We start from the raw sequence: 71,568 nt of genomic DNA on the forward strand, positions 1-71,568 counted from the left end.
CTTGTGTATCTACAAGGACATGACAAGAAAGAGAGTAAAGTTGAGGATGTGGCAGTGGTACGTGAGTTTCCCGACGTATTTCCCGATGCGTTGCCAGGCCCTCCTCCTGACCGACAGTTAGAGTTTACTATTGATCTGGAACCAGGAGCCGCACCAGTATCGAAAGCGCCATATAGGATGGCACCGAAGGAGTTGGAAGAACTCAAAATCCAGCTACAAGAATTACTGGACTTGGGTTTTATCCGACCGAGTGTGTCGCCGTGGGGAGCATCGGTGCTGTTTGTGAAGAAGAAAGACGGGACACTGAGAATGTGCATAGACTATCGGGAATTGAACAAGTTGACTCTCAAGAACAAGTATCCTCTACCGAGAATAGACGACCTGTTCGACCAACTCAGGGGAGCAGGAGTATTTTCGAAGATGGATTTAAGGTCGGGATATCATCAATTGAGGGTACGAAGGGAGGACATACCCAAGACGGCTTTCCGAACGAGGTATGGGCATTATGAGTTTGTTGTAATGCCGTTTGGACTGACAAATGCACCGGCGGTATTTATGGACTTAATGAATCGAGTATTCCACCCATACTTGGACAAGTTCGTCCTGGTATTCATAGATGATATGCTAGTTTACTCGAATGATGAAAAGGAACATGAGGAGCATCTAAGGATCACGCTGGAAACACTCAGAACATAGAAGTTATACGCCAAGTTCAGTAAGTGTGAATTCTGGCTAAAGGAAGTAAATTTTCTGGGGCATGTTGTGACAGCCGAAGGGATTCGAGTTGACCCCGCAAAGGTGGAGGCCGTACAACAGTGGAAGGCGCCAAAGACCCCAAACGAGATTCGGAGTTTCCTTGGTCTGGCATGATACTACCGAAGATTTATTGAAGGATTTTCTAAAATCGCAAGGCCAATGACTCAACAATTGAAGAAGGGGACCAAGGTCAATTGGACACCGGAGTGTGAGGCTAGCTTCCAGTTGTTGAAAGAGAAATTGACCACCGCACATGTTCTAGCCGTGCCGGAACCGGGAGTAGACTATGTGGTTTACACAGATGCATCAAAGATTGGACTGGGGTGTGTTCTGATGCAGAATGGTAAGGTGATTGCCTACGCTTCGCGGCAGTTGAGACCACACGAGTTGAATTACCCTACTCATGACCTAGAACTAGCGGCTGTTGTGCACGCATTGAAGATTTGGAGGCACCATCTCTATGGAGTTCGGTGTGAGATTTTTACCGACCATAAGAGTCTGAAGTACTTCTTTGAGCAGAAAGATTTGAACATGAGGCAACGCAGATGGCTCGAGCTAGTCAAGGATTATGATTGTGGTATAAACTATCATCCGGGTAAAGCAAACGTGGTGGCGGATGCTTTGAGCCGGAAAGCTCAACCGCAGTTGGCTACTTTTCTCACTCAGGAAGGGGAGTTGATTCGCGAATTTAGCAAGATGCGATTGGAGGTGGTAAGAGCTCCGGAGACCGTGAAGGGAAAGATTGCCACCTTGGTAATTGCATCCGATCTGCGGACAAGGATAATAGAAGGGCAACGGAATGATGAAAATCTGGAGAAAATTCGACTGAAGGTGAGGAAGGGCGAACAAGAGATGTTTCGAGAGGAGGCTGATAATGCTCTCACCTATGAGGGGAGACTATGTGTGCCAAGCGACGAAGGACTTCGAAATGAAATTCTGACCGAGGCACACAAGACTCCATACACCGCTCATCCTGGAAGTACGAAGATGTACCAGGACTTGAAGGGATCATTCTGGTGGGATGGAATGAAGAGGGACATAGCTTTGTTTGTGGAAAGATGTTTGGCATGTCAACAAGTAAAAGCTTTACATCAACGACCCTATGGGAAGTTGCAACCGTTGGAGATTCCGGAGTGGAAATGGGAACATATCGCCATGGATTTTGTGACAGGACTACCAAAGACCCGACAAGGGAATACAGCCATTTGGGTGATTATAGACCGCCTCACCAAGAGTGCGCATTTTATACCCATCCCTATAACTCATGGATCCAACAAACTGGCCCGGCTTTACGTGAAGGAAATCATTCGGCTACATGGGGTGCCAGTAACAATCACGTCAGACCGGGATACAAGGTTTACTTCAAGGTTTTGGATAAGTCTGCAACGGGAGCTTGGTACGCGACTGAATTTTAGTACTGCCTTCCATCCACAAACCGATGGACAGTCCGAGAGAACGATTCAAACTCTTGAGGACATGCTAAGAGCTGTGGTGCTCGACAGAGGAGAAAATTGGGAAGTAGTACTACCTTTGATCGAGTTCGCCTATAACAATAGTTTCCAGGCGACAATAAATATGGCCCCGTATGAAGCATTGTATGGGAGGAAATGTAGATCACCACTTTACTGGGATGAGGTTGGTGAAAGAAGAATACTCGGGCCAGATTCGGTCGAAGAAATGATAGAGATCGTGCGACAAATTCGACAAAGGATAAAGGAAGCTCAAGACCGACAGAAGTCGTATGCTGATGTCCGGCGTACTGATTTACAGTTCAATACTGGAGATAAGGTGTTTTTGAGGGTATCTCCGTCGAAGGGGATAACGAGGTTCGGTGTAAAGGGGAAGTTGAAGCCACGATACGTAGGGCCTTATGAAATCCTTGAGAAGGTGGGACCCGTAGCGTATAGGTTGGCACTACCACCAAGTTTTGGGACTGTGCACAACGTTTTCCATGTGTCACAGTTACGAAAGTACGTGTTCGATCCCAAACACGTGGTTCATCAAGAGGAAATGGTTTTGAATCCTGACTTGAGTTACGAGGAGAAACCCGAAGCTATTCTAGACAGGAAAGTGCAAGAGTTGAGGAATAAATCGATCGCGTCCGTGAAAGTACTATGGAAACACCATGGCCACGAGGAGGCTACTTGGGAACTCGAGGATAAAATAAAAGAGAAGTACCCGGAACTGTTCGTTTGGAATGAGTAAATTTCGGGACGAAATTTCTGTTAAGGTGGGTAGAATGTAACACCCGTACCTTAATTGAGAAGTTAATTTTCATGTAACGGAATAATTGATAAAATTATTTTGAAATGCTATGCTTCTCGATAGGTGTGATATGAAAAGAATATGGTTTATGTGTTTAATATGGAAAAAGAATGTGTTTATGTTATTTTAATTATGAACGATGGGAGACACGTTTAAGGTCTCGTTGAAAGATCGATGATGAAATTGCTATTCATTAGCAAGACGAATGAATTAAATGGAAAGGAAAATATATGGTTTATGGATAACGACGTGCGTAAGCGAGGAACGGTTAAAGGAATAGTATATTTGGAACAACACCAAATATAAATTATGTACGTTTTTCCGTACTCAAAAATTTTTGATATGAAGAACGGGATAACAAAATAAAAATGAAGACCCGTGAATTTTAATGAACGAAGGAAAATACAAAATTATGATGTATGAATTTATTTTGGACTTTTCAAAATAAATTTGAAGTCCAATTAAAAAATAAATTAATCCTGGAGTCTAAATACTCTTTAAATCCATCAAGTAGTAGTTTCTCTATTTTGGGCTGGTATTCTTTTTTTTTAGCCCAATAGAAAGTAAATCATGGAAGCCCATGTATGAATTTAATTAACTAAGCCCAAGTTTTTTTCTTCTTTCTTCTCCTTCCCCCCCCCCCCCCACGACCGGCGGTTCTTGCATTCCCCCCATGATGTTCACGGTTTTCACCTCCCCACTTCCCATCAATATCTACACCCCAAAAGCCACCCCCCCACCTTCACACTACACACAAAAAAAAAGAGAGAGAGAGGCGCCGAGAGGAAGTCGACGGGAAGAAGGAGGAAGCTTTGAAGCCACCATTCTTTGTTTTTCTCTACCATTTTCAACCATTTCTTGGAGGTATAATCCATTCCTTGTTTAAAGCATGTGTTGTTCTAGCTTTTCATGCATGTTACATCCTTGTTTCATAGCATTTCCTCCATAACCAAACTAAATAGAAACCAACTTAGAATCTTCCAAACGATCGCCGTACATAGCCGAAGCTTAGAAAGAACTTAGCTTTATGTTAATATCACGTGTTGCGGGCCTTTGCGGAGTGTTTCCGGGCGGGTTCGGAGTGGTTTCGGAGGAGGAGAAGCCGTCGCCGGCGACGGGCAGCGGCGGACAGCCGCGCTCGATGTCCTCGGTGCGGATGACGGCGGCCGGTGACGCGACGGTGAGACAGCAGCCCCGGCGTGGCGAGGCAGCAGTCCCAGCCGCACGGCAGCGGCGACCGACGATTGCCCTCCGCGGCAGCAGCTCCCGGTGACTCCAGCTGCGGCGGCAAACGGCTCCAGCCGCGACGGTGGCGAGCCGGAGGGAGAACGACGGCGACGACAGTGGTGGTGGTCGGCTGCTGTGTGTTTGCCGAGAGAAAGAGAGGGCGGCGGGGAGAGAGAGAAAGAAGAGAGAGAGGGTGTGTTGGAGAGGGAGATGTTTTTGGGCCAAATTTTTTTTTAAGATTGGGCCTTTTTAATAAATAATTGGAAGTATGTTTATAGTTGGGCCTCTTTAAATGATTTGGGGTTTTTATTTTAATTAATTTCTTGGAGGTTTTAATTTGGCTAAAGAATTTAAATCTCTTGGGCCGTAAATTTAAAATTTAATCGTGGCGAATTATTTAATTAATTCCCGTAAGGCTTTTTGAAGAAGAATAATTTACCTAAGTATGAAATAATACTTTTCAACGGTAAATAATTAAGAAAATTAAAGTATGCGCGAAAAAAAATAATTTTTAGAAATTATTTTCGACGTTATGGAAGATACGAGGAGTCAACGAAGGAAAGAACGAGCGTAAGCGGCCGACCGGCGTCGCACGCGACGCCTTGGGCTGCCGCCGAATAACCGAAAATGTATGAAAATCGAGAAAGAGAATTAAAAAGATTTTAATTAGAGTGCATGCATTCTAATTATCGTCGTTACAGAGGTTTGATATGAATTTTATGTGTTTTCCGAAAAGGTAGTTCGCACGCACGCTAAAAGTCGGAACGAGGAATTTTACGGAAATCATAAGCTTTTGAGGTGGGCTTTATTCTTTAACGTTTACTTTGAAACTGCCTATCTGATTGTCTACTAGAATGAAACTCTACTAGACTTTGATGGTTAACGAATTCGGGTCTAACTAGGGTCTACGCCCTACTTAGACTAGTGCACTGATGGGGATCGTGAGTCGTCCCCTAGGTCGGCCGGTCCAGTGATCGAGATTGTGGCCACAGTCTCGTTTCACATGATGGTTCAGATATGGTATATGATGGAGGATGATGTTAGTCCGCGCGGACACTGTTTTATGGAAATGAACTTTAGTGTCTCTCGGCCTTTTAAAAGTAAAACCCGGGATTCACTCGATGATGGCTTGACATATCTTAACGGTGAATGTTTTTGGGCATGAGCTCACTGGGTGCACCAAGTACTCAGCCCCTGCATATGTTTTCCCTATGTGCAGGTTGAGCGGGGTCGGGAGGCGGAGGATGTTGAGCGATGATCCAAGAACGTATTAAATCACTGTTCCGGTTACTATTATGTCTTCATACATAGTAGTAGCTAAACTCTCAAATTGCTTCCGCTACTCAATGTTTTCAGAATTTCTGTTGTTTTCTTTGAACTGTTGAACTCTGTTACTTCCCTTATGATTGAACTCTGTTATCTTTCATTATGAGACTTGGGTTTTGAAACGTTGATCGATTTAAATGGAATTTCCTCTTTGATTGTTAAGTTGTATTGCCTTGAGTTGATTATCCCCACCTTCATCCCCGCTTCTTAATTCCCCCTCTAGTCACGATTTCCCGTGCTTCCTATCCTTAGGAAGTGCGGTCGTGACAGAATACGATCAAGGAAGACAGAATAGCTGGGAACGACTTGAATCCAAGAAGGCAAGGCTCGCAAGTAGCACCGGATTGAAGGAAGAAGGGTTACCCGGAAAGGACAGAAGGGAGACTTTGTAGTGGACTACATGTTACTACCAACGCCTAGCTCGAGCCAGTAAACAGGTAAAAGGAGTGATCGAGTATTCATGGATAGTCTGCTTGATCAATCGATAATGTCTAAATTTCTTAATCTGATCAAGTGACATTCCAAGAAAACTCGGTCAGCCCCTTGTTAGTGTAAATAGTCTTTAGTAGGTTTAGTTTTATTTAAATCAAAAGTCGGAAGTAAAAGCAAGAAACTGATCAAGTAGGATTATGTGAGATGTCATGGCCCACGTGATCAGTGCAAGTTGAGTTCAATTAGTGGTGCAGGGATTGAATTGATTAAAAACATGAGATGATAAGAAGTGTGCAGTAATTAGAGGAGTATTAGGCGGCGCCGACTGTTGAAATGAAAGGACACCCTGAAGAGAGAGGAACGAAGCGTGTCGGGGAAGCTTTGCCACCTGGCATTCTAAAAAGGCGCATCGGTATGCGAAAGGTCGCAGAGACTTCGATAGGAAGGAATCTCAACAGTCGGAGCTCAAGCATAAAAGGGATCTTTCGGATCTCACTTTCCATCAGCTACCTCTTTACTATCTTTATCTAATTTTGTCCAATACAAATCACCTGCAAACATAATAAGATGAGATGAAGGACAATCAACTCGAAGTTTCCAGTACCTCCTCAATTTCTTCAGGAGCCGGCATCAACAGTGATAATCAGAGATCATTGTTACCGCCCAACCCACCAACAACCAGAACCCCTTCATTACCTCCTAGGGTCATCGGCCCACTCCCAGTTATGAGCCCGACTGACATAAGGTGTGTGGGTTTCTTACTCAGAAGTTTCTCCGCCGGCGCTGACCCCATGGAAAGACAAATCGCCGTCAAGGTTCGCCAAACAATTTCTCGACCAAAGGACTTCTCTACGCCGTCACCAACGGAGGGTATGCTTACTCAGAACACCAAGTCACTACCCAATGGCAAAGACCTTATGCACCTTCACGAAGGGGTGCCTCTTCCTAGTAATCCCCTATGGCAACGGAAGGAAACAGAATGTAACCTTTCTTTGACTATAGAGGTTTACTCCATCCCGAAAAGGACGCGTCACCAGACTCCAAACCAACTCCTTCTTGAAGCTGAGGGTTCAAGGCAGCAGGTGGATGAGAGGAGACAAGTAGACCGAGGGACCATGCCAGCCGCAGAAGCAAGCAAGACTGTGGGAGGCAGCCAAATTAGAGCAGAGGAAGGAAGTGATCTTCCTCCTCCGAAGAAGGACCACCATACCAATCAAGGTGTGAAAGTCCACTAACGCCGCCAGCATAAGTCTTCCCCTTCCAAGGAGAAAAAGAATAAAAATTCCAAAGAGGAGGAGCTCAAATAAACGTAAGAACCATGGAGGCAATAAGGAAGGCCTGTGAAATGGAGGCTTTAAGGAAGGCGTGCAACATCCCCTGATCCAACCATCCAGAAGGCAACAGTATCACCCTCAACTATATTTCTTTGTGCAAATTGCATTTTGACTCCACTCTCACACTTAGTTCTAAGTCGAGACTAAGTGTGAGATGGAAAATTATTTTTAGTTTTGCTTAAGTGTTTTGTGTTTCTTAGCATGTTTTGATTATTGGCACCACCTCACACTTAGCCCAATGCTTGGTCTAAGTGTGAGAAGTTTCCCTTGTTTGTCTTTGTGCAAATTGCCTATACCTAACCCTTCTTTCCACTGCATCCAGTCCCTCGAGGACGAGCTCATATGAAGTGGGGATGGAGGACGGGTTAGTTACAGAAAATTCATACATGCTAAAATTTTTTAAAAATAACAAATTTTAGATAGCAATAAGATAGGAAATATGCATGAAATCGGATAAATGAAAGACTTGATTACTTCGTGGAAGAGTTAGAGAAAGGATTCAGTACGCTCACATGTAAAACTTGATTGCAAAAACTTGATCAATTTGAATGACGCAAGTATGATGGAATCGCTCAATTTCTAAACCAACTGTGAAGCCTCTCTATATGTGAGTTATAAGCCAAAAGTAGAACACTTTCTACTACTCTTTACAAAAGAAAAATTACGAGAGACTAACTTTTAATATTGAGATAAAAATTGCACAAGTAGTGAGGACTAAAGGCATTAGGATTTAACCAGTTGAGCCGTTTTTCTTCCTTCGTTCCACGAACCCGCCTCATTACTAAAGGCACCCCTTAGTTAGTCACTTTGAGCCCATACACTCTTACCTATTCTTTGAAACCTTAAAACCAAAAATTTTCGTATCACATGAGGGAAGAGGGTCAAGGAGATGAAATTTATCAAGGGGAACAAAAGGGGATAGCAATAGAATAAAAAAAAATTAAAAGGTAGTCGGGTCGATCAAGTTAGACAATCAGGTTGATCATATAAAAAAATTGAGAAAAGGTTTAAGAAAAGAAAGGGGCAGGAAATAGTTGCAACCTGACCCAGGAAAAAATAAAATAAAGCCGAAAGTTATAAGGCTAAGGGTCAACATTGACCGAGAAGGAGCATCAAGTGGAAGAAGAAATAAACACCCCAAATTTGATCCAGCAAGTTTAGTCAAATCTTTGGCTTTTTGATTCATGTGATTTTCTCTTTTAAACTTAGAACCCCTAGGACCCTACCCTAACAAGTTACTACCCATGTGCCCTGTTACAACCCAAAATAAAGACCTTAAAGAACTATCTTGTGCAGTCCGATTCAAAGTGTTAAATTTGTAGCAACACCGAGTTAACAGTCCTAACATCTCTGGTGAGAAATGAGTGACTCAGTGAATCCAACAGTGGTTTTTAAATTGAGCAATCTTGACAAGCTGACTCCTTGATCAAGCAGAAGCGAAAAAAGCAAAAACATAAGCTACTGGTTAATGGTATGACCTCGACCTCGGGTATGATTGTTGGAAAATTATTCGGTCCAATGCATACATGTGAATACGTGTTTTTAGTTCTTGTTCTTCTTTCTTTTGCTTGTGAAATAAGTAAACCATGCCTGAAATTTGCCTTATCTTTTTCTCTTTCTTTTACTTTCTCTTTATACTTGAGGACAAGTATGTTTTAAGTGTGAGCAGTTTGATAAGTCTCATTTCATGCATCGGTTTTGGGGGTAAAACATATACTACTTGATCGGTTTATCGCGCAAACAAGTGTTAAAATGTGCATAAATGCTACTTGTCCAAGGCAGCAAGGCCGAACTGATCAAGCACGCACAAAAGGCGAAAAAGGTCAAAATCGGGGGAGTTGATCAAGGGGCGAGGTCAAGCAGTTAAAGTTGGGACCGCTGGTTTCTAGAAGGAAAACGTGAGGAAATGAGCTGGATGTGGCGCACCATTCTGTTACCCAGGACGACGTTCTAGAAGGGGACACGTGCCAGCTTGTGAAGATGCGAGGACGAACCGATCATAAATTTGTTATCCAAAAGCGTCGTTATTCTAGAAGAAAGAGCACGTAGCAATCAATGAGTCGCTCATCCTCTGCATGAGTGAATATTCCCTGTCAAGATCGTTATCCAGCTGGAGGCCGAATCGAGCTTATAAATAGAGGCTGCGCTACCACAAGAAAGTATCCGAGACTTTACTTTCCGCCTAGTTTAGCTTAGTTTAGCTTAGTTCAGCTCTCTAGCTTAGTTCAGCTTAGTTCTGCTCTCTTAGCTTAGTTTAGTTCAGATCTCTAGTTTAGCTTAGATAGCGTAGTTAAAAGGGCGACCGAAGGGAGCGCTGCAGAATAACCATTTCTATCGGCGTAACTTAAGTTTCCCGCTGAGATTCTTCTCAGTTTACTGCTTTCTTTATTTTCGAAGTGTTAGCTTAGTTTATTTTCACGCTATAATCGTATCTTAGTTTAATCGAAGTTATTCTCTCTTTTAAATCGCGCATTTACTTTTCTGTTATTACCTGCAATTTACTTGACCTAGTGTTTAAATTTCCGTTGATCAAGCTAGCTAGTTTGAATTCTGCCTAGATAAAAACCGTAGTTAAAACTCCCAAGTTAAAGCGTGGCAGCAGCCAACCCCCCTGTTCACTACTCACACACTCGACACACCAACTTCTCTGTGGGATCGACCCCGAACTTGCCGCTTTACTGTTAAAGTAGTGCGAAATCGGGAGTTATATATATTATCTTTGGCTCGTTTCGGTTCGAGGATTGATTCGATTAAGTGGCAACGACAATTTGCTAACTGGTCCAACCGATTCAATTATCCTCCATATAACTTGATCCAATCTTAATCTGCGCGTTTCCGAGCCCGCCATATAAAAAATAATGTTATACTTCACTCTACGTTACATGATAAGGATCCATGTATTGGTAGATCCATTTCCCAAGGAAGACCCAAATTGGAGATGTTTGATCTAATTTTTTTATGTGGATTTTCAATTTTTCGAGTAAACAAAAGATAAAACTAGATCCAACAACAATTATTGAATGTAAGCTAAAAGAAGGAAGATCAAACAATGGATAATGTGGAAAGAGGGATAAATGTCATTGATAGAATAAGCAAAAGGCACTTACACCATGCTAACAAGGATCCATGGCTAAACCTTCAAGAAATCCACAAGCCTCAAAGTATACCTCTATTTGATCCATGTTTGAACTAGCAATTGATGGAAAATCCATACTTAAACTAGTAATTGATGGGAAAAGCAACCTAGAAAACTAGGAATTAGATACAAACCCTCAAGGGGGAAGAACAAAGCTCACAAGCTACAAATTCAATGTTCAACCAAGTAGAAAAATGAGAAAATGTGTTATTTATAGCATAGGCCCAAATTCCAAGAAAAGACCCACAAAATCTAGTATCTGCGTGCGTCACTCAGTCGGGTGGCCTAGCCATCCAAGAGCCACCCGCCCTGGTGGAATCCGCTGGCTCAATTGTGCCTTCGGGAGGCCACCCGTCCGGGTGGATGTTGTCCGCCGAAATGGGTGGCACTTTTCTGCAATGCCCGACTTCCGTAAAATGGTCATATCTCCCTCATCTGGACTTCGATCAAGACGTGCATGGTACCCACGCAAAACTATTTCGAAGAAAAAGACAATGGTGGTAGTTTTAGAGCTTTTGGACCTCATGAAGGGGTTGGCAGGGGAAGCGTGCTTTCAAACGGATCACATAATAATTCTGATCTATTTAGCAGATTATTTAGGAAAATTCTATTTGCGTAATTCTCACATGTATCATGCTCATAACTTGAATTTAAACATGCTTTAGCGCAATTAACACCTAAAATATGTTTAATACGGAGTAAGCCAATTTACGTTGTTGATTCACTGAAGAATCGAAGATAGCTCGCGCCTTCTCCACGTGAAGATCTTGAGTACTAAACCACGGATCTTCTGACTGGTTCCCGGACTGTAATCTGATATCAGTGTGGGCTGATCTCACCAGAGTACTAGGACTTAAATAAAGAAGACGGAATCTGCTCACGGAGGAGAGCAAAAATCGTCCCTCTGCTTGAAGGAGAGGGGGACAAAAATTTTATAAAATAAATCTTGTATTTTATGTCTCATTTATTCTCCTATTTATATTAAGTCACATATTGAGCTCAGTCAGGGATCTATGGAAGAATTTGGATATGGCCTCCCCCAATTAGCTTTTTACTAATTAAATTGAACCCACAATTTAATATAAGCTTATATTGGAATATTACGAGCAGCCACTACAGAAGTAATATTGCACTGTCCATCCAAATCCGAAATTACAAGTATTTCGGGTTTCCATTTGTTTGTCATTTATTTCCCGTGCTTAAGATAGAAACATCCATTAATTAATTAATGTCTGCTATGAACTTAATTAATTAATATATTATTAACTCCAAGAGTGGACTTAACAAGAAACACTTATTCATTATTCATAGAGGAATCAAACTCCAACTAGCTAGGTTCTGAATAATAAAACCTTGTTTCGAGCTCCTCTTGTGGATGTTATCAAACGAGACTCACCTCGTGCACGATTCAATTTTTATTTTTCTTTGTTCAGAACTGACCATGTTACCTTAAAGTGGACGACGCCCACAACCGGTCTACTAAAACAAAGACTTAGACTTTGTTACGTTGCTTATACATTTAAATATGCAATAAACATAACATTATGACAAAAATAATCTGTTGCATTCATTAGAAAATAAAATATAGAGTTTTACAGTATTCAATCACTCGAAAGGGGATTTCTAGTATACAAACCCTAACACCTCACTCTAACGTCTTTTCACATCATACACATTCTAATCATGCTGAGCACAAACACATAGACTTCATCTTTGTCACTTTAACGGGTAATAATTGACAATTACCATTAGATTCAATCTTTGTTTCTTCTCCTGACGATGATAAATTGTAATCGAAGTTTTCTTCGTCAGGTATTGAAATCTTGCTTTTGCTGCTCCCTCTTTGTTTGTTCCTGTCGTTGTGGATTGATCAAATCGGAAATCCAAACTGATCGGCGAATGACTTCACTGCAGATGCCTGTGAAATGATCCAGTGAGCAATTAAACTGATCAACTTGACTTATTTCCGACTAATCTGGTGTGTAGATGAAGGAACTCAAGGTGTTGTTTCAAAACCTTAACCCACAGTACTACTATTCAGTAAAGGGATGTAAAGATCGAATCCCACAAAGAGGACATGTTCTCCATTTGTTGTGGACAAGTTGGGAATGGTTGCTGCCACGCTTCACTAAAGTGGGTTAAGTTGAGGTTACTACGGTTGTGACAAACTGAAAGATTAACTAAGCTAAACTGATCAACTCATTCGAATCTGTGAACTTGTATGACTGTTTCCTAAAATAGTCAAACTGAATAAAAGTAAATTGGTGTCAGAAAACTGCAAAGTGTACGATAGAGCAAAACTTTACTAACAAACTCATCTTCCTCAAACAACCAAATCAAGGAACAAAGTAAATCAGATCTGCTGAGAATTTCATCATAACAAACTTAGCATGAAGGAACAAACTCGCAAGACTAACACATAACTACAAATCAAAGCAGAAAACGACGACTGTGAACACGTAGACAAACTGACATACTCATACTCATGCAGAATTCGAAACTAAACTTCAGATCTACGCCTACCAAAACAAATCAGACACGATCGCATCTTCAATCAACGTAAACATGCTCAGATCTACTCTACCATACTGCAAATAACCAGATCTAAACATCCTAACACATTTCATCCACTATTTCTTCGCAGTCAAGGAGGATTCATAGACAACAGATCAGATCCAATAAAATTGACAGTAGTGAAATACTTGAGCTAAGATATGGATCATTAATCAGAAATCAAACATAGATCAGAGAGTTCATGCATGGTAAACAAGCTTTCAACGTAAACCAAGATCATTAAACTAAAATTACTGAATCAACATCCATAGTCTGCAACATCAAATCGTAAACTGAAAGTGAACAAAACCAAAAACATAAATTGTTTCATCGCCCCTTCTCGAAGTCGGATTACAGAACCAAAAGATAGAAGTGATAAAACCAACACCAAACCACTACTAAACTAAACTAAACTAGGAACCAAGTGTGTATGTGACGGAATTTTAGAGTTTGGAGTGTTGGGAGCTCTCATTTCAGCCCTAGGAGAGAGCTACAGTATGTTGAGTGTCAAGATCTTGGAAGCAGCCTCCTACCTTCTTCTCTATTTTCATTTATAGGAAGACATGAGGTCTTGATCCCTAGGCAACTGTCCTTCGAAAAGTCTTTCCTACCCTTCACCTTTGGGGATCTTTCTTGTGTGACGCTCAATCTCCTAGTAGGGTGTTCCTGCTGCATGCCATGTGATCTGACTTAAGCCATTTGTGCAGTAAATTTGACTCCTTCTCCTTGATCCGTTCGTCCGCCCAGTTGATCAGTTCAAGCTTTGATTATGGCGGACTTTCACACACACCTGGCTTACATTTGCACGTTAGATCACAAAATTGGGTATAGTTTTACCATATAACACATGCATGTAACGAGCCTTATCAGGTATCAGAATTGAATCCATTGATGTCTCTTTTGCATGTTTGATGAATAGGAGAAGAATGGAATCGCGATGAATTGAAGAAGAATGGATATCACAATGAACTGCAATGGATTGGAGAAGAATTTTGAGAGAAAGTATCGCAATGAATTGAAGAAAAATGGATATCACAATGAACTACAATGGATTGGAGAATAATTGCGAGAGAAAGTATAGCAATGAATTGAAGAAGAATCAGGACTGATTTGAAAGGAAACACTGAATTTGAATGAATCTGATTCGGATGGAAATTGTGAGATTTGGAAACGAAATCAACCAAATCAAATCTGATCTGGAAAGGAACAACGCATGCAACCTCGAATGAATTTGATAAAGTGATTTCCAAAAATTCCCAAAGCCTATTTTACAATATTAAATATTTAAATAAGTATTACTATCTCCATCCCATAAAAATATAGATAATAGGTATGGCATCAGAATTAAGACAAATTGGTAAAGTAAGAGAGATGAGAAAAATAGTATAGTAAAGTAAGAGAGAATAGGAGAATGGTAGTCAAAGTAGTGTTAGTGGATAGTGAGAGACCTACATTATTAAATTGATATTACTTTCCAAAAATGGAATGCACATATTTTTGTGGGATGGACGTAAATGGGAAGTGCACATATTTTTGTGGGACGGAGAGAGTAATATTTATTGCAGTTGTTTATTTGGTTGAGATTTGTTCTCTACTTATACACTTAAAATTACTTATTCGTTGATCACTACTCATACTATGAGTGTATAAATAATACTCCCTCCGCTGGTAAAAATATACCACACTTACCATTTTTTAATGTCCCTTAAAATAGATCAATTCTATTTAAGAAATATTTTTCTTTCTAATGAGGTGAGTCTCATTCTCCATTAACAATACTTTAATCATTTTTTCTTTTTATTTCTTTTATTTTATCAATTCTGCATTAAAACTCGTGCTATTTAATATGTTGTTATTTTTTAGGGCGGAGGGAGTATATAAAAATATTAGGGCCATTTATGTAGTTCTTTTAAACAGAAAGGAGGGTGAAATAATATGACGAAGAAACACGCCGCCTCCGCCTAAAATCTAAGAATTGGACCACTTACCACATACATCTATCCCAAATTCAAAACAATGCCAGCCCAAGGAGTGGTAGTGTTCCCCAATTCTGCTTCCGACCTCAATCTGTGAGTTGCTCATTACTAATTTCATTTTATTCTCTTCTTTATTTGATTGCAAGATTGATTTTTTTTTATTTTGCAGCTACCCGCGAATTGTTTCCTTCGGTTGCCGCTGCCAATGTCATCCTCCCCTTAATTTCCCTCTTTCCACTGGTTACTTTGCCTATCTATTTTAATTACAATTTCACTTATTCTTCTCCTACTACCGTTTTGTAAATTTTCTTCAATTTTGTGTTTGCTTGTTTTCTTTCTTACTTGAATTGCGATTTTGACGGAACAATTATGGTTATTGTTTGTAAGTAGAGACTAAAAATGTGACATTTACACCTAGCCCAATGTTACTCCCTTCTGCCACCAATACAAGGCCGATTTGACCGGGCACGGGTTTTAAGATATGCAGTAGAAAGTGAGTGGAAAGGGTGAGTGGAAGGTTTGTCCTACTTTTGTATATTTGTTTTATAGTGAAATGTGAGTGAAATAAAGATAGTGGAATTTGGGGTTCATTATTGAAAGTAGTAAAAAAGCAAATGGGAGATTTATTGGTGGACAGGTGAAAATGGCAAAATAGGACGTTTATTGGTGGACTGAGAGAGTAGTTTCTTACTCATTTCATGACTCATGTCTAGCTATTACAACCGTTGTGTTGCTTTGCAGGAAGCCGAAAAGAAAAGATTTATAGACTTAAGAAATGTGAGTGAAATAAAGATAGTGGAATTTGGGGTTCATTATTGAAAGTAGTAAAAAAACAAATGGGACATTTATTGGTGGACAACATGGCAAAATAGGACGTTTGGAGTAGTTTCTTGCTCATTTCATGTCTAGCTATTATAACCGTTGTGTTGCTCTGCAGGAAGCCGAAAAGAAAAGATTTATAGACTTAAGGCGAGCTTCTGGGAGTCTATTAGATCAAGGTAAATGGAAACCTGTATAAATTTCTCATCTTTCCTCCTCATGATAAATAGTTGAAATATCGAACAAAAATTTGACAGTCTATATCATCGAACGATGTTTCAGGATTTTAAAAAACAATACTACTACCCAAGTTGTAGAGCCTCCCGTCACTAGTGAAGAAGAGGAAGAGCCCTTGCCCGAGGAATTTGTTCTCGTTGAGAACACCAGACCTGATGGAACAATTGAGCAGATAATATTTTCTTCCGGTGGGAATGTTGATCTGTATGATCTCCAGACTTTATGCGATAAGGTAACTACTATGTCGTCTATGATTGCTTATTTGTATAACCCGAAAGAGAACATTTTTGTTCCCACCCTGCTTATCATTAATATCCCTTGCATTAATCCTGTCTCTAATCTCGAGATCCAGTCTAAGCCAACGCGAGAACATTCACTCTCTGTGAGCCATGCCTCGTGGTTAAGTTTACTTGAATTAAGTTGCTTGTGATAGTGCATTTGCATATGCCTTCCATAGAAGATTTCATTTTAATGAATGCTTGGTTGGAATGTATTGCATCAATTATGCTAGCTATGTGTATTGGTTAACATTTTTTTTCTGGACATGTTAAGAATTTTAAGCATTACAAATACTATTGTCATATATTTTCAGGTATCATTAAATAATTTTCATGATGCATACAACAGGTTGGTTGGCCTCGGAGGCCTCTGTCAAAGCTAGCGGCAGCACTAAGAAATAGCTACATGGTTGTTACTCTTCATTCCGTTAGCAAGTCCACTGGAGAAGGTACTTAGTTATTGGACCTTTCATGTTTTCCTAATTAAGGAATACGTAACATTTGCCTCATCTAAGTTTGTGATGCTTTATTTTCCAAAAAAGTATTGTATGATGTGGTAATATTTGTTATTAAATAACTAAGTGACAGATATCTTAGTGTACTTTGGCAAGTTACTTGGCAGAGGGAAATGACCAAAAGAAGTTGATAGGAATGGCCCGGGCTACATCCGATCATGCTTTCAATGCGACAATTTGGGATGTCCTTGTTGATCCTTCTTATCAGGTACAAATGTACACAAATTGAAGTACTGTAGTCTACCCCCTCCGTCTCAAGATAGTTGAGTCGATTCTTTTTTGCACTCGTTTTGTAAAAATGATAGTAAACAGTTAAATGGAGAAAGTGTAATGTAAGAGAGAGAATATTGTAGAGAAGAATCTTCTCTATATTATTCTCTCTTTTACTTTTTTCTAACACCACTTCAACTATTTATTATATTATTTTTACAAAACGGGTGCGAGAAAGAAACGACCCAACTACCTTGGGACAGAGGGAGTATCTATTATCTAAATGAAATTTAGCCCTGGAAATGAATGAATGATTCCTTAGTTTTTTGTTATTATTCTTTTCCGAGTGAAGAATTTTCCTATAATATCTGTGGTGGTGGTGGTGTAGGGCCAAGGACTTGGAAAAGCCCTGATAGAGAAGCTTATAAGGGCCCTTTTGCAGCGTGACATCGGAAATATCTCACTCTTTGCAGATAGTAAAGGTATGGTCAAGAGTCATATAACCGACTCATTTGGTTTATTAGTAGTGTAACAACTTGATGCTCCGGAAAAAAAGTTGCGAGTTAAACTTGTTTGTGGCAATTGGTTGCAGTTGTGGAGTTCTATCGGAACCTAGGATTTGAAGCTGATCCAGAGGGCATCAAGGGTATGTTTTGGTACCCGAAGAACTAGCAGATCTCCAGGGTCAAAAGGGCGGCCTTGGTACAATGTGAATTTCCATATGCTCGTATGCAGCAGCTCTCGCATAGCCGGTATCTTTATGCAGTACATAATAATGATACTCCAAAGATTCTCCTGAATGAAATAGTCTTTCTAGAACAGGTTAATTCTGTATAATGGATGATTGTTTCAGAATGTTGCTATGCAAGAATATGATAATTCTTGGATATATGTTACTATAAAATAGCAGTTGAGTATATTTTAATGTTGTGACGATGTGCAACAGGTGAATGTAAATTTAAATGCAACAAAAACCATTGTCTTTAACTGCTCTTCCTGACTTTCTGCATTTCTTTAAATGGTTATACTATTATATAGAGACGATGTCAATCCATTTGTAATTTGAATGTTTCAAATTAGTCACAACAGATTCAGACACATAAGGTCAAAATTGTCAATTGCAAGTGCCCATTTTTATCTTCAAAAACAACTTTCACTCACTATTCACAAATTTACCCATTCAACCTCCCCAAAAAAAAAAAAAGAAATGAAGGGAGAAATTTTGTTTATTAATTACTCATTCGGTCTAATTATAGAAGTCCTATTTGGTTTAAGCACTGGTTTTAAGAAATGTAAAGAAAAATGAGTTGAATAAGTTAGTGGAATGTGGGTCCCACTTATATACTCCCTCCATCCCGGTTTAAGATGATACGTTTTCCTTTTTAGTTTGTCCCAACTAAGATGACACATTTTCTTTTTTGGAAATTTTCTCTGTCCAATTAATACAATCAACTACTTTTTCTCACTCCTATTAAAATATTCATCTTTCTTTCTCTCTCTATTTTAATACCCCTGGGTATTAAAATGTGAGTTGGCCAAGAAATGTGTCCGTCTCTCTATTCATCTTTCTCTCTCCAATTAAACACTTTAACCAATAACTCAAAAAATCCCGTGTCGGTCAAGAAATGTGTCATCTTAGCCGGGACGGAGGGAGTAGTAGTTTTATAATAAAATGTGAGTTGAATAGAATTGGTGGAATGTGGGGCCTACTTACTATTTATGGTAAAAGTGAAATATGAATGGATGGAAATGACAAAATATGATTGTTATTGTGAGACGGAAGGAGTATAATCTGTCGCTTTTGGCTACTCAGTCTCTAGCAACTGGAATATGAAAAAGCTAAACAATTCAAAAAACTAAATATTGGAAGATGAAATCTGCACGCAACATCAATATAACTGGAAATTAGGAAGTGGAGCTTGTAAATTGATAATGCAAAAAATATATATAGTAACAGCATTTAGAGTGGCAGGTATGGTGTTGACCATCTGCTTCCACTGAATGAATTTTCTGACTGCTTCTTGACTCCCACTTGTATATGAATAATGTGTGTTTTCATTACTATAAAAGTAGTATTACTCTAGGTAGGTAGGTGGCAAACCTCTTTGTTTTCTTCCTCTGAGAAACTGTTGTTGCAGATGGGAGGGCTGAGATTTGTGTTGGTTGGATTATGTGTTGCTCTTTGTATATGTTGGTGTGCTCCAAGTGTGCATGGACAGGTTACTGATGCACAAGAAGGTCATATACTAAAACAACCTTTCTTCCTCATCATCATCATCTCATGTGTTTCTCTTCTTGCAATCACATGTTTGTATGCTATGCAGTTTCCGCTTTACTAGCTGTCCGCGACAGGCTAAAGGATCCGTACAAAACTCTGAACTGGACGCGGAAGTTTGATCCTTGTGCCTCAAACTGGACAGGGGTCAAATGCTACTCGAACGCCTCTGATGGCTATCTGCACGTCGAAGAACTGTATGCGCTTTTCCTTTCCCTTTTAATCAATATAATGTCCTTTGCATTCATTAATGATCATGTCCCGAAATAAACTCATGGCAAGGAGCTTACTACGGCTGAATCTTTCCGGAGAGTTGGCACCGGAGCTTGGGCTGCTAACTCACATGAAGATATTTTAAGTTGATTATAAGAGCATAGGATATAAATACATATATATGTCACTAGTTTTGCTTGGGATTGGGTTGTTTTATTTGCAAGGGACTTCTTGTGGAACAACATCAGTGGAAGCATTCCAAAGGAGATTGGCAAAATCACTGCCCTTGTTCACTTGTAGGCCCATCCATATATGTGATCATGATTCATGACTTTCTACTTTCCTATTTTCCTCATGTTGGATTAAATACTTGCAGGCTTCTGAGTGGAAATCAAATATCACGCCCTCTCCCAGATGAGCTTGGTTTTCTTCCCAACTTGAACAAATTTCAGCTGGATCTCAACATGATATCCGGGCCGATCCCCAAATCCTTCGCGAACTTAGCCAGCGTTCAGCATTTGTAACTTCCCACTTTCGATCTTCGACTGCATCTCTCACTCTACTTACTTACACCTCCTATTCATGCAGCCACATGAACAACAACCGATTCACAGGCCAGATCCCGCCTGAGATTGGTTCCCTTCCTTTACTTAAACATGTGTAAGCACTCGCTCCCTTGCACAGCCATCAATCACGTATACTCGTAAGTTCTCACTCGCAGCTCTAATTTTCATATCAACAGCCTTCTTGATAACAACCAGCTGTCGGGGTATCTTCCACCTGAGCTCGCCCGCATGCCTAACTTGACGATTCTGTACGTCTTCTTCTGCCTTACTGACGCAACTGATCAATTTCTTACTCATAAATATCTCCTTGCAGTCAACTAGACAACAACAACTTTGCTGGGACCGGGATTCCAGATTCTTATGCCAATATTACCAAGCTCGTCAAACTGTACGTCGCTCTGTCTTTAAATTATGTATCTGTAGCATCCAAGGAACACTGACAAATAATTCAGTATATTTGAGCCAGGAGTCTTCGAAACTGCAGCCTCGAAGGAACAATACCTGATCTTAGTAGTCTCAGACGCCTTCTTTACTTGTACGCTCGTATCTTCCACTTTTTACTTGAAATTCTCTCTGGTCGTATAATGTTTTCTCAATTCCACTGAATGCTTGTCTCACAGGGATCTAAGCGTGAATCGGCTCACTGGAAATATAATGGGAAATAGACTCTCTCAAAGCATTACAACCATGCAAGTATCTTCTTCCTCTTGTTTCCCATGTAGTAGATTCGCACCATTTCCTACCTTGTTTTCTCTGTAGAGAATGTTCCATCACTCACAGTGTATAACTCATTCATACGACTCTGCAGTATTCTATCACACAACGAGCTCAACGGTTCCATTCCATCCAACTTCTCTTCCCTCCCTCGACTTCAGAAATTGTAGGTGTTAACATTTTTATTGTATTTTGAAACGATCTCGTATTCTTATATTCTCAATCATGATTATAGGGCTCTCAATAACAACTTATTGAGCGGATCTGTGCCATCGGATATTTGGGACAATGTATTGTTCACTTCAGAATCAAAACTTGATATGTAAGACATGAACTTGATAAATATTACCTTCACTACTTTTCATTACCTTCAAGCTTATTCGTCGTTGTACCCTTGCAGAAATTTTGAACATAACTTGCTCTCTGATATTTCCGTCACCCTTAATATTCCTCCAAATGTTACACTAAAGTAAGTCTTGTTTTCGTCAGTATATAAACGAGACTATTATCGAAGAATTGTGTGACAGTTGTGTCTATCTCTGTATGTAGGCTTAGTGGAAACCCTGTGTGTAGTAGTGCAAACCAGCGAAACATCGCCTCGTTCTGTGGAGGTAGTAACGGTGGTGAAGACATACCTGACGAGAGCTTGGAGAAGCCTGCATTGTTGAGCTGTCCGCCTCAGATTTGCCCCATCCAAGGAAACTTCGAATACATCCCAACTCTGCCAGATCAATGCGTATGTGCAGCACCTTTTGGCGTGGGAGTGCGGCTTAGGAGTCCCAGAATATATCAGTTCCCTCCGTATCTGGATCTGTTTAAAGATTTCATAATATCAGGCATTTCGTTGTATCGTTACCAGATTCATGTTGAGTCGATCTCATGGGAAAGTGGTCCGAGGCTGAGGATGTTTCTGCTCTTCTTTCCGGACCACAACAAGTCTACTGTGTTTGATGCTAGTGAGGTTCAAGCAATTGCCACTGTGTTTGCTCGCTTCACGATACCTGGGAGTGACGTATTTGGGCCTTACGACCTCCTCAACTTCACTGCCAAGGGACCCTACTCCAACTGTATGTATGCCTTGAATGCCATTAGCTAGATTATATCGAGTTTTGATACGCATGTTTGGAAAAATAATACAGTTCCGCTGCCCACAATAAACAACGGTGGCGGTGGTATGAGCAAAGGTTCCTTGGTTGGAATCGTGCTTGGATCCATCTCGTGTGCCGGTGTGATACTTGCCTGCCTCCTGCTTTTCCTTCAGAAACGACGAGAGCAGTCCAACTCTAAATATCCTGTCAAGGATAAATCATGTGAGTTGATGATTGATATGTAGATTTTGATTTTTGTAAAATGATGGTTTAAGTTTAGCTAACCATGTATTTCTCTCATCTCATGTCAAGTCCCCAAAGTCTCGATGAAGGTGGAGGGCGTGAAGGCGTTTGATTTCGAGGATTTGGAGATGGCGACGAACAATTTCAGAAATCAGATAGGGCAAGGAGGATACGGAAAAGTGTACAAGGGCACAATAGCAGACGGTGCAGTGGTTGCTATAAAGCGTGCACAGCAAGGTTCGTTGCAGGGCGACAAGGAGTTCCACACGGAGATTGAAATACTTTCACGCCTGCATCATCGTAATCTGGTGTCACTGGTTGGGTATTGTGATGAGAAGGATGAGCAAATGCTGGTTTATGAGTTCATGCCCAATGGCTCCCTCCATGATCTCCTAACTGGTTGGTAAATTAATTACATTAAACTGAGTTTCTTGCTCACATATATAATTAACTAGTTGATTATTATGATTGCAACAGCCAAATACACAGCACCTCTCAATCTGGAAACAAGGCTGCACATTGCACTAGGCGCTTCGAGAGGCATTCTTTACCTGCACACGGAAGCTTATCCGCCCATCATCCACCGCGACATCAAGGCCAATAACATATTACTGGACTCCAAATGGACAGCTAAAGTTCGGCATCTCAAGGCTTGCGCCTGTCTCAGACGACGTAGGAGATACGGCTGCTCACATATCCACCAATGTTAAAGGCACACCGGTACCTCTCTCGCTTACTCTCATTGAGCTGAAAATAATGAAGGGTTCTTTCTCATTTGATTGAGGTGACAGGGGTACGTGGACCCGGAATACTTTCTGACACACAAGTTAACAGAGAAGAGCGATGTGTATAGCCTTGGCATTGTATTCTTGGAGCTGGTGACAGGAATGCAGCCTATAGCTCATGGAAGAAACATTGTGAGAGAGGTAGGCGTACATATACATATAACAACCTACGTTATAGATGTCAACACAAAGACATTTGTAGGTTAGCTAAAGGTAGTTGATATACTTATGTCTTCTCTATTGGCATCAATATTTGCATGTCAAGAGAAAACATACGTATATCTAATGTCAACAGAAAGACATACGTATGTCATACAAATGCCTTTGTGTTGACATCCATAACCTAGGTTGTTGTCAGTTATCAATTGATCATATCATGAGTGATTGTAATGTTATGTTAATCTGTTGTTCATGGTGGATATGAATTAAGTAGGTGAACACAGCATGCCAATCTGGGATGATGTTTTCCATCATAGACAGGACAATGGGGCCATTCCCTGAAGACATAGTGAAGAAATTCATGACCTTAGCTCTGAGATGCTCCATGGATGAGACCAAGGACAGACCATCTATGCTAGAAGTAGTGAGAGAGCTAGAGAATATATCATCCATGCTCAACCCAAGTATCTCCACCTCACCCTCCCCTCCGACCTCATCTCTCTACGGCGACAGAACAACCAGTTACGCCACCATGGATCTCCTGCCCAGAACCGGAACTGACCTCGTCAGCAGTGTCATTCACACCATCAATCCTCGCTGACCACTTGTACATAAACCATAATAAATTTCATTTCATATGCTTGATGATTAGAAAGTGAAAGTCCTTAATTTGGTCTTGTACATACACAAGAAGGCCATGTTCAAATTATATATCCTATAGCTCTAGTCAAGAATCACAATGTTTGCATCATACACTCTTCCCACTTCAATATGTACAACCAAGCATTTGGGTCTAGAGACAAAAATTGCCCATTGCATTGCGGGCAACGAAAGGAAAATTAAGTTGTTCAACGTCCTGAGCCTTCGAACAAAAATCTCAGGTCTTCCGCTGTGAGGCGAGTGCCGTGGCTGCCACTTTTATCTTCCCCGAATGCTGATGCCACCATTTTTCTCTTATCTTCCTGAAAACACATCATCAATGGTTACAACCCGACCCTAAACTCGTAACCAAAATCAAACAACAGCAAGCACCTACCTGAAGACTCAAGATGCGATCCTCAACTGTGTCCTTGACAGTTAACCGCGACACAGTAACTGTACGTGTCTGTCCTATTCTGTGAGCTCTATCAATAGCCTGATCCTCTGTTGTCGGATTCCACCAAAGATCCAAAAGGATTACACGGCATGCAGAGACCATGTTAAGCCCTAGATTCCCAGCTTTCAGAGACATTAACATGACATCCACCTGCATATACCATACATACAAAGGAAAAGAGTTCAATACCAGCAAATAATACTCCCTCCGTCCCCTAAAAATAGAAACTTTTGAAACGGCATAGGTTTTAAGGGGACGGAGGGAGTAATAAAAACAGCAAGGAGTACCTTGCCAAAAACAACTCCTACAAGATATGAGACTTGAGTCTCAGAATTAAACAAGCCAAAATAGTCTTAACCAGAAATGATAAGGGGCACCCTACCGCAGGATCAGTGTTGAATTCTTTAACAGCCTTGTCTCGAGCAACTATTGACATAGTACCATCAAGCCTCCGATAACTGATATGGTTATTCTTCAGTGACATCTCAACTAAGTCGAGCATGCTAGTCCATTGCGAAAAAATAATAGCCTTTTCAGGTGCTGTATTCGCTTGTTCATACTCACGAACAGCTGATGATGAAGTATCATATATGACCAAATCATGTGAGTCTGAACTCTGACGTTTTGATACACTTGAATTCAGAATTTCAAGAACGGACTTGATCTTTGATGAAACGTACTTTCTCTGTAGAACTGTAGACTCATCACACAGTTCGTCCGGAACAGGGCTATCACCATCCACATCCATAGACAGGCATCTCCTTAAAGTAGATCTTGAAAATACAACATCGGCACCGAGTTGTTCTTTACATTGATGGGCAGGACATGTATTGTCTTCGCCAGTTAAATGATCCGAAACACATTGATAACAGAAAACATGTCCGCACATTGTGACCACTGCATTTTCAGGAGGATCCTGTAGCACATAATATGTATACATCAGATCCTTGTAACTGACAGCACCAAGGAAAAATATTAACTATTAAATGAGGACTTTAATCCTAAACGATATAATTTTCCAGTGCCTTCGCTTACAAGGACAAAATTTGTCTGGTTTTGGTATTCATTTAGCCAATCCTTAAGCTATTAGAGACATAACTGGGAAACTCCTCATCAATTAATTGCTATTTTTAATTTTGGTAGGTCATCTTAGCAAGCAGCAATACTTGAAAACTCTCATGCTTAACCCAAACCCTGACTTCTCTGAAAATTCTTGACTTGGATTCCCTAAAAACCCAGTATAACAGTTCAAGAAGTACTAAGATATCAAATCAAGCAGCAATGAAAAGTAGTACGGAAGAGAGCATACTTGACACACAAGACATATGGCCAGTGAAGCTTCCAATTGTTTCAACAAATTCACTAGCAGTTCCCTTGGAAGATTCTTGGCCATCTTAGAGGAATCCTTTCCAATAGGATCAGAGCTGAGCCCTTTGACAAGTAATGGGTGATCACAAGCTTGGCGCAGACGCAAAAGCATCAATAAGATATTTGCGTAGTTTTGATTGACAGTACCAGCAGCAGCATAAGCCTGCAAAAATCAGAACACAGCTTTTGTATCATAATGCATTCTCAATTTTGCTTGCGTTAGACATGTTTCTCCACATTTCAAGTTACAAGGACACAATTACTTTTTCACTACATGGAGCATTTGTCATAAATTAATAGAGAGCAATGTGTTACAACATCACGTCATATATGCAAACAATAACCAAACATTAAACTAAGTAAGCCTTTCAAGCAGAGTAGCTTGAAAAGATATTATTATCCTCAGCAATTGCAAGCAGGTTTTCATTTGATATAGCTATTGCAAGGTGCTAGGGCCTAGGAACTGATTTCTTTCACACAAAAGATATGGTAGACTAACAAGTCTTTGAATCTATTTAAAAATATAGTGGCATACGAAAACTTGACCAAATATTAAGACATGAAGTACCACTCCGAAAAAATGACACATACTGTAGTATATAAAGCAGCACATTTTGACCACATCTTCAGAACTTGATCAGCATCACCAGTTGCAACAATCGTATGCACATTGGAAACTATAGACGATAAGGCGATATATATATTAGGGAGATACAATGAGTTGACTAACCTTAAATTGTTTGCGTGAGTCTAACTCAAGTTTCTCATAAAAGGCTCGTTCTTCAACAGAAAATTCCACCCTTTTTAAGTGTACCTTTTTGGGAGGTAGGTTGATTATAGGCTTACCATCAATTAAGTCACCTACCACAATGATAAAAAAAAAAGTTATAATGACCCTTGAAACATGAATCAAATATTGTTGAAGTAAGCAAGTCAAACAGGAAATATAAAAATGAAGTCTTAAGAAACTATAGAATCTCATGAGTTCCACAATACAAGTAAGGGAATGGCTGAATAGCGCATGAAATGGAATCACCTTTCGTTCGCCGCAACAAGATATTTCTTAAGACAAGTTGAAGCTTCTGGTAACCTACAATCGAGTCTCTCGCTATAGGACCCTTGATGGTAGAAACAAAGGTTTTGTAGTCATTATATGGATCATATCTCAAAAATCTGAAGTAGCTGAATAACTCATCTATAGAATTTTGTATTGGAGTTCCAGAAAGGCACCATCTTCGTTTTGCTCTTAGGCTACAACAGGCTCTAGCTACTTGTGTTCTGTGATTTTTTATTGTTTGAGATTCATCCAAAACAACCCTAGACCATGTAACCCTTGCTAATGTACCACAATTTTTATCCAAAGCATTCACATCAACATCCTTTTTACCCTTCTTGGACTTCTTACTAACTGATGACTTTTTGTGCTTCTTCTCCATGGCAAATTCAGAAGATATACCGTATCGGTCTCTGTCCTTTAGTTTATCATCATCATCTTCAGCCAAAGGTTGTTTTGGAAGTTCATTTGTAACAATAGCATATGTTGTTAAAACAACATCATATTTTGCCAATGCATCAGGACTCTTGGTCCTATTGCCGCCATGATATACTAGAACCTGAAGTTTAGCGTCAGTTGTGACTTTCTCATCCAGCTCCCGATCCCATTGTCGGATAACGCTGGCTGGACAAATGATCAATGTCCCTGCTCGTGGCCTACTGCTGCGGAATCCCTTTGTTGAATTACTCGCTTGTGGAAGTATTGCTAAACCATCAGATACTTCAATCTGGTTTGCATCATCAAGAACAACACAACCACTAACTCCATCATCATCATCCAAGTTAAAGGCTTCGGTTTTGGTTGAAGATGCCTCCTTAGCTTCAGATTTGGCCTCCAAATTCTTTTGCATTAGTATAAGGGCCATTGTTGAAATAGTCTTGCCCAGGCCCTGGGGTGTGAAAATTTATAATGTAGATTAAAGGAAACAAAGATCCAACAATGAGGAATTTTAAAATTAAAATAGACACATGAAATTAGATTAAATTAAATGACTAACATGCTAACCTGGTCATCAGCCAAGATACCCCCGATGCATAAACCAGATGATTCCTGACGAAGCATCCACGCCAAAGCAATTTTCTAAAAAGTGAAAAAGTCAAAGCTTAAAACCACGGATACCCAATTCAATCAGAGAAGTGTATGATAAGCAGACAGGGACCTGGTGCTTAAGAAGAGAAACTGACAGGAGTCCATCAGGGAAAGTAGCTTCTCTTTTATGCTGATGAATATCCTGCAATTATAACATATAAAATCCAATACACATCTAAAGACATTATATAGAACAACTTCAAAGTAATGCAACAAAAGAAATGAGAGTAAAAAGTTTCAAATTAGACAATGATCAGTTCAATACACTCATAAAGCTTTAGCTTGATAACAATTCAACAGAGTGAAACTTGAGTTGGGAATTCCCGGAGCACTGTTATAGAAAGCATACACACACACCAAAGTGTTCAGGAGTACTGTACTATTGACGCCTGGAACAAAGTATTCATGGTTAACTTGACTCCAGTGTTGTTAGAGTCGCGGGGCGCATCGGGTCGATGAGGTAAAAATTCGGGTCGCGGGTCGACGAGTCGACTGGGTCGAGAGACCCACAAATCTAGGCTAATTGTTTTGCCTTTTAATATTAAATAAAATAAATATATTGCTCTAATGTTTATAATATATCAAATAATATAAATGTTGACGCAATTCATGTGAATAGAGATAAAGTGGAAAATAGAAATGATCAAAATATCAAAACAATTCATAAGTCATAACACAATAAATAATTGATACCATTGTCTGAAAATATCAAAACAAAGGAATATATGAAGGGTGGCAGTAAAAGATCTTTGAATTGTTTATTTGTTTAGGAGTGAAGAGGCCGAATTCTAAAGTGTAGAAAGTAGGTTTGAAAAGTTTGATTTGGTGCATGCATATATATAGAGAATTGTGATTCAGAGAGTCAGAAAACATGTGAGATATTTGAAAAAATCAGAGATAGCATATGTTTAGGGCGACCCACTTGACCCAACGGCGACCCACTCGACCCAACGGCGACCATGTATCTCGATCAACCCACCCATGTTGGGGCGGTGATGGTCTCGACCCAGGCGACCCGGGCGACCCGAGCGACCCGGGCGACCCGAGCGACCCGAGCGACATTTTGACAACACTGCTTGACTCTGCTGCTAAAGGTAAGAAAATGGAGTTTTGTTCATGGAAAGTTCGCAACATTAATGATCAGAAACAGATAATTAATGCAGTAAACAAAAAGATGTACATGCAAGTTATTCATGTATTTTTTTTTATGTCTATACCCACATGCCCAAGCACAGTATCATGACTCAATTATTTAGAGGAGCATTAAAAAATATTTGTAGAGGATACAACAGGCAATAAGCCAAGTTTCTTTGACTACTAAGAGTACAAGTAAATTAAAAGTGTAGGGAAATCCCCCATCCATAAAATTAAAGAAAAGATTAGAGCAAAAGAAAACTGAAAACCACAGACTACCGAAGATCACAGAGTAAATACTAAATACTACTAGTTCACTCATCTGAACAAATGTAAATCACAAAGTCAAAGGCGCACCCTAACCACAAACTATGAACAAGCTTTCATTTCAAAAATTGATTTCATAAATGAAAACAGTCACAAATGAAGTAAAAACCCAATAAAATAAGCAAACAATACCTGCACAGCTGCTTGGAAAACAAATCTCTCATCAGGTCCTGCAGGCCTCTCTTCACCTACCCCAGTTTGATAGAAAGAATCTTTTAAACCAATCAATGGAGTGGTTGAAGAATGTTTTCCAGGCATCATAGTCGGGGGCAATACTCTACTTCCATTAGAAGGATTTGACCATACTGATTTTCCAAGTGTCTCGCGAATTTCAGTAGCACCCATATTTTCTATTAGATTGTGAAATGGCGGGCTAGAGGTAAAAGGCTGAAAACCAGGAAAGACTCTCTTTGTAGGATGAATATTATTGTCTATCCTTGAAGTTGAAGATCCAGAGGCCTCTGCAATATTCAGCCGTTTTTGTGGTCTTGATGGGATTTCATCATAAACAGGCCGCCTCTTAGAAGAATAAGGATCATTGTTACCTGCAATTGTAGGAAACCTGACCTATAACACCAGTTTGATTGCAATAAGTGACTTATGACAAATAATCTACCTGTCGATTTAGGTGCCCAAGATGGAAGTTTTCTGAAACTGCTAGAAGAGTTGATGTTTCCCACTGGAGACTCATACTGAAAAAATTGCCTCTTAGAAGATGAAGGAACTTCATGAGAAAAAACATTGTGACCTGCAATAGGAGGCTTTCTAATGAGCAACACCAGATGGGTCACAGCAAAGTGACTGATGGCCAATAATTAGGTGGTACCTGTGGACTTAGGACGAGACGAGGATGCTTGAGATGGAGGGACCCCACCATTGACAGTAGTCGCAGTATCCCTACCCGGAGAGTCATCTCTATAATTATCTATTTCCCATAAATCCGAATCATCACTGTCTGAGGAACTGATATCTATAGGCTCGGCTGAAGCCATGGCAGCAAAAGAATGACTATTGGGTGAAATTACCAACTTAGACGAGCCCCTAAAAGCTTCGCTAATCTGTAATTCACACGACCAACACCTCAGGTCGCAATAAACAGAGGTACTGACATGCAAGTGACAATCTTCTGGAATGACTTACAACGCATGAAAAACGCCTCAAATAATTAAGTAGTCCGCCAATTACTGTGGGCGTCCTCCAGTTGAATACTAGTACACCATCCAGAGGATCCACATGCTCAGTCATCTACAGAGGAAACGCACATCGGATGCCTAGTTCAAGAAACAAACGTACTCTCAAAATATCAAAAACCCCTACGGGAATCAGCAACACAATCGAGCAGCAGAAAATTATACAAATGTAATTAAACTACATGCATGGATGAGAATTGAGAAAGGTTCAAGGATTAAGGAAAGTGAAATAAGAGCATCTTGACGACAAAATTCAGTTATCAGCAAACTCGTTCAAGAATTCCCTACAAAGCTTGGTTCTTTTAAGTAATTGTAGGTAATTGGGCATAAAAAGATATAAAAAAGAAAAGGGGGAAAAGGAAAGAAATCAAATTTCGTGATCAATTTGGTTGTAAAGAAACTCGAAAGTAGAAATTTTGGGGAGAAACATACCTATTTCGCGATTATGCAAAGTGGAGGGCGAGTTGCGAGAGTGGGCAGTTCCAACATTCCACAGCAGAAAAGACCTATGGCATCGTCTTCCTCGTTTAAACTGCACACGCTCTCTCTCTCTCTCTCAAAACGTGAGTAAATCGAAACTAGTCTTTAAATCCCTACTCTCTAATTTATTCCGCTCTGCTCAAATTCACGAAACAAGGCTAACTGATTTCAGACTTTTCCGCCCTAATTTTATTTATGGAAATCTAGCAATATATAAAGGGCCATTTTTTTTTGGCTCGCCACGTGGCACTGTTTTAGCGGGAAAGTAACTCATTGATAAAAAAAAGACAGATTATTAAATAAAAAATTGGTGCAATTAAATAGTGACTTCTCCAAAAAGATTAACACTTATATATAGATAAATCATTAATCCAATTTGCAATTTTGAGGATTATTGTTATGGACTGATTTTGTGATTTTTTTTATTGCAGCATAGGGACAGATGAGAGAGAAAGAAGGTGAGAAGAATAAAAATGAGAGGAATGAGAAAGAGAGTCAGCGACGCCGGCTGTGCAGTCACCAAAATCGCCGTTAGTATATAATATTTGAAATTGTTTATAATTTAATGTATACTTATTTTAATCATTCCTGAAACATGCTTAAATATACTATATATATATATATATATATATATAATAAAGTGTTAGTATATAATCACTATATCCCAATGTAAGTCACATTTTCCTTTTGCATTTTTTTGGACTGATTTTTGATTTTTTTTTGTTTTTAACTTTGATTGCAGTAGAGCAAAGCTATTGGAATCCGGTGACAGATCCGACGACGGCTGACGAGCGCGGCAAGGCTGAGGGAGGATGGGTGGTGGGGCCAGGAGGCGATTGGCCGAGAAAAAGCGAGGGATCCAAAGTGAGAGAGATGGGGATGAAATGTGAGAAGAGGAAGTAGATAGACAGCCTACCTATCATGGTATCTGTAGCCGCCACTTCAAAGATCCGATCTTTACCGGCAATAACGGCAGCAGGACGGCAGATGCGTGAAACGAGAGACAGGGCAGCCGGGTGAGGCGGCGGGGTGGCGAGTAAGGCATAGTAGCGCCGCGGGCGGAGCGGGAAGGCGGTGTGGAAGGAGAGCCGGTGAGGAAGAAGGAGCAGTTCTCTAGCCGGGAGATGATTTCAGCCACCGATTGGGAGGAGGGGGAAGGGAGCGGGGGAGAGAGAAACTTGAGAGAGGGAGGCGTGCAAGTTGCTTTAGGGTTTTAGGATAATATTAATTTAATGTATATTGTTTGGACTTTATTTTAATATTTAGTGGGCTTTTAGCGCGTTGGTTTTGGAGTCTAATTTAGATTTTAAATTATGCACTAAATTTATAGTACTGTACAACTCTTTTAATTAAATAAAATTTTAATTTGAATGTTGTACACTATTATTTTATTTTAAGCTAAATTTAATTTGAATTTCTAATTTATTGGATTTTGTATAATATATCTTTATAAATTAATTTTTTATTAAGTAATTAAATTTATATATAATTAGAATTTAGTTGACTTTGATTTACTCATATATTTGAGAACAATATCAAGTATTACTTTTTACGAGGATTCATAATTATATACTAATTGTGATTATGTGAATTTTCCAATAAAAATTGTGAACTATATCCCCATTTTATATGTTAGTTTCTTAAAGAATTAAGTAACTAAAGTGTTTGTATTAAATATGATACTACTAACCATATTTAGGTTTCAAAATTAATAGTACTAGGGATCAATTTTTTTTATAAAGTATATATAATGATACTTTTTTAATTGTTTACGATTTCATTAGTTACGATTTTATTAGTTACAATTGAGTTACAATTGAGTTGATTATGATTTATTTCTACTAAATAAGATAATGGTTTTTTATGACTTTGAGTTTTATTTCTTTTTTTATGCTTTTCAAAATATTGTGTTTATGAATATTATGTTTTAGGGTTTTCAAGTTTGATTTGTTCGACTTTTTGGTATAATGTAATTTTTTTAATATTTGTGTGAGGTAAATTCACAACTCATACAAAATGTTTCATCTTTATTCTTTCTCCACTCAACTCACAAAATAAAATTGTTTATAATCTCTTTCTGAAATGCTTTATTTAGAGTGAGATGGTACGATATACATTTCTTTTAGTATTACAAAGTGTATATAATGATATTATTTATTATTTATGTTGAACTACTTTGAATTTGTAGTATTTAATAAGTTAAAATCATATCACCCATGAGTCGAGAAGGGAGAAGTATGAATCCGTTAGTTTACCTTTTATGCAATCCAACTATTAGTTTGTTGTAATCATTCTAAGTTTTGTTTTATTAATGAGAATGTATATTTTTGTTGATCATAACATATGAAATACTCCTTCCGTCCCAAGGAAGATGACTCATTCCTTGGGGGCACAGAAATTTATGCAGTTTTATTTTGTGTGTTAGATAAAGAGAATAAAGTAAGAAAATGTAATAAAGTAGAGATAAAGTGGATTCTGTTTTTAGTAAGGGCTCATCTTGGGTGGGACAAACTAAAAAGGAAATTGGGTCGTCTTCGGTGAGACGGATGAATTATTAATTTATTGAAATTGTTTGATGACTCTTTTATATTCTTTTCATTTTAAATGTGAAAAACATTATACTCCTCTCATCCCAACTAAGTTGAGTCGTATTCCTTTTTGTAATGTCCCAACTAAGTTGAGTCATTTCCTTTTTTGACAAAAAACAAAACATCTAATCACTATTACTTTATTTCATCAACTACTCTACTCTGTATTTATCTTTCCTACTTTATTCCTAACTCTTACTTTTCAACACAATTTCTTAATCTTCGTGCCTAAAATTTTTGTCTCAACTTAGTTGGAACAGAGGGAGTATTAATTAGCATTTGTATTTTTTTATTTGTAATTACGTGAAATATAAACATATATATTTACTAAAGTGTTAATATATACTCCCTTCGTCCCACTCTAAATGACACTTTCTAAATTTAGAAACATCACTCTTTCTACTTTTCCCCCATCTCTTATCTTATTCTCTACTTTTGCAAGATCATGCTATACTTGCTCTCACGCTGGATGTTGTTGATGAGGTTAACAAGTTCTTGAGAACATGTTTGATTTCTATGTTTTGTTGATCGAATTTATAATGAACTATTTACTTTTTCAAATAATTTTATTTATTTACTTTGGTATTTAGTATTTCTCAATCTTTTGTTTGTATATCATATTCTATTTATATTTTTTCCCTCATGTCATGTCGTTATAGTGGATTGATAGATGTAGAAGTAGAAGTATAAGTATGTTTTTTAAATCTTTATAATCTTATGAATACAAACTTTAAATAGTTTCTATTCTTGATTTGCAATAATTTTTACATTTTTTCTATATATTTTTTAATTTAATTTAATTCATTTTAGTTATATTTTCTTATTTTTGAAAATCATTTGGCCCGTGCATAACACGGGTGGTAAAACTAGTTTTAGAAAAAACCTACTGCCATGATTTTCAAAATTTGAACGATTATTCACAAACTTTCAATTTTAATCCCTTCTCTCACTCAAAGATCGCATTCTTGAGTGGGCACGAAATTTGGAATTTTAGGAAAAATTGTTAAGTGAAATAAGTAGAATGGACAAATGTAGTTGAATATTTAATGAAGAAAGATGAAAGGGAGATTTATTTTCAAATATAGAAAATGAACCTCTTGGTGGGACAAACTAAAAAGAAAAGGAGGACATATTGAATAGAACGAATGAAGTAATTTTATCAAGATTTTATATAATTAATATTAAGAACATCCCCAACCGTGCTCTTAGCTAAGACCACAATTGTAGGTCTGGTCCCATTTTTATTCATATTTTATTAAAAAAAACAACCGAAACACAAATACTCACCCCTATATATATGCACTCCCCTAATAAGAGGAGTACATTTTCTCATACCTCCTAACTTGAAACCATGGAATTCTCTCAAATTTTTGGCTTCTTCAAAATTTACACCGAATCACTCAAACTCATTCTCAAAAACGCAAAAGCAATAGCATCAATCACCGCACATTCCATTCTCCTCTCATCCATCCTCTTTCTGACATTCACTTTCCTCTACCAAACCGCCTCCAAATCCCACCTAAAAATAGACTTATTCACCGTCTTCATTTTCTTAGCGGACTTGTGTCTATTTGCTGCTTATTTAGCAATTTCCAACGTGTCGTGGATCGCAACGGTGACAACAACGGCCTCGTCGTACAACGGCGGCAGAATACTACCGTTGCAAGAACTATTCAACTGTCTAAAACCGAAATGGGCAAGTCCGTTCAGGGTCAAGTACCATCGGCCACCGTATCCGATTCTTATCGTGTGGCTGATCATAACGGCTATGGCTGTTGCTGAAGTTTGGTACGATCCAAAGAATACCTTATGGATAGCGGCTTTGTTTGCGTGTTTCGTTTTTGTGCCTCTACACTGTTAGAAGTCTCAAGATTGGCTTGATCAACCAAGAAGGAGATGGCTTGATCAAGCCATCGATCAAGTGTGTTGAACGAAGTGGCGACCAAGAAGGAGATGGCTTGATCAAGCCATCAATCAAGTGTGTTGAACGAGATGGCTTGATCACGCCATCGATTAAGCGTGTTGATCGTGGTCGTAATGGCGGCCAACTTGATGAAGCCATGAATCATGGTCGTAATGGCCAAGTTGATCAAGTTGTGGACCGAGGCGCCAAGCCACTGGACCTCTCTGTACGTTGCATCGATGCGAATTCGACAAAGAAGATTGAAGCACGTGTTGTGCAAGGAAAGCCACGAGCTGAAGCCAAGGACAAGCCAAGCAAGACAGCTAAGATGAAGAACCACACTTGTACTTGCAGAGACGTGTTGATACGTGGATTAAATAAGAAGGAATCGTTGCAGAGTTAGTTTTGATTAAAAGAGTTAGTTTTTATTAACGTTGTTAAAGTATGAAGATTAATGAGAGATTCTAGATCTTTCCAATATGCAGTATATGTAATAGGATCGGGCTGTAAGTTAAGGCATCAATGTAATAGCAGCTGAGGCTCTTCACCATCTATTTTGAGTTATGTTCATTTACATTTTTCTTCGCATGGTTTTCCATAGTTCTTTACATGGTATCAGAGCAGGATCTTCTTGATCTTGTCTCTATACCCCCTTTCTCTACGTTTTTGTTTTCTTTCCACAAATGGCAAGCTCCAGCTCTACATCTGGAGCCATTGCTCAGGGTCAAAACAATCAGTCTTTCTATGCACAGCAGCTACCCCCCATATCAGTGAAGATGACTGATGCAAACTTCTTAATGTGGCAACAACAAGTTGATGTCACTGCCTATGGATATGGGCTTGAAGGATTTCTGAATGGAGAAAAGAAATCTCCACCCCAGACAATTGTTATTGCAGGGGAGAGAAGGGGGATCTGTCATTAATGATGAGTTTATTTCATGGCAGAGGCAAGATATGAGAGTTGCAGCATGGCTGTTCTCTTCACTCTCAGAAGGAGCTCTGGCTTGGTGGTTGGCCTGAGGTCTGCAAGGGATATCTAGAGTGCCCTTGAGACCAATTTTGCAAGCAGATCTACAGCTAAAATAATGCAATACCGGCAGCAAATGCAAAATCTCAAGAAGGACTCCCTGACCATGAGTGAGTACATTGGAAAGATGAGAAACTGCTTTGATCTTCTTGGATCGGTAGGCTGCAGAGTATCTGAAGATGAGCAAGTGATGCACATTCTTGGAGGACTGGGACAAGAATATGATCCAGCTGTGTGTGCAATCAGCTCAAGGTCAGTCTCATATAGTTTAGGTGATGCTACTGCTTTTCTACTCACTTTTTAGTCAAGGATGGAGACTATGAGATCTCATTCCTCCAGCACAGAGGGGTCACAACCTCTTCTGAATATGATGCAGCCATCAAATCAAAAGAAAGATTTCACTCCATACAACACTAGGTTTGATTCTGGAAGTGGCAGAGGTGGAGCAAGAAATCAGAGAGGAGGAAAAGGTGGAAGAGGCTATGACAGAGGAAACAACAAGGTGGTGTGTCAACTTTGTGACAAGCCTGAGCATACTGTAGCAAAATGCTGGCACAGATTTGAGCAAAATTTAGCCCCTTCACAGCCACAACAACCTCAGTTTAGAGGGAATGCTCAAAATCAGCAACATGGCTTCTTCAGTCCATCAGTACATCTGGTGCATTCTGCTGCAGCTAGGCCTCCTCCATCTCTGAGCACTGGAGCACCATCTGAGTTTGGCTATGATTCAAATGCTTCAACTAGCTGGTACCCAGATTCTGGAGCCACTCACCATGTCTCTGGTGATTTAAGCAACCTTTAACACCAGTGCAGAATACACAGGAGGTAATGGTCTCTTGCTTGGAAATGGATCTTCTGTTTCTATCTCTAATATTGGTGATTCTGTTTTAAAACCTCACTCTTCTAGTTTCAATAGGTAGCTTACCTTAAAGAATCTCCTACATGTTCCTAGCATAACCAAGAATCTTCTCAGTGTGTCAAAATTTGCTAGGGATAACTTTGTCTTCTTTGAATTTCATCCTGACTTTTGTTTTGTCAAGGATCTGGGAACCCGGGAAATCGTGCTCAAGGGAACTTTTGACAAGGGGTTGTACCATTTTCTAGTAGACCATTAACCAATCAAGAGAAGCTCTAGCTCCACCATTTCCTTGTCCACTCCTTTCAATCAAGGCAGTCCAGCCATACACAGTGTCATATCCACCATACCAGCACCTAGGGCTAGGGAAAAATACCGAAATATCAAAATACCGTCCTTATCGTACAGAAAAAATACTGAAAATATCGAATTTTCGGTATACCGTAATTTTCGGTAAGGTATGATACCTTATCGAAATTTTTCGGTAAGGTAACAATATGAATTTTCATATACTGTGGTATACCGTGACATACCGAAATTCAGTGTATACCGTAAATTAAGGTATATACCATGAAATATAAAGTAAAATAAAATACATTAATAAAGCTGAAATACAATTATAAATTCCTAAAAATTAAAAAAGTGCATAATTAAAATCCTAAAAATTTAAAATTACATTCTAAAAAGTGGGAATTGTATAATTTAAATTTGAAAAATTAAAAAGTACTTATTTCGAGTTTGGAAGAAAACTACACTTTCGGTTGCGGGCGGGTGAGAGGGGGGAGTATACACAATTGCACTTGGAGTGCTTCAATCATCTAGCTAATCACGACTCTTTGCTCGAGAGTCATCATGGATTGGTCGGCATTGATAGCTCTCTCCAAATACCCAAATAACGTATTCGAGTTAGGAGGGATTGCATGGGGTGGAGGCACGAGAGCCGGAGCCACCGGTTGGGATTGTTTCGTTGCTCAACGGCGGCCAGCCGTCGTCGCCTTAGTCCCTTGTGAACGACGTCACGAACGCCTCGGACCGGCTTCAGAGCTATCCAAGTAAGTTTCAGCAAGTTGGCTTGCCAACTCATCCTCGCCGACGTCGGATAGCGACCTCGACCGTTTGCCGGTGGAGCCTGAGGAGGATTAGGTGCCTCCCAACCACTTAGACATATGACGCACCTTCTTCCAAGTGTTGAGATGCCTGAATGCTTTGTGGGTCATCGTTTGGAAGACCATCATGGCGCCGTGATGATGTCGGCTTCGCTAGAGCCACTCCCGGCCAACCAATGTTCCTCAAGGAAAAGTCTAGAACTTATGTATGTTCGCATGTGCTCTTACAATCGCATTGCGTAACATCCTCTGGTTGTACTCCACAATTCTTGTCAGACGGTTGGTGTTGTAGGTGTTGCAGATGCATTCCCAGAACTGCCTCCCACTTTGATTTGTGCCGAAGGCTACATCTTCGGACACCGAAACATAGGCCTCGCCATCGCGACCGACATCGACGGTGATGCCCTCAGGAAGTTGAGACAACCAGTGCGACATTTTGCATGTCCATTGGATAAGGTCGGTAATCACTCGGAATTCCTGTGCCGTGGGTAGGAAAAGGGGCCGAAAAACCCGTATCCGGCGCGGCAGATGACGGATTTTCGAACCAATTGTGGTTCCAACAGCCGGAGGGGTAGGGTGGCTGGTCGGACATGTTTGCAAGAAGAGTGTTTGAGAATTTGAGAGAGAAAAATGAGATTGAGAGAGAGTTGTTTGGTGTCATTTTTTTTGGTAAAATGGAGGTATTTATAGATGAAAAATGTGAATTTTGGAGTAAAAAATGAAAAATAAATAAGTGAGGGGAAAAAACGGATACTCCATCCATCCCACAAGAATATGCACTCTTTTCTTTTTAGTCTGTCCCACAAGAATATGCTCTTTCTAATTTTGTAAACTATTTTATCTGAGATAGAACCCGTTCTCCACTAAAAATTACTTTAATTACTTTTTCTTTGTACATCCCTCTTACTTTATTAATCTTGCATTAAAATCCCTACTGAACCCAAAGTGCATATTCTTTGGGGACGGAGGGAGTATATTTTATTAGGAGGTGGGAAAATAATTTTTTTTTAAATTGGATTTTTTGAATTTTCCAAATTTAAAAAATATTATTTCCAACTGCTATATTGAAGCCCAGTTGCGGGGGCGCAATTGGGCTTCAGCGCCCAATGTGGGCGCGCCACATCAGGAGGCACATGCGTCCATCAGAGCAGATGGAGCTCTTAGCTAAGTGCAGCACCATGTCGTCGGCACGACCTCGCTCTACCAAACGGTGCCCGTTGGGGATGCTCTAAGAAGGTATTAAAACATCTCGTACTATATTTCCTACTATACAAAAAAAATTACTCTACTACACAAATAAAAAAGACACGTGGATATTCTTTATAAGAATAAAAAACTAATTTAGAATTCTAAAATTTCCTAATACATTGATAGACCCTTGATCTATCGTTGTAGAGCATGAACGTTTATAATGAGGAGAAGGAGGAGGAGGAGGAGAAGAAGAAGAAGAAGAAGAAGAAGAAGAAGAAGAAGAAGAAGAAGAAGAAGAAGAAGAAGAAGAAGAAGCAGAAGAAGAAGAAGAAGAAGAAGAAGAAGATGATGAAGAAGAAGATGATGATGACAAACCCTAGTTTAGACATGCCCAAGGTTCCGGAACCTCCGACTCTCATTCCAGAAAATCTCAAACTGGAACCGAACCTTGAGCGTATTTTGCAGTTACGGTTCCTGAAAGATCTCAGGTTTGCGTAGGTGTCGCTCAAGCAAGGATCTATCCTACTGATCAGTATAAGAATCCCCGCTAGCCTAGAACCTGCTTTCAAAGAATCCTCAACCCTCTTCTACTGGGTAGTATACTGAAGGTAGGGGTCGAATCCCACAGAGATGGTGCGCTAAAACTATTGCGGTGATATTCTGGAGGGTTTGGTTAGCTACCACGCTCGGGTTGAGTCTCTACCTAGGCAAGAATTTAAAAGTAGTATCCTACTGACTAAAATGGGGGAGAAGTGTAGAGGTGCAGCTGTGTACGTGGAAATGGGTAATCATGGTGTAACAGAAAATATTCGAGAAGTACTGGGTTTCTATTTTGGGCCAAACGGAATATCCGAAGGTAGTGGGAATTGTGTGACTAGGCTGACAGATCTGCAGAGTACAAACTAAAAGTGAAGGACAAAAGGCAAAAAGCATCTAAAAAGTAAAAGTGGTCCCCAACTATTGACATGGACATCATCTTCTTCAACACACTTGATCAAAATTAAATGACAACTCTAGATTCGCCACGTAAAACACAGAATAACAACTCACGAACACAGATCCACAAATAAAAATTCCAAATCTGAAATCAAACACCAACACTGTAACTCTGCATACCGGTCAACATGAAAACGAATCGAAACTCAAACTAGACTTTGCATGCAACGATTTACTTCACAATCAAACAGTTCCCGATTATACTAACTCAGAGAAAATTACGACGAAAACAGCAACAACCGATTTAACACTTAAAACAACCAGAAACTCTAGATCTAAGCTAACTAGGCAGAAGGAAAGAGATCAACGAGGTAAACTGAACAGAAAATAATTTCATATCATAAAACAAGTTCGGATCTGCAAACAAAGTAGTTCTAAGCCGTGAAAATCAAAAGCAACACAAGTCCATCGTGAAGAAAAACAAGAAATTTAAACTACGAAAGCGAAATAAAAGTGTTTGCCACTCCGGGCGATGGAACTCCTAAACTATGATCTTGCTGGCTGGAACGAGGATGACTGGAACTCCGGGAGCTTCTGGAACTCAGGTAATCATAGTTGTGTTGAGGAATGAGAAACTGGACTGGGCTGAAGAACTGAACTACCGAGAGAAATCTACCTAAAAGTGATGATGGTGAAAATAGATATCCCCTTTTTCTCTCCAAGTGGGTTCCTTTTATAGGGAGGCTTACCCTTGATTTTAGGGTAAATCCTTATTGCAAGATGACTCCTTTGCCCTTAATTGTGGGTAATCAGCCTCAGCTATCCGTCTTCTCCATCTCGAACCGTTTTAGCATGTATACTGATCAGGATAGCAACATCCTGACACCCTTTTCACTTGAATTATTCTGAAGCTTCCCTACTGGTTAGAACACTCAACCTGCACGCTTAAGCAACTTGTTTTGCAGATAAAGTTCAAATATGCACATCATACTGACCAGTAACCACGACCTAGAATACGACTTATCAAACTGCTCACACTTACCACATGCTTGTCCTCAAGCGTGAAGAACAAACAAAAAGAAATAAGTCGAATTCTAGCCTGGTTACTCCCCTGACTGACTCTACCTAAACTAGACTCTATACTACGACGCAAAGAAAAACACTTGAACAAACATAGAAAAACACACAAGCATAAAAAGACTAAAACACAAAGATCGGGCTATATTTTCAACCATCCCTCCCCTCGGGATCAGGTGCAATCCGGCCTTAGACAGCCTTGAACTTCTGCCACCCCCCTTTTATTTCCCAGTCAGTACATCCGCTTGTCAAGATCGCCCACACTCTCGGTCGAACACTAGGTTCACTCAGTCACTCATACCTCACCAGGAGTATTAGGATTGTTCTCTCTAATTGCTGGACCACAAAATGCTTCGGACTTAGATCTCACGTGTAGCGACTGAAGGACTTAAAAGCTTGTAAATGGGCTATTGGCTTGTAGTGTTTTGGGGTGGATGTTCCTAAGACTCTAAGGTTCAAAACCTCTTCTTTATTGATGTGGGGGAACTGTGTGCATTAGGCTTCTGATCAGTTGCATTCCTCAGCTGGCGCTTCTGACTTGGGTCTCCAACTGGTCAGTAGCTTCTTGTGGCTTCGCCACCCTTATTCCTTCTTCATTTTTTTGTGGCCGAATTTTTTTCTGACCATTTTCTTCATATTCTTTCTTCTTCTCTTTTTTTCTTTTTCCCCCGTGGCTTCGCCACCCTTATACCTTCTTTTTGGGCCTGGGATGACTCCCTGGCCGATTTTCTTCCAAACTTTCTTGTCCAGCTGGATTCTACTTTCGTGTACACCCTTCTAGCCAGTAAGCTTCATTCGCTTCATGCCTTGCACACACACAGTCCTAGTGGCTAGGGGTATTTATCTGGGTATAAAGAGTTAGAAAAGAGGTTCTAAAGGTGGTTTTTTTGGGGGGGGGGGGGTTCCTACTGCCTTCAGTGTTGCTACACGCAGTCACTTCACCCTAGGCAATTTGTGGCAGCCGCTCTTTTCTTTTCTAAACATATGGAAAGTGGTTCCACTTAAAGCTTATAACTCACATTTTAAGAGGGCTTTCGTGTTTGGCTCTAAGTATGGGTTTTTCTCTCATACTCACATCATCTATCCTGGCTAGGAGGTACTAAGGGGGGTGGTTTCTGTTTTCCAGCATGTCTTATTTCCCTCAATTCCCCTCACCGTCAGCTCAAGACAGTTGAGTTTTAAGCCCAATCAACACACAAAATAAAAAAAAAACTATACCTAACAAAACACTAACACAAGCACAAACAGAAACCACACATACATCATACTGGCCATTGCGTCCCCCCTCCCACTTCACAAGTGTCTGCCCTCAGATAAGGCTGTGAAGTGGAAAAGGTAATGGCCAGTATGGTGGACACACAGATAAAACAACAACACAACATATTAACACTAAAATTTCTCACACTTAGACTATGGAATAAGCTAAGCGGAAGAGTTTGAAAACCTAAACAGAAACCAACAGACACAAAACACATATATATACAAACTCCTCACACTTAGGCCAGGCAATGGGCTAAGTGTGAGGAAACATGCTAACGAAAAATACAAACAAGAGAAAAACAGAAAGCATGCGCCCGGAAACAAACCCTTTACTTCTCACACTTAGACTATGAAATAGGCTAAGTGTTAGGAATGGGGTGTGCGCACATACAAAATTTATACTACCTAAAAGCACAGAAAACAATAAAAATACGAAAAACTAAAGAGAAAGAAAAGAAAAACTAACTTGTGGTCGGGGGGTGTGGTCTATTTATGTCGCATGCTCCTTCGCGGGGCAGGTGGTGCAGGAGATTGTTCCTTCTCGGTCCCAGCTTGCTCCTCATCTTCGTCCGCCAGCTCCTCGGCCTCTCCTATCTCTGTCTCGGGTTCTACTGGTACACTTGGTCCGGGATGCTGGGCTTCATGGCCCCTGTCCCCTGTAGCTTCTTCCTTCCTCTGGCTGGTTACTTCCTCCAATATCTCATCTATCATAGATGCCATCCTGTTCATCTCATTTATCAACCGCTGGTTCTCCTCTCCTAGCTCGGTCACTATCGTCTCCATAGTAGCTTGCTTCTAGGTCAGTATATGCTGTCCCGCAGACTCCTTTAGGATCCTTTCCATTACCGACGCTAACCGGATCATCTCTGTTCTCATCTGTCTGTTCTCTACTCTTATTTCGTCTATAGCTTTCTCAATCCTTTCTTGACGCTGCTCTTGTGCTGATTCCTCCCGGGCTGCTGCTATCCGTCCGGTGGGCAAAGCTTCCTCCCCCATTGCATAAAAGCGTGGCACGCCTTGCCTTAAGTGGACCGCGTTCGTTCGGACGAACAGGGGGTATCAAACAAACCTGGGCCGTCCACCATTGTCAAGGGGGATAAGTCCTCTCCCTCCGAGACGGTTATATTGTTTCTCACAAAAATTCCCAATAAGTGGCAGAGGGAAAGATTCCTTGCTGGGTGGGTGGCGATGAGGTGGCATTGGTACGCGGTCCAGAATCTAAAGTGCAACTTCCTGCTCTTCTTGGCACACCACAAGAGGTACAACTCCGTCATCAATGTTCTCACTGCCAAATTTGACTGTCCTAAAAGGTTGAAGTCTAAAAACAGCTGCACCAGGCGTAAAATAGGGTCGTTGAAATGGATGGACCGCGAGAGGGTGGACCGGAACTCTCCCGAAGCTGGGTGGGTTAACTCTGCCCATGCCTCCTGGGGTTCAAACTCCACATGCCTGCGTGGGATTCCCCTCTCTCTATTCCTCCACTCCGAACTCAACGCCTCCTCCAAAGTACACATACCCATTCTTACCGTCCACTCGATTATACTCAGCTTAATTTCACTCCCAAACACCCTAAAACTGATGCTCTCCTCGTCCAAATCAGTGGTGACTTTAAATCGAAAAGTCGAGAAAAATTCTTTGGCCAGCTTAACCGAGATATTCATAACCTCATTTTCCAACAGCCACTCGAAACCCAACGCATGCAAAAGGGCGAGAAACGATTCGTGAGCTTTCAATTTATCTAAAGAAGGGAGATGAAGTACCTTCCCACTCTTGATTTGCTTGCTCTTGTCGTCCTTGGTGCGGTAAGCGGACTTGAGCTCCTTGGAATCGAACAACGTCATCTCTTCTACCACATCGTCAGTGAGGTCAACCGTCCACCTCCGGTATCTTAATCTCTCTACCGGTGGGTGGATTAACTCTCTATGATCATCCAAGAGCTGCTGTTCAGTGTACTCCTCATCGGCCAGAGAGATGTTGCTGTCGGAAGATGATTCAGTGCTGGCTGTGTACTCGTCGTCACTCAACTCCCTCCTGGGTAGTGGGGCTACTCTCTACCTTGGCGTCGTCCTTCTCCGGTTTTTCGGGGCTAACTACCTTGGATGCGAGGTCCGGACCCTCAGCCATCCGTTCAGTTTCCACACCCTGGTCCACTTGCACCAGAGAGGGTTCCTCGACCACCATTTCGGCATCCTCTGGGTCGGCAAAAGGTGAGGACTCCTCCCCAGGTTTTGTGGGAGTTGTCCGTTCGTCGTCACTCACGATCTCCAGCGGATCTGCCGCTGTGTTCGGTTCCGCCCTGCTGGATGCCCACTTACCCAAACATCGTTGCGACACCCTTTGTGGTTTGGGTCGGTCTACCGTAGAGTCTGTCTTCACTACCAGTCTCCGCTTGACGGGAATCGGCTTTACTACCTGAGGTGCCATTGGGGTAGGTGCTTCTGCTTCTGGTTCTGCTGCCTCTGTTTCTGTTTCTGTTTCCTTGGCTTCTGTAATCGTATTACCCTTCTCTTCTTCCGGCTGGTATGCCGGGCCTTCTGGCTCACTTACTCCCCATGTCTCTTCACTCACGCCTACTGCCTTCGAAGCGGGGTCTAGACCCTCAGTCTCCGAGGTAGTAGCTATTGCTGCTTGGTTCACTTGGTTCAAAATGGAATCGAACTCCTCATCAGTCATAAGAGTCCGCTTCTGGGCTGACTCGTTCAGATCTAAGTCCTCCCTTGCCACTTCTTGAGATACCGGCTCCGCTTCGGGCGTCTTCTCCGTTCCACCGCTCCCTTCTTGAGTCGTTTTTTCCTCATGCTCCTCAAGGCCGGAGTCGTAGTGGGCAGCGATGGCATCGAGTTCCGCTGAATTGGGTACTGAGGTTTCCGATGGCGCGGTCGCCGAGGGAGTTCCCTCCTCTGAATGTACTGCTGTATGGCTGACCGGCGCAGGCGGAATTTCACTGGGTGCGGTTCCTACGCCCCCATTCGGCCGAAACTGGTCAGCGCCGTCGTCCAGTCCCTTGTCGGGTCTTGTTGGCGAAGAAATGCCATCATGGCATCCATGGAAATCATGGGTGGCGGCTGAGCGGTCGGTGCCGGTGGTGGTGGATTTGGCTGTGGTTGTGCCTCCGGGGTTTCTTGGCGGCGAGGTTTGATTTTCTTGGCAAACGCTTTCTTCCCCATGATCGGAAATTTACGATTTGGTGGTGGAAAGTAGGGATTGAACTGGTGGAAATGGGAAAGAAACTTTTGGGAGAGAAAATGTAAATGAGGGTTTGTGAGGGAAAAGGGTTGGGACGGTGAGTTTAATTTGGTAGAGAGAGAGCAGTTGCAGGTGGTTTTAACTGGTTATCAGGGGTTGCCGGTCGCGACGCTTCAGATGGGAGGCGGTTGAGATTGCTGGCCTCTGATTGGTCAGCGTGTCCCTTCTCTCTGCTCACGCGCCACTCCCAACCGCTGCCACCCTGCAAAAGCTGCACCAACTTTAATTCAAATTTTCGTCCTCTCCATAACCCCCCTATACTTACCTAATAAGGAAAATAAATCAAATGGGCCCTTAAATAAAATCTGAAATAGCACCAGATAGGCAAAAAAAAATTTTCAATACGTATTCCAAATTAAAATTAAGGCCCGAGAATATTTTTGGATTTTTAGAAATTATATTGCATGCAGAGATTAACTACGTATTTACAATATTTACATCTTCCTTAGGCAATTTGGAATTCTACTTGGCCAGTATATGCAAACTATTTTCAAAAAGAAACTAGCCACGTGGAACTCCAAATTCCTATCTTACTGATCAGTAGACAACCGTAGTAAGTGGTTGCAGTGGAATTTCATCCACTACACCCACCTCACTATTCTCCCTAAATATTTTAAGCCTATGTCCGTTTACTATGAAAGGTTCAGAGTTAGGAAAACTCCCTGAAATTTCCACTGCTCCATTGGAACGGAGTGAGGTGATGACATAAGGCCCTGTCCATTTCGACTTGAGCTTCCCAGGCATGAGCTTCAGCCTCGACTGGAAGAGTAGTACTTTCTGCCCAACATGGAGATCCTTGGTCCTCAGATTCCGGTCGTGCCACAATTTGGTTCGCTCCTTGTACCACATAGCTGAATCAAACGACTCCAATCTAAGTTCCTCAAGCTCCTGCAGCTGCAGCTTCCTTTCCTCTTCACAGGCTGTAGCATCCATATTCACTTTCTGTACTGCCCAGTATGCCCGGTATTCAATTCCAACCGATAAATGGCACATCTTCCCAAAAACGATCCGGTATGGGGACATTCCTATGGGGGTCTTGTAGGCTGTACGATATGCCCATAGAGCATCCTCTACCCTTGCACTCCAATCCTTCCTAGAAGGATTTACAGTCTTCTCCAAGATCTTCTTTATCTCGCGGTTAGAAATCTCCGCTTGACCGTTAGCTTGCGGATGGTAGGGGCTTGATAGTCTGTGGTGTACGCCGTATTTTTTCATTAATGCTTCAATTGTGCGATTACAGAAATGTGTACCTTGGTCCGATATGATCGCTCTTGGTACTCCGAACCGGCTGAAGATATGACTCTTTAGGAACTTGACCACCTCCCTTGCTTCACACGTGCTTGTGGCCTTGGCCTCCACCCATTTGGAGACGTAATCCACTGCAACTAAAATGTACAAATTGCCATAGGACGAAGGAAACGGACCCATGAAATCCATTCCCCATATGTCAAACAGCTCACAAACAATAACGGGTACCTGCGGCATTTCATCCCAGGCAGATATTCCTCCGGTCAGTTGACAGTGCTCACAAGTTCTGCAGAACTCGTACGCATCCTTGTTGAGCGTTGGCCAATAAAAGCCGCTATCCAGAATCTTCCTTGCCGTCTTTCTAAGGACCGAAGTGTCCTCCACATGCCAAAGAGTGGCAATGTGTCACAACGTCCCTTTGCTCCCAGTCAGGAACGCACCTCCTTATCACTTGATCGGATCCTACTCTCCACAGATAGGGGTCGTCCCAAAAGTAGTATTTTGCCTCACTCTTGATTTTCATTCTCTAGGCCTTGGTAATACTCGGCACCTTTGGAAGTTCCCCAGTCACTAGGTAGTTGGCCAGGTCTGCATACCACGGCTCTTGCCCTACCTTTTCTTTTCCTTTTTCAGTATCGTACTGGCCAGTAAGCTTCATCACTTCTTCCCAGTCAATCTTCCTGGCCTCAAAATTTACCTCACATAAATGCTCTTCTGGAAACTTGTCGTACACTTCTTCGCTGTTTCCTTCTTGCACTATTCTACTCAAATGGTCCGCCACCTTGTTCTCGACTCCCTTCTTATCTTCCACGTCCCAATCGAATTCTTGTAACAAAAGGACCCATCGGATCAAGCGGGGTTTGGATTCCTTCTTGGCAATCAGATACTTAATCGCTGCATGGTCAGTATAAACGATGACCTTGGATCCGAACAAGTATGGCCGGAACTTCTCGAAAGAATACACCACTGCCAGCATCTCTTTCTCAGTGGTATCATAATTCCGTTGGGCTTGATTCAGAGTCTTAGATGCATAAAAAATCACGTACCTCTTCCCATCGATCTTCTGTCCCAGTACGGCTCCCACTGCATAATCGCTGGCGTCGCACATCACTTCGAAAGGATAGTCCCAGTCAGGAGCCCGAATGATAGGTGCGGATATCAGCTTTTCCTTGAGAAGGTTAAACGCAGCCTTGCATTGCTCATAAAAAACAAACTCTACTTCATGTTGAAGGAGTCGGGTAAGGGGTTGGGCAATCTTGGAGAAATCCTTGATAAATCTTCGATAAAATCCGGCGTGCCCCAGAAAACCCCTTATCCCCTTCTGATCAGTAGGGAACGGTAATTTGGATATAACATCCACCTTAGCTCGATCCACCTGGATTCCCCTCTCTGAAACCACGTGTCCAAGAACAATCTTTTCGGTGACCATAAAATGACACTTCTCAAAATTCAACACCAGACTTTTTTGCTTGACACCTTTCTAGAACTATATCCAAATGATGAAGGCAAGAATCGAAAGAGTCTCCGTAGACCGTGAAGTCATCCATGAATATCTCTATGCAGTATTCAATCAAATCGGAAAATATGCGCATCATACATCATTGAAACGTACCTGGAGCGTTGCATAGACCGAAAGGCATGCGTCGGTATGCATAGGTTCCGAATGGGCAAGTGAAGGTGGTCTTATCCTGGTCTTCAGGATCCACGTAAATTTGGAAGTAACCGCTGTACCCATCCAGAAAACAAAAGCACTTCTTCCCAGCTAATCTCTCCAACATTTGGTCAATGAAAGGCAAGGGAAAATGGTCCTTCCTGGTCGCATTGTTCAGCTTACGGTAATCGATGCACATTCGCCAACCCGTGACTAGCCTAGTTGGTATTAGCTCATTCTTCTCATTCTTCACGACTTGGATCCCTGATTTCTTTGGAACCATGTGAATGGGGCTGACCCACTCGCTGTCCGGCACTGAATAGATAATCCCTAGCGACAACAATTTCAAGATTTCCCTCCATATCTCTTCTCGCATGTTAGGGTTTACCTTCCTTTGAGCATCTCGATGTGCCTTTGTACTTCCTCTAACCTAATGTGGTGCATGCAGACGTCGGGGCTAATTCCAACTAAATCTGTGAGACTCCATCCAATCGCCTTCTTGTTCTTGCTCAGCACGGTCAGTAGCCTAGCCTCTTGTTCCTTTGTAAGGCTGCTGCTGATGATCACTGGATGTGAGTTCTCCTCTCCGAGGAAGGCATACTTCAAATTCGATGGCAATTGCTTCAGCTCAACTTGGGGTGGAAGTGTGTCTTCGGGTAGAGGGTTTTTCTCAGCCTCTCCTCCTTTCTCTAATTCTCCCTCTGGAGATTCCTCTATACTGACTGGTAGCTGAGCCCCTGCGGCTCCAATGAACTCTGATTTCTGGCAGAAGTCCTTAATTGCTCCTTCTATCTCTTCATCAGTCAGCCCTTGGCTACTGATCAGATCACACCATGCAGCGGCTTATACGTCAGCTTGTTCATAGACATCTAAAGCTTGGAGCTTTTCCTGCAATAGTTCGGTCTCAAGAAAATCTTGGACTAAGGGGTCAATCACATCAACATAGAATAAATTTTCAGAATCGATAGGCTTTTTCATGGCCTCATTAATATCAAAAGTAAACTTCTCCCCATGAAAATCAATGCAAATTGTTCCCTCAGCCATGTCTACTATCGTCTTGGCCGTTCTAAAAAATGGCCTACCTAACAATATTCCACTAGATTCCCTAGCCTCGGACTCCACTCATTTTGATCACATAAAAGTTACCAGGGTAGGTAAACTCATGCACTCTGACCAACACATTCTCTAAAACACCCTCAGGACTTATGCATGACCTATCAGCCAGTTGGATCAACACCCTAGTACTCGACAATCTAACCCCCTTCAATTGGTTATAGATCGACAAAGGCATGACATTAATAGAAGCTCCAAGATCACACATTGCATGCTCGACTTTCACATCTCCTATAGTTATAGGCAGGGTGAACATACCTGGATCGGCCCTCTTGGGCGGTAGCTTTTCCTGCACTATTGCTGACGCGATTCCTTCTACCATAATTTTTCCATCCTCCTGGGCTTTCCCGGCTATGAACTCCTTAATAAATTTCCCAAGTGGGGGTATCTTCACGGCTTGGAGGAATGGTATGGTAACATCCAGCTTTCCGAAAATTGACAAGTAATCCACTGGGTTTTCCTTCTTCCTCTTAGTTACGAAACGGTAAGGGAATGGTTTCTCCCCCTTTCTCTCCTCTACCGGTCCCTCAGCAACCTTCTTGGGACCTTCCTTGGGCAGATTCTGGGTCTGAGTTTCCTTCGTTCTGGATTCTACCTCTTGATGGGGTTCCTTCCTGACCAGTACGTTCTCGGGCTCACCTTTTCCACATGGTGTTTCTCCCAAGAAAAATGGGTCTTGCATCTGGGGTAGAGGTCTGCGTAGCTCTTCTTCCGAGACAACGTCCCCCAATAATGTTGCTCCACTTGGTTCTCCACTAGACTTCTTTGGCTGGGGTCCTTCATAGGTAGTACCGGATCGTAGTGTGACTTTGCTCACATTCGCCTTTTCAGGCACATGGACTGTGGACGGGAGTTTCCCTGAGTTTCCTTTCATTTCACCCATCGAACTGGCCAGTTGGGCCAACTGCCTATTCATCATATCCATGTTCGCCTTATGCTTCTTCTGGGCATTCTGCATCCCTTGCACTACTTCATTGTGGGATTGTAACTCACCCTTGATACCTTGCTGCGATGCGAGCAATTCTCCCATCATGTCCTCCATAGATCTCCTTGACCTGCTAGGATATTGGGATTGATTCGGCCCTTGGTGCTGGTTATACTGGGAATTTTGGTTGGGCTGGAAATTTTGCTGGTTCGGGTTAGGTGGGTATTGGTTATACTGGCCAGGAGGGTTGTACTGGTTAGTATGATATTGGTTCTGGTTCTGGTTTTGGAACTGGGTTGGGTTTTGCTGAGGTGGTGGTCCTTGGATAGGTTGACTCTGATAATTTTGAAAGTTCCTCTGGTGGGGTGGTACATAAACAGGGTTTGGGTTTTGTGGGTGTTGGTTTTGAGGTTGTTGACTGTGGGGTTGTTGGTTCCTTCCTGACCAGTTGAACTGATTGTTTGGATTTTCCGGGCCACGGTTGAAATTCTGGTTCGGGTGGGGGTTGTATTGGTTCTGACCTTGACCTTGGTTTTGATTTTGGCTCTCATCTCCCCATCGAAAATTCGGATGATCCCTCCATGGTGCATCCCGTTGTCTCCCTTGGATCCAATGCCTACTAGAATTGTAATACCCAGCAGCGTTGACTTGCTCCATATTCACGAAGTCATTGGGCTGATCATAGCTCGGCCTTTGGTTCCCTTGTTCTGCACCCTTGTAGTTTCCAGCTGGGGAAGTTGGTGGCGCATTTTTCTCGATTGCGCTCAAGAGCGTCTTCTTCAATTCGTCCATCTTCAAATCCATCTTCTGTTCTATCTTCTGCTCCTGGTCAGTAGACAAGGCGCTGGCAATCCTTTCTCTGCTGTAACAATCTCTGGAATTGTCATACTCTTTTTTTGCGCTCAACAATTTCCCTAGGACCCTTTTAGCTTCCTGACCCTTAGCTGCGTGAAGCTTCCTCCTGACGAGGAATTCGCTAGATCCTTGGTTGCTTTGTTCATCCCTTCATAAAAGACATGGTGTACTTCAATATCCGCCATGCGATGGTTGGGGCACGCATCCAAGAGGCTCATATATTTCACCCAGTAATCACTCAAAGGCTCATCGTACCCTTGCTTCACATTAGTTATCTTTCTCTTCAGCGCACTTGTCTTCGACGATGGGAAAAACTCGCCTAAGAATGCTGACTTGAAATCGGCCCAACTCTCAATGGAGTTGGGTGGCAGACGCATGAACCAAGTGTTGGCTTCCCCTTTTAGAACAAACGGCAAAGCCTTCAATCTATAGGCATACTCGGTCGCCCCTGCTGGCCTCCTTTGCGCCCTACAAATCTTACAAAACTCATGCAGGAACTCGTAAGGTCCTTCATAGCTCTTTCCGCAGTATGTAGGCAGAATTGCGATAACATGGGGCTTCACATCACAGGCAGTCTGCCCCGGGGTGACTACAATGGCTTGCGGTGGTTCTCCCTCGGTATGCGCATTCAGGGTACCGATCTCTGGATCATCATCTCCGTTGGCAGCCATCTCCCCTGGGTTGCCTTCCAACAATGGTATCTCTTCTGGTATTGGTCCTTCTATGGTGTATTGCTCCTCGTCGCTACTCGAACCTAAGTCAGACAGAGCCGTCGACAAACCGGATCGAGTGGTTACGAATATAGATCCTCGCTAAAGTATCTTCGGCCTCCACTGGTCTGGAGCCGAGCTGCTTCTCATATACTGAAATAAAAAGAAAAGGAAAACGTTATGCACAATATATACGCCAAAGTATCACACACAATAGCTTCAAATAACGACATCCATCCCCGGCAACGGCGCCATTTGAAAGATCTCAGGTTTGCGTAGGTGTCGCTCAAGTAAGGATCTATCCTACTGATCAGTATAAGAATCCCCGCTAGCCTAGAACCTGCTTTCAAAGAATCCTCAACCCTCTTCTACTGGGTAGTATAGTGAAGGTAGGGGTCAAATCCCACAGAGATGGTGCGCTAAAACTATTGCGGTGATATTCTGGAGGGTTTGGTTAGCTACCACGCTCGGGTTGAGTCTCTACCTAGGCAAGAATTTAAAAGTAGTATCCTACTGACTAGAATGGGGGAGAAGTGTAGAGGTGCAGCTGTGTACGTGGAAATGGGTAATCATGGTGTAACAGAAAATATTCGAGAAGTACTGGGTTTCTATTTTGGGCCAAATGGAATATCCGAAGGTAGTGAGAATTGTGTGACTAGGCTGACAGATCTGCAGAGTACAAACTAAAAGTGAAGGACAAAAGGCAAAAAGCATCGAAAAAGTAAAAGTGGTCCCCAACTATTGACATGGACATCATCTTCTTCAACACACTTGATCAAAATTAAATGACAACTCCAGATTCGCCACGTAAAACATAGAATAACAACTCACGAACACAGATCCACAAATAAAAATTTCAAATCTGAAATCAAACACCAACACTGTAACTCCGCATACCGGTCAACATGAAAACGAATCGAAACTCAAACTAGACTTTGCATGCAACGATTTACTTCACAATCAAACAGTTCCCGATTATACTAACTCAGAGAAAATTACGACGAAAACAACAACAACCAATTTAACACTTAAAACAACCAGAAACTCTAGATCTAAGCTAACTAGGCAGAAGGAAAAGAGATCAGCGAGGTAAACTGAACAGAAAACAATTTCATAGCATAAAACAAGTTCGGATCTGCAAACAGAGTAGTTTTAAGCCGTGAAAATCAAAAGCAACACAGGTCCATCGTGAAGAAAAACAAGAAATTTAAACTATAAAAGCGAAATAAAAGTGTTTGCCACTCCGGGCGATGGAACTCCTAAACTATGATCTTGTTGGCTGGAACGAGGATGACTGGAACTCCGGGAGCTTCTGGAACTCAGGTAATCATGGTTGTGTTGAGGAATGAGAAACTGGATTGGGCTGAAGAACTGAACTACCTAGAGAAATCTACCTAAAAGTGATGATGGTGAAAATAGATATTCCCTTTTTCTCTCCAAGTGGGTTCCTTTTATAGGGAGGCTTACCCTTGATTTTAGGGTAAATCCTTATTGCAAGATGACTCCTTGCCCTTAATTGTGGGTAATCAGCCTCAGCTATCCGTCTTCTCCATCTCGAACCGTTTTAGCATGTATACTGATCAGGATAGCAACATCCTGACACCCTTTTCACTTGAGTTATTCCGAAGCTTCCCTACTGGTTAGATCACTCAACCTGCACGCTTAAGTAACTTGTTTTGCAGATAAAGTTCAAATATGCACATCATACTGACCAGTAACCAAGGCCTAGAATACGACTTATCAGTTCCGAACAAGCAATTTTTTGCCGTTCGGTTTTGTTCGGTTCGATTCCGAACTACCGGTTTCCGATGGGTTTTTGGGCCCATGGTTCAAAAAGTGGCGGTTTCGGTTTCATTTAAATCTCACGAAAGTTAAATGATTTAATTAAACCCAAATTGGATATTAATTTAAACCAATTAAACTTTTATTAATCGCACTAGAATAAATTTCAACTAATTAAGTTTACCTATAATAAATCTTGTATTCGACAACCTCTTGCGAATGTTATCAACCTGAGGATAATATGTCAGGATACAACATAAAGTAACTTTACTACCAAAATTGTTTAGATATTAATTACCACTATCTAAGATGTTATATTTGAGTTAAATTGTTACCACTACCAAAAACTTATATATTGTGAAATGTGATAAATTGTATGGGATGGACAAAAATAGAAATGTGTGACAAATTTTGAAGGACAGATGGAGTAGTATTTTTAAAAAAATAAATAGAAAAATACTAATATAGTATTCATCTTTTATTCTGCTACATATACAAAATCTAAAATAGGTCCACTTCCTTTTTGTTTTTTAAAGTTGACCTTTTTAAATTATAACAAAAAGAGAATGTTAGATGCTTCTGAATAATGCGATCTGACCAACGAGGAGAGAAGTATGAGGCGTCTACCGGAGACAAATTATTGCAACATGTGTGGTTGTAGACCTGAGAGTGGTTTACAATGTTAAGAGACTGTACTATGCTTTGAGATCTTGGAATGACATTTTGAGATATGATGGGGAGGAAAGCTTCTCTGAGAGATACTTTAAAGCACACCGATGCCTCGCTAGAAGGACTAACTTTTGATTAGAGATAATTTCATGATGATCTAGGTTTTTGGGGATATGGATTTGCTGCTAATGTTAGGGATTGTTTCATTCTAACTGTAGAACTTTGGTACTATTTATATGGTCTCCAACTGTTAAAGGAATTGAGTTTTTAAAAGTTGGAGGTGGAGAGAGACCACACGTTGAATTGAGTCGGGATCATCCTATGGACCATCAAAACAATGCAATGCGCCAGATTGACTACGTTTTTTTATCGTGAAGGACCCTGCATACCCACTCTCCTTCTCCCCCAGCCCATGTAAGCTTTGAACTCTTCATCATTTAAAGAACGCAGGCGCATGCATGTAAAGACAAAAGCAATGGCGCTGAAGAAGGGTCTTGAAACGTGTGCGTCATCATTTAGTCAACTACGTAAACTACACTAAGATCAACAACGATGAAGATGAACTTGGTGAACAAGTATTGAAGAACAACTGCATTCCTTAAGCTAACGAGCTTGAAGATACGCTGACAATGAACCCAAAGACGAAGAATATAACAACTAAACAGAACACAAATTAACATTCGATTGAAGGAACAATGCTAACATGCTATTCTACTTTAACTTGACTTCTACCATTAATTTAGCACTATCGTCACTACTACAAAATTGGCGTGATATGACACTAAAAAATGTCAGCAGAAAAATGATGTCATGGCACTTTATCTATAATGGCATCCTATGCAAGTGCAGCTGAGAGTCACTGTAACGATAGGTGAAATGTGATCATATAACTATCATAACTACACCTAAAAATTGCCACAAAACAATATGTTTGCTGTCATTTGAAAGTGCCAGCAAATGTAATATGTGATTACATTGATTAATACAAATGAAAATTACAAACGACCACCTATAGATTTTTACAATTACATTTTGCCTCTGCAAATTTCATAATTCACATTTCTCCATCTATAAATAGCATAATTTAAGGTTGCTCCTTCAAATATATAAAAATTATTTTATTACTATTATTTAATTTTTCTAAATTTGAATATTAAACAATTACATTTCCATTTCCCAACGTACTATCAGTTCCACTTTACAATCACTTTAAATACAAAACATACATACATATAAAAAACTTATATAATAATTTCCATGAAATCAAAGTATACAATATTAAAATGAAAATACATAAAAGGTTCTACATGACTACACAATTATCTAACTCTTAAGGTTTTTTCTTAGAAGCTCTTTATCACACATTCTCATCCGCATTAGAATACTTAGCTAACTTCATCTTCGCAACAACATCATGTGTTCCTGTTAAGATATTAAAAGCGCAAAATATTAATTGATAAAGGCCTATTTCATGCATCGGTTTAGGGGTAAAATGTATGCTACTTGATCAGTTTATCGCGCAAAGCGAGTGTTAATTGTATAGGAATGCTGCTTGACCAAGGGCAACAAGGCCAAACTGATCAAGCTGGCACAAAAGGCGAAAAAGGCCAAAAAACTGGGTGGGTTGATCAAGGAGGTGATCAAGCAGTTAGCCGGGGGACCACTGCATTCTAGAAGGAAGACACGTGAGGCTGATGCGCTGGAAGGCGAATCCTCATTCTGTTATTGAAGAACCACGACATTCTAGAAGAATGACACATATCAATTGATGAGGCGCGCGATCCCAGCAAGGACGGATATTCGCTGCCAAAGTTGTTATCATAGCTGGAGGTTGTGTGAGAAACTTATAAATAGAGGATGCAACGCCATAATAAGGTGCTTTTTTTTTCTTCTTCGACATCTTCTTTCTTTTTCCTCGCTTTTAGTTTAGTTTTTCCGCCTGTTCCTGGTTCCAAGTTCTTCCCCAATTCCAAAATAGCCTAGTTAAATAGTAGAAATGGTCAGTTAGAAGGAAAGTGACTGAAGGGAGCGCGACAAAGAAATCAATATATGTTCGGCGCCATCTCAAGTTTCCAACCGAGGACCTCTCGGCTTATTTCGCCTTCTTACTTTCTTGTTTTCTGAACTTGTTAGCTTAGTTAAATTCCGTCTTGTTGTGTAGTTAAAGAATCAACCTTGTTTTGTATTTCGCATTTTCGCAGTACTATTTGAGTTCTGAGTATAAAAATCAAAGTTGTTTGTTTTCGGAATTCCATTGTTCCAGTTTAGTTTCGTTTTAAAGTCCCTGATCGAGTATTTGAATCTTCATTATGTTGAATGACAAAGTGGTTTGTAGTTTCGTAGCATGATTAGGTAGTTAAGTCTTTATTTTAGCCTGCCGTTTACTTAGTCTGTTATTTGTTGTCAGCATGATGAGTCCCTTGATCAAGTAGTTAGTCTATTTTCTGCCTAGCGTAATCCAGTAGTTTAAAACTCCCAATTTAAAGCGTAGCAGCAGTCGAACCCTATTCACTAAACACACACTCAACGCACCAGCTTCCATGTGGGATTGACCTCGTACCTGCCGCTTTACTGTTAAAGTAATGCATGATTGGGAGTTATAAATGTTTTTTCGTGAACAAGAGAGAACACCTTGATCAAGTAGCAACGGCATTTGCTAATTGATCCACCCGGTCGGTTATCTTCCATATAACTTGATCCATCTGCGCGTATTCTCTCTTGGCTTCACCAAAATGGCCTGGATCGAGCCAAGAAGAATGAGAGTCCAGTTCCCCTGATCGACCCAAAGGAAGAGACAAAGGGAAAGAGAAAATGGGCGGCGAGACCTCAGGAGAAGGTCAAGGAGAAGAAGCTGAGAAGGTCAAGCCATACCCATACCGCGGAATGGTTACCTGGAAGAGAGACGCCACGAATGATGTGGCCAGTACGTTCAAAGATGTAGAAGTTAAGGTGCTACTCTTGACGGCATTAAAGAAGCCCCCAGTCAGCAAATTTATAAAGGACTACCTGGTGGGGAAGGTCAATGAAGAAGGGAGAATGATTACAGATGAAAATGTCTCTGCAGTGATCCAGCGAAGCGACCTCCCATCAAAGAAGACAGACCCAGGGATGTTCACATTCCCAATTTCGATCGGAGATATTCAAGTGGAGCATGCAATGTGCGATTTAGGGCATCCATCAATGTTCTGCCGTATGCTATCTACAAAAAGCTAGGAGAGGCCAAGCTCGTCGATACTGATATCATGATACAGCTGGCCGACAGATCTTGCATTCACCCGGAGGGAATTCTGGAAGATGTAATCGTAAAGGTGAACAATTTTCTGTACCCAGCCGGCTTCTTCGTCATCATGATGATAGAGCCAGCAGCGAAGGAGTTCAGCGGAGTTCTGTTGGGAAGACCATTCTTGTCGACGGCCAGCACTATAATCGATGTCCGTAATGGGACGATCAGTCTGGATTTCAACAGAGAGCAATTCACGTTCAACATTGACGAAGCAATGAAGAGGCCGGCAGACAGTGAGAATGTGTACTCGGTGGACGTAACCGAACTGCTGGTGCAGGAGTATCTGGAGAAGGAGTTCCTACAAAGGCAGTTCACTGACTCCGCTGCAGATGAAGAGGTTGAGAAAGAAGTCACCGAATGGTATAAAGCCATGAATGTAGGTGAAATGAATGATCAAGTCATCGCGAAAGCAGTGATGGATTTTTGCAAGCGACCGCGACCAGCTGGGTCAAGCGGAATCGCTCAAGTGTCTAGCCTCAAGAAGCTGCCTGTTCAAGGCATGCCACTGAGAAGAGAAACGGAAGAAAATCCTCTGCCTACTAAAGTGCTGAAACCCGTGAAGGAATTGAAGCCACTTCCAGCGCATTTGAAGTACGCCTATCTGGGGGAGGATGAAACAAAGCCCGTGATCATCAACAGTCGGTTGACCTAGGGGCAGGAGGATAAATTGCTGGAAGTGTTGAGGCAAAACCAAAAGGCAATCGGGTGGAAGCTGACGGATCTGGTGGGCATCAGCCCAGATTTATGCATGCACCATATCAGGCTGGAAGAAGGAGCTAAGCCACACCGTGACCAGCAACGCAAACTCAACCCAAACATGAGGGAAGAGGTGCTCAAGGAGATAGTCAAGCTGGTCTCCATAAGAATTATCTACTCCATTCCTGATAGCAACTGGGTCAGTCCAGTTCATATGGTGACGAAGAAGGGTGGAATCCAGGCGGTGAAGAACGAGAAGAATGAGCTGATTCCGACACGACCAGTCACTGGGTGGAGGATGTGTATTGATTACAGGAAGCTGAACGCGGCCACAAAGAAAGATCACTTCCCGTTGCCATTCATTGACCAGATGCTTGAGAAATTAGTCGGGAAGCAATACTTCAGTTTCCTCGATGGGTACAGTGGCTACTTCCAGATCGCGGTGAATCCAGAGGATCAAGAAAAGACCACCTTCACATACCCTTTTGGCACCTACGCCTACAGAAGAATGTCATTTGGCCTCTGCAATGCCCCAGGCACCTTCCAAAGATGCATGATGAGCATTTTCTCTGATTTGTTAGAAGATTGCATAGAGATCTGCATGGACAATTTTACCGTCTATGGAGACACATTTGATCAAGGGCTACATAACCTAAACAGAGTGCTGGAGAGGTGCCGGCAGAAGGACTTGGTGTTAAACTTTGAGAAATGCCATTTCATGGTTACCGAAGGCATTGTCCTGGGCCACGTCGTGTCGAGCAGAGGGATCGAAGTGGATCAAGCCAAGGTGGGTGTCATAGCGAAGCTCCCGTACCCGACAAATCAAAAGGAGATCCGGGCCTTCTTGGGTCATGCAGGCTTTTACAGACGATTTATCAAGTCTAGGTGTGAGAAGTTTTCCCTGATTTTTTTATCTCTGTGCCGTTGCCTAACCTTTTTTTCCACTGCATCAAGCCACTCGAGGGCGAGCTAATATGCAGTGGGAGGGGGGAGGGTTAGCCTTATTGAAATCATACATGTCAAATTATAAAAATGCAAAACTATCAGTTATTATTAATTAGGGTAGTATGCATGGAATTGGATAAATGAAAGATATGAATGCCTGGGGAAGGGTAAGAAACAGGACACAGTATGTTTACATGTGAAACTTGATTGCTCAACTTGATCAGTTTGAATGACGTAAGTATGATGGAAATGCTCAATTCTAAAACCTTCTGTGAAGCCTCTCTAAAATGCGAGTTATATGTCAAAGTAGAACACTTTCTACTATTTTTACAAAGGAAAAAATACGAGAGACTACTTTTTGATATTTAGATGAAAATTGCACAAGTAGTAAGGACTAAAGGCATTAGGACCTAACCAATTGAGCCATTTTTCCTTTCGTTTCACAAACCCGACTCATCAAACAAGCACCCCCTAGAAAGCCAAGTTGAGCCATATACAATTTCACCCGTCTTTTGAAGCCTTAAAACCGAAATTTTATATTTTGTAACACATGAGAAAAAGGGGTTGAGAGATGAATTGTTTCAAAAGAAAAAAAGGGATGACAATAGAAAAGCCGAAATAAAAGGGTAGCCGGGTTGAGCAAGTTTAGTCAGTCAGGTTGATCGGTTAAGTTGATCGGTTCGAAAAAAAAATTATATATTTTGAAAAAAAGTTGAGAAAAGTTGAAAAAGAAGGGCAGGAAAAAGTTTGTAACCTGACCCAGTAAGTCGAGAGTTAAGAAATAAGCCAAAAGTTAAAGGGCTAAGGGTCGCAACTTGACCTAGTGAAACATCAAGTGGCAAAATAATAACCCAGCTTGATCCAGAAGAGTGGTTCTTTTTCCAGTTTATATTTTTGAATTTTTAACTTAGAACCCCTAGGACCCTACCCCTACACGTCACTTCCCTAAGCCTCATTACGACCGAAACAAAGACCTTAAAGAACTATCTTGTGCAGTCCGATTAGAGGTATTAAATGTGTAGCAATTACTGAGTGAACAATCCTAACATCTCTGGTGAGAAATGAGTGACTGGGTTAATCCAACAGTTGGTTTAAATTGAGCTATCTTGACAAACTTGATCAAGTGAACGCGAAAGGGAGGAAACATAAGCTGCTTGCAAATGGATTGACCTCGACTTCGGGTATGATTGTTGGAAGTTTATTCGGTTTATGCACCTATGTGAATATGTGTCTCTGTTTTGAGTCTTGTTTTTCTTTTCGTCTTCTTTCACTTTCTTGAACCGAGTAAACCATGCCTTAAATTTGCCTTATCTTTTTCTTTTCTTTTCTTTTTCTTTTCTTTTTCTTTATACTTGAGGACAATTATGTTTTAAGTGTGAGTAGTTTGATAAGGCCAATTTCATGCATCGGTTTAGGGGTAAAATGTATGCTACTTGATCAGTTTATCGCGCAAAGCAAGTGTTAATTGTATAGGAATGCTGCTTGACCAAGGGCAACAAGGCCAAACTGATCAAGCTGACACAGAAGGCGAAAAAGGCCAAAAAACTGGGTGGGTTGATCAAGGAGGTGATCAAGCAGTTAGCCGGGGGACCACTGCATTCTAGAAGGAAGACACGTGAGGCTTCCAGCGAATCCTCATTCTGTTATTGAAGAACCATGACATTCTAGAAGAAGGACACGTATCAATTGATGAGGCGCGCGATCCCAGTAAGGACGAATATTCGCTGCCAAAGTTGTTATCATAGCTGGAGGTTGTGTGAGAAACTTATAAATAGAGGATGCAACGCCATAATAAGGAGCTTTTTTTTTCTTCTTCGACATCTTCTTCCTTTTTCCTCGCTTTTAGTTTAGTTTTTCCGCCTGTTCCTGGTTCCAAGTTCTTCCCCAATTCCAAAATAGCCTAGTTAAAAAGTAGAAATGGTCAGTTAGAAGGAAAGCGACTGAAGGGAGCGCGACAGAGAAATCAATATATGTTCGGTGCCATCTCAAGTTTACAACCGAGGACCTCTCGGCTTATTTCGCCTTCTTACTTTCTTGTTTTCTGAACTTGTTAGCTTAGTTAAATTTCGTCTTGTTGCATAGTTAAAGAATCAACCTTGTTTTGTATTTCGCATTATCGCAGTACTGTTTGAGTTCTGAGTATAAAAATCAAAGTCGTTTGTTTTCGGAATTCTATGTACACTGTTCCAGTTTAGTTTTGTTTTAAAGTCCCTGATCGAGAGCTTGAATCTTCATTATGTTGAATGACAAAGTGGTTTGTAGTTTCGTAGCATGATTAGGTAGTTAAGTCTTTATTTCAGCATGTCGTTTACTTGGTCTGTTATTTGTTGTCAGCATGATGAGTCCCTTGATCAAGTAGTTAGTCTATTTTCTGCCTAGCGTAATCCAGTAGTTTAAAACTCCCAATTTAAAGCGTGGCAGCAGCCGAACCCTATTCACTAAACACACACTCAACGCACCAGCTTTCCTGTGGGATCGACCTCGTACCTGCCGCTTTACTATTAAAGTAGTGCACGATTGAGAGTTATAAATGTTTTTTCGTGAACAAGAGAGAACGCCTTGATCAAGTAGCAACGACATTTGCTAACTGATCCATCCGGTCGGTTATCTTCCATATAACTTGATCCATCTGCGCGAATTCTCTCTTGCCTTCACCATTAATCAACATAAACAAACTCCAACAAAATAATAAAAATTGATGAAAAAGGGAAATATTAAGCTAGCAACACTTAACTTTGTTATTGATGCCTATTTTGTGCTAATAAAAAAGTTGCCACATTCCATAATTTGACAATATAAGATCAAGAAAATAACTAAGGTAATAAGGTATTACCTGTTCCTCGGGACAAAGAGAACGTATCACACAAAATTCAAATTATTAACGAATTTACTAACACTCTTTTACTTGTATGTTCCCTATCAAATTTTCAATCATCAATGCAAGAAGAAACAAACCTTCAAATTATTTATCCATATGCACATATAGAACTTGCATATTGGCTTCAATACCCTTCTTATTCTCTCCCACTCCATAAAGTACCGCACAATAAACAAAAAAGATCAAGCTAATAAACATTAGTACCTGCTGTATTTCTCACATAAAGGTTATGTTTTTACTACCTTTTATTCTTTGAACATCAGATACAGAACATATACTATATCAATAGGCATGACAATATGCAATCTCACTAACTCTTAGAAGAGAATGTAAAGAAATTATTATAAGCACGTGAAATTCAGATTAGGTACATAGCTACTGATAGTTACCAAGGCAATGCATTATCAACTTACTAGCTTAGATGACTGAAGCAATACAATGTTGAGTCTCTAAATTTGTGAATGGGATAACATTTTTATAGCCATAGACACACATATATCAAGTTTATTATTATTATTATTATTATTATTATTATTATTATTATTAATATAGCTCCAAATATTACTAAACTTATTATTCACATTCACCCATTATCAAGTAAACTTATTATTCACAAATTCACCCATTATCAAGTCTACAAATCAATGAAGTTATAAAACGTAAACGATAATGTGTTATATAATTTCATACTAAGACCAAGCAAAAGAATTACTCTAATAAATGAGTGAAACTTATAAAGTCATGTGTAAACTGACAATAAGGTGCAATGGTGATTCTCCAGATGGCTAATTATATTAATCAACTAATGAATCGACAACCATTAGCATTCAAAACTCTAATTTTCCCAACTTATCATATATCTACTTCATCCACTATTTTATCCAAATCGTTAACCAAATCATAAGCTAGACAATTATCACAAACTATTTCCTACATAAAAACCTAGAATTGAAAAAATTAGGATTCACAAACAAACAACATTTTAAACTATGGAAATAAACCTCAGGTGGAGCAACAAGGGCAGCGGCTAGTAGTGTGGGCAACGTTTCCGCCGGGGAAGGGCTTTCGGAGGTGAGCAGTGGCGCCGGTGACTAGTCGCACGGGCAGAGACATGTTTGGGCAGTGGCGCGCCTATGGTACGCAATTAAAAGCTTTGTACGGGGAAAGGTAAGCGGTGCGGTGACTCTCGCCGGCGATTGGGCAGCGAGGGTAGGGTGACTTTTTTTTGGAGGGGGGAAGGAGGGTTTGAGAAATCAGAGAGGAAGGGGGAATCTGAAATTTTGGTTTTAATAATTAAGACTTTTTATGACTTTTTAATTTGTTATGTTTAATTATTGGTTTTAACTTTTCTGAATGTCATACTTAAATATTTCTTAATTTTACTTATTAATTGGTTAATTATCCATTTGCTTCGTAAAATATTAGGTGATGACGTTTACATTTTTGTGAAAATTTACATTTTTTATTTTTATCTCAATATTAAGAATTATTTTTACTTTGAAACTGAATACACATAGAAGTGCCATTAAATGAGTTCCAATATGGCATTTATTGTGTGATGTAGTAATAGTATATGTTATACGTGTAGTGACTCAATATCTATACTGGCATCCTTTACAAAGTATGATAAATTAAGTGTGGTGAGAAGCTATTTTCTTAATAGTGCGTTAGTTCTTCTTTCAACCTTGGGCGAAACCACTAATTCTAACACAAGAAAATGATGAAATAAACTAAGAACATGCAAGAACCGAAACACTACTATCAACCAACAACCACTATGTAACGAAATTCAACGACATAAATAAATGTATAATACTCAACTTAGGATAAATAAATGCTACGATTTCTCATTCTACCAACAACATTCCATTGCATAAACATAAATGCACTAAACATACAGAAGTGAAAACATCATGAATGCATGATGAAAAAAGTATGAAAACATTCACAAAAACTTCGACTGCTCCGTCCGGTCCGGACGCGTATTAATATTTTGTGGACTAATTCTTTAAAAGAAATAGAAGTATAAACTTTTATACTTTGTGGTGGGGCATGAATATTAATATTCCGTCCGGTCCAACCACGAATTTTCAAAGGTCAGCTGCTGAAAATAGCACACACGTATTTATGTAATTATTCAAAATAAAAAAATAAATAAATAAAAACGACCCGCCAGAAAACAACAATAAATAATAATGGTAATTTATAATTAGTTTTGCGTTTGCAAGTGTGTATAAACTATAAACAGCAGGCAGGGTCATCGTCCGTACCCTTGTTTCTCTCTCTTCTCGCTCCTCCATTATCCCAATCAAAGAGAAGAGCAGAGAGAGAGAGAAAGGGCAAACGCGTATTCAACGACTCGCAGCCGTGATTCTCAACGTCGCCCCCTTCCCATTCTCCGCTGCGGCCGCCTCATTTTGAATACATCCTCTCTTTTTTTCTTCTCAATTAGGCTTCTTTTTCCTGCATTCAATCATCATTCTTCTTTTCCTACCCTACCCATCATCCACGGATTTTCGATCTCAAAGGTAAATTCACTCTTTCATTCAATTCCTATTTCTTCTTGCTTTTTATGTAATTGTAATTATAATTGTAATTGTAATTGTAATTGTAATTGTGATTGTGATTGTTGTTAATTAGGGTTAGGGTTAGGTTTAGGCCTGGGACGTCCTCGCAAATGGAAGCGTCCGGTGGGAATTCGGACGCTTACCGAAGCTCCTCTTCTTCCTCTTCATCGTCGTCGTCTTCTTTCTCGAATGCCTCTAATCATCCCCGAAGAAATGGGCTGCAAATTTCGGCTTCCACCCTTCTCCGCTCTCCCTTGTCCACCTTATTAGAGTACACCGGCTTCATCAGAACCAGGCCGAACAGTTCCGATTCCGATTCTTTATTGAACAACGGTGGTATCCACAATGACCTCTCGAATGACTCTGCACCCGCCCCTTCCGCGGGAGAGGTTTCCATTAGGATAATTGGGTCTGCGGAACATGATCATGACAGGGTTGCTACGTCTCTGCATTCAGGGCCATCTGCCGACTCCTTTTCAAGGCCGGTTTCTAGGTCGCCGTCTGGAGCTTCAGCACTATCGTCCATGGAGAGTCAGGTTGATCTGCGGAGTGATAGAGATTCTGCGGATGGGGCTGCCAACTCGGCTAATGCAGATGGCAATGCGGAAGGTGCTGAGGGAGTTGGCGCCAATAATAGGGATTCTTCTTCCTCTTACCAGAGATATGATATACAGCAGGCTGCTCGTTGGATCGAGCAGGTCCTTCCTTTCTCGTTGCTTCTGTTGATTGTATTCATACGTCAGCACCTCCAAGGTATTACAATGCTTCATCATATTGATATGGCCTTCTGATTTGTGTCAAATCATATCGAAGCTGTTATTGGTGCATTGCTGCATTGTTCAAATAGCTATATATTATGCCTCTTCATTGGCTATCATATGAAAGAATCAAAATAATTGATTGACTTGTTCTATGTTTGCAGGATTCTGTGTTACAATTTGGATTGCTGCTTTCATGTTTAAGTCAAATGATATTGTACGGAAGCAGACGGCACTAAAGGTACTTGACGTAGATTTCCATATCTTTCGAGAAACTTTTAATCCATTTACTGTGAAGATGGAAATCCCATAAGTTTCACTTTGAAGTCACTGTTAACAAGGGTCTGTCTTCCCTCTTCAGGGTGAGAGGAAAATAATGACTCTTATTGGCATTGTCTTTCTTTACTCACTTCATGTTTTCGGGATATACTGGTGGTACCGGAAAGATGATGTGCTCTATCCTTTGCTGATGCTGCCTCCAAGAACCATACCTCCTTTCTGGAATGCGATATTTATCATCATGGTGAATGGTGAGTCATTGTCATTAATCACTGCAATTTTGAAGTGTTACATGTCAGTAATTTGACCTTGTTCTTTGTGATGCACCTTTTTCTTTAGATACACTTGTTCGTCAAGCAGCAATGGTCATCAAGTGTATGCTCTTGATGTATTACAAAAATAGCAGAGGTCGGAACTACCGTAGGCAGGTAAATCATGTCTGTGCCTTATGGTCAACTAGATACTTGTAATTTCTAGTTTGTTTCGGAAAGTGCCTACCTGCTAATGAAATATTGTTTATTCACAGGGTCAACTGTTAACTTTGGTTGAGTACCTGCTGCTCCTTTATCGTGCACTGCTCCCTGCCCCTGTTTGGTACCGTTTCTTCTTGAACAAAGAATACGGGAGTCTTTTCTCATCGCTTATGACTGGATTGTATTTAACCTTCAAGCTTACTTCTGTTGTTGAGAAGGTATAAACATGTATTTCAGCCAAGTCTGTTCTTTTAATGATTAAAAATTATAGGATTTGTAGCAGTAGTATTCAGTAGATCTTTTCAGGAATCTCTATATTCCCTGCCTTTAGGCTCTGCTGAATTGAGTCATGTTTTCAGGTCCAATTATTCATTACTGCTCTTAAAGCACTGTCAAGGAAAGACATCCACTATGGAGCTTATGCTACAACTGAACAGGTATTCATTTCTCTTTCACTGGCTACAGCTTTTTAAAAAAACATCCAGTTAAGGGATATGCATATACAGACATTATATATGTATATAGGCTTATACTGTTCAACGATCTTGCTTCCACTTTAGCACAAGCATTTAAATTTTGTAAATGTCAGCCCTTGTTTACACCTTGCCTGTGAATAGTTACGCGCACTGTCTTTACATGTGCACCTTTTTGGTATGCTAGCTCTGCAATACAAATGTTCTTAAAAATGCCTGATGTCCTTTCACAACATTACCGACCACTCGATTCTTTATTGGAATGGGGCTGGGATGGAACTTGCAAGACAAAGATTTGTGAAAATTCTTGATGAGCTGAAAGACCTAACAACATCCCCAAAATTTTTGTGTCGCCTTACTCTTTCATGATTTTGTGCTATTGTCAGTGAAACTCCATTTTGCTGCATGTTCTCTATGTATTGTATTGAATTTCTTACTGACATTGGTGCTGCTCCTTTTGTGCTTCAACTTGATGACTAATCCTCTTGCCACTTCATTGATTTGATTATATTCAGGTCACTGCAGCTGGAGATTTGTGTGCTATTTGCCAGGAAAAGATGCATTCGCCGGTCCTTCTACGTTGCAAACACATATTTTGTGAGGACTGTGTATCTGAGTGGTTGGTTTTCTCTTCCTACCTTTAGTATTATTCCAAAATATGTCGAGAATCGTCATTGCTGCTTGAGCTACAAATATATTGAAAATAGCAGCAAGGCATGTTTGTATGCAGTCAGATTCTCAAAATTTTATTGTGCAGTCTTGATTTGAGCTATTGTTATTTCGTGTCCCCAGGTTTGAGAGAGAACGGACTTGCCCTCTATGCCGTGCATTGGTGAAACCGGCAGATCTTAGATCGTTTAGTGATGGGTCAACTAGTCTATTTTTTCAGTTATTTTAAATTCAGGAAGTTTTCTGCTTTGGAGGCTTAATCCTCGACTCAAAGCAGCTCGGTCCTGATCACACCATCTGCATAGAATATCTTAATTGCAAATATTATGTTGCCATTGACACGGTCATACGTTGTAAACAGAAAGTGTATGTGGAGTTACATTCACTGTCAACAGTATAAGCAATATAGCATGCGGTATATAAAAGCACAGTTTTGATGAACTCTCATGTCCCAGTTGTGTACTTTCAATTTTTTACTTGCTTCCAATTGTCTTTATTGAAATAAAAGGGATCAAAACAGAAAGTTATTATAAATGTAGCAGGAAATACAGGTTCATTGATAAATCGAGAGCCCTGGTTTCTTCCTCTTCAACCCCATCTCCACTGCATTTATCTGCTCAAGCCGCGCTTTAAAGAAGGGAAGATCGAAAGTGAAGTGGGATAATAATGGCAAATGCTTCTTCTCTGGCTTCTGCGGAGCAGCTTCATCACAGACAGGTTTGGGAGTTTCTGATACATTGCAGCTTTTCTTGTTTCTGGACTTGTATCCAGAATGGCAATTCTCTAAAGCTAGTATAACCGGTCTGGATGAACAATTCAAATCTTTAACCACGGCTGTGGCTTTCTTGTCTTTTCTCTTTTGTTCCAACTTTGCTTCTTCCCTGTCTCGTGCTGTGTTGCTGGCTTTGGTAAAGGGGTTGCAGCCTGCAGGAGCAAAGTCGCGGAATGTCTTGAATTGTTTTGGTTTGGGGCAAGTTTTTGTTTCATGCTGTCCTAGTAGCTTCCGCTTTGCGACCATTTGGGCCGTTGGTCCCAAATCCTTTACATACGACATTAAGCTATCCTCGTAGCTAATGTCTCCCTGCCAACACAAGACGAGATGTATTTTCGTTATGTGCCCACTTTATAACATATCTATCTATATGAAATCCTACCAGAATCAGTGGAATGGAAGTGGTTGAGCCTGCTGCATCCTCCTTCTTGCACAAGTATGTCTCTCTTCTCCTATCTGCAACTTGAGAATTCGACAGTCTACCTGTATATACATCTCAAGGATGAATTCGCAGAACTTGGAAAATAAACCGGGAAGAGAGAGATGAAAACCAGGGGTCTTTGGTTGAAACGTTGAAGTAGGGGGCTTAGGGATGGAATCGCATAAAGTTTTCCTCATCGATCTTCGTCTTGTCCCCTCAACAAAGTTTTCGGGATTTGTTTTAAGGAGATGAAAGACCTTACGAGCTAAGTCATGTATAGCACGCGCCTGTGGCACAGCAGAGGCTGTCGATTAGATGGAGAATAACGTTGAGGTTGAGAGTTGGTGTTACCTGTCTGAAGTAAGTGGTGGTGGAGGAGTTGAAATGCATTGCATTTTCTGGTATGAGAAACACATCATGCTGCCAACATAAACCAATTTAGGCTTTGGCTGCTGTTGCTACACATGAAACATGAAGCAAAGCAAACCTTGAATTGTTGAAGATTTTGGTACATCCCTTCATGGAGTTTAGCCCTCATTGTGCCAAAGTCCATAGGCTCTTTAACAATCTCGTAATAATTCTCAACCTGTTGAAGAAACAACGAGCGGTAGTCGAGCTGAGCTAAGAGAATTTGAGATGAAGAAAGAGACACAAACCTGATTAGGATCAACTGGTTGAGCAAAGATCTCATATGTATCTCTCCTAAAACATGAATTCACATTCAGTATTCAGATTAATCATTCATGTAGGAATCTAATGCAATCAAGTTTCACTTCACCTCTGCAGTGTATCAAGAACAAGCTCAAGCGTGTGCTTCGCTAGCATTACTCCGTTGTCATCATGGTCTTGATTTTGCTCGAGAGATCTCCAATCCACTGAAACCATCGAAAACACATGTATAAGCCAAGCCAGAGTGCAGTGCACAAATTCAATAAACTCACCGAAGTCATCGTTTTGGGGACTCTCAGCACCCTGCAGCATGCATGCCATCCATCAGCATATATTATGACGAACGAGAGTGAATGCGTACTTACCTTCCAGACTTGTTTGGGTAATTTCGAGAGTGGAGGTAAAGCTGGAGCTGTATCATCTAAATTTAGACGATTATCGAGGGCTGAGATTCGAGGGCTCCTCCGCCTCCTCTGGCCGGAGGACTTGGCCACTACTTTCCTACAAATGTTGTTGAGTTAGTAATATTATGAGGATGAGGAAGATGAGTTTATTAGTACCTTGATGACATTGAATAATGGATTATAGTATTTTATGAAGATGAGAATCAAACTCTGGTGCTGCTTTTAAACAGCATATCAAGATCAGATATAGTTAGTTATTCCTGTATTTGGACAAGAAAGATTGAGAGTTAACAACTATGCCGTTATATGCCTAATTTAGTAATCCCTCTCATTTACATTCCTATCTTTTACCATTGACTTTTGATTCCAATATTTTGTTTTGCTGTATTTACAATTTGAGGCGTGCTAAAACTGAGGAGAATGAATGAATTTGATATACACATACTTTGCCACACACAAAATTCATCAAGTTACATAGGAGTAGTACATATCATTATGCTCCATCAACTATTCATCTTCTTATCACTTTCTTTTTCAATTTATCCTTATTTATTTGAATTACAATATTTTGAAAATTAAATTACTAAGGAGTATCATATAATCAAAGTTAAAAAATTACCTACTAGAAATTTATTATTTTTTATAAGTAATAATAGTATATAATTAATGAAATTAATTTAATTGTGAAAAAAATAGCAAAATAATACTCCTTCCGTCCCTTGTTAAGTAGTACTCTCCCTCCGTCCCTTATAATTTGTCACCATTTGACACGGCACAGGTTTTAAGAAATGTAGAATGTGGTTTGAAAAAGTTATTGATATGTGAGTCCTATTTTTATATACTGTATTAGCTTTACAATAAAATATGAGTAAACATGAATTAGTGGAATGTGGGGTCGGTCCACTAAAAAAATGATAAAAGTGAAAGATGACAAATTTTTAGGGACTGAAGAAAATGGAAATACAATACAAAAATAACCTTAATGACTAGTATAAAGTTAAATTCAAAAGATCAATAATTATAATTATTTTTATAATAGTTAGTAAAATTTATGAAATAAAACAACTAATGAATAAAATAATAAAAATAAAAATAAAATAGAAAAAAGCAAAAACTATGTGGTGAACCGCAAACCATGCCATAGTTGCGGTACGTCTCATAGCTTCAGTTCCGACCCCCTAGCTACAAATTTGAGGCAGGCCGGATTTTATCTTGAGGTCCGGCACAAGCCAGACCTGAATTGCGGTTCGAATCCAAACGCGACATGCATTGTGGAGGGTCGGTCGAACTGCA

The 71,568-nt window shown here is 40.6% G+C and overlaps 3 protein-coding genes, 1 long non-coding RNA gene and 1 pseudogene across 5 annotated transcripts; 3 read left to right on the forward strand and 2 right to left on the reverse strand.

Moving 5' to 3' along the window:
- Positions 1–14,958: 14,958 nt before the first annotated feature.
- LOC121799307 (histone acetyltransferase TAP1-like) lies at positions 14,959–18,051 on the forward strand. The gene is made up of 8 exons (XM_042198632.1): positions 14,959–15,098; positions 15,175–15,245; positions 15,943–16,003; positions 16,107–16,293; positions 16,689–16,788; positions 16,962–17,062; positions 17,453–17,546; positions 17,657–18,051. Exons 1-8 carry the CDS (start codon positions 15,046–15,048, stop codon positions 17,734–17,736), a joined length of 747 nt encoding a protein of 248 aa, XP_042054566.1. The 5' UTR covers positions 14,959–15,045; the 3' UTR covers positions 17,737–18,051.
- Positions 18,052–19,141: 1,090 nt separating this feature from the next.
- On the forward strand, positions 19,142–23,858 carry LOC121799306 (annotated as a pseudogene).
- Positions 23,716–31,001, reverse strand: LOC121799305 (helicase-like transcription factor CHR28). Of its 2 annotated transcripts, none has more exons than XM_042198631.1 (13): positions 30,798–31,001; positions 30,316–30,420; positions 30,002–30,233; positions 29,792–29,923; positions 29,308–29,720; positions 27,785–27,856; positions 27,631–27,705; positions 26,608–27,514; positions 26,302–26,432; positions 25,513–25,734; positions 24,586–25,119; positions 24,144–24,353; positions 23,716–24,069 (listed from the first exon to the last, which is right to left on the reverse strand). In XM_042198631.1, the coding sequence occupies exons 2-13, from the start codon at positions 30,418–30,420 to the stop codon at positions 23,956–23,958; spliced, it is 3,147 nt and encodes a 1,048-aa protein (XP_042054565.1). In that variant the 5' UTR covers positions 30,798–31,001; the 3' UTR covers positions 23,716–23,955. The 2 variants fall into 2 exon arrangements, with proteins under 2 accessions (XP_042054565.1, XP_042054564.1); XM_042198630.1 differs by having other exon boundaries at positions 30,316–30,446.
- Positions 31,002–56,221: 25,220 nt separating this feature from the next.
- Positions 56,222–64,074, reverse strand: LOC121799308. The gene is made up of 2 exons (XR_006050238.1): positions 62,868–64,074; positions 56,222–56,410 (listed from the first exon to the last, which is right to left on the reverse strand). It is a non-coding gene; the product is annotated as an uncharacterized LOC121799308 (long non-coding RNA).
- Positions 64,075–65,031: 957 nt separating this feature from the next.
- On the forward strand, positions 65,032–68,450 carry LOC121799309 (RING finger and transmembrane domain-containing protein 2-like). Its single transcript, XM_042198633.1, has 9 exons — positions 65,032–65,318; positions 65,431–66,110; positions 66,280–66,356; positions 66,477–66,645; positions 66,734–66,822; positions 66,921–67,085; positions 67,227–67,304; positions 67,856–67,959; positions 68,133–68,450. The coding sequence occupies exons 2-9, from the start codon at positions 65,468–65,470 to the stop codon at positions 68,236–68,238; spliced, it is 1,431 nt and encodes a 476-aa protein (XP_042054567.1). The 5' UTR covers positions 65,032–65,318; positions 65,431–65,467; the 3' UTR covers positions 68,239–68,450.
- Positions 68,451–71,568: the final 3,118 nt, after the last annotated feature.

This window comes from Salvia splendens, chromosome 4 (genome assembly GCF_004379255.2).
Source record: "Salvia splendens isolate huo1 chromosome 4, SspV2, whole genome shotgun sequence".
In the NCBI taxonomy this organism is placed as follows: Eukaryota; Viridiplantae; Streptophyta; class Magnoliopsida; order Lamiales; family Lamiaceae; genus Salvia; species Salvia splendens.

What these genes read in the sequence shown, in the direction of transcription:
- LOC121799309 (XM_042198633.1), top strand. Translation starts at nt 65,468, where the DNA reads ATGGAAGCGTCCGGTGGGAATTCGGACGCTTACCGAAGCTCCTCTTCT. An exon ending in CATACGTCAGCACCTCCAAG is followed by an intron (nt 66,111 to 66,279) that starts GTATTACAATGC and finishes CTATGTTTGCAG; the next exon opens with GATTCTGTGTTACAATTTGG. An exon ending in GAGGACTGTGTATCTGAGTG is followed by an intron (nt 67,960 to 68,132) that starts GTTGGTTTTCTC and finishes TCGTGTCCCCAG; the next exon opens with GTTTGAGAGAGAACGGACTT.
- LOC121799307 (XM_042198632.1), top strand. Translation starts at nt 15,046, where the DNA reads ATGCCAGCCCAAGGAGTGGTAGTGTTCCCCAATTCTGCTTCCGACCTC. An exon ending in TAGCAAGTCCACTGGAGAAG is followed by an intron (nt 16,789 to 16,961) that starts GTACTTAGTTAT and finishes GTTACTTGGCAG; the next exon opens with AGGGAAATGACCAAAAGAAG. An exon ending in TTGTTGATCCTTCTTATCAG is followed by an intron (nt 17,063 to 17,452) that starts GTACAAATGTAC and finishes GTGGTGGTGTAG; the next exon opens with GGCCAAGGACTTGGAAAAGC.
- LOC121799305 (XM_042198631.1), bottom strand. Translation starts at nt 30,420, where the DNA reads ATGACTGAGCATGTGGATCCTCTGGATGGTGTACTAGTATTCAACTGG. An exon ending in TTTCTCTTCTTAAGCACCAG is followed by an intron (nt 27,706 to 27,784) that starts GTCCCTGTCTGC and finishes TTCACTTTTTAG; the next exon opens with AAAATTGCTTTGGCGTGGAT. An exon ending in AATTCAACACTGATCCTGCG is followed by an intron (nt 24,354 to 24,585) that starts GTAGGGTGCCCC and finishes TGGTATATGCAG; the next exon opens with GTGGATGTCATGTTAATGTC.